Below are 72,089 nucleotides of genomic sequence, written 5' to 3' on the forward strand. Positions count from 1 at the left end.
AATAATGTATTGGTGTATTTGAAGTTCTTAAAATAAATTATTTTACTGAAATAAATGATAGTACATCCATATTCACTGAGGATTATATAACATGCCGACCTTAGCGGAGAGCTGCAGGATGTCATTACCTGTTTGTCTGCGGCACATGCCAGCCCTCCATATCATGGAACAGATGAACTGTGGCAGACCTGGAAGCCTTTCAAAATATGGACTGGAAAATAGTGCAGCAGTGAAACCATTTGATTCTGTGCAGTTTAAGTGGCTAATTAGCGTCTGCAGAGGGAGTGGAATGGGATTTTTCAAGGGCTAAAGGTGTTTGGAAAAGCAATTAAACGCTGGATGGACTTTTTGATGAGCTGCTGTAGTCGAGGAGTTCGGCGATAATCAACACATTCTCAGCCTGTCTCCTCACGCACTCAAACAGGCTCCGCAGACATCTGCAAAAAGAACTGAGCTTTCACGGCAAATTACCAACCAGTGTTATTATTCAAATACTTCAGATATTTCCTACAAATTGAACAAGAAACAAACTAGCCTTATGTTACTCCTGTTTGATTGGACAAACTTTGTCGCTTGTGTCCCAGCAGGTAGACATAACCCAGTGCGATGCAACCATGGTACAGACAGATTCAAAGGTAGTCAGAGGTAACCAGAACAACAGGTTTGAAACCAATCCAGCTTCACAAATATGAGTTTTACCTTCATAAAAGAAAATTAGGTGGGGGAAAGCTTGTGGGAAGTAGAATGGTAGACTGGGCTTCAAAAGATTTAGGGCTAAAATATAGTTTTGATCTTTGTTTTTAGCCTTCTGGGTTCAGGTCAGGTTCATCGAGGAGTAGCAGCTTATGCACAACTGGCTTGCACTCTCCTAATTATACATGGCCCTGTCTACACTGCTTTGGGCCATCCCGGTGATAATGAGCTGGGACAAGACCTACCTAAGCCTACAATAATAATAATGCATTTGTTTTATATAGCATTTTTCCAGATGCTAAAAGTCACTTTACAGTTTGCTGCATTGTGCGTTCACTCCATACTCTGTGGCGGTAAGATACTATTGGAGCCACAGCTGGCCTGGGATAGACTGACAGAAGACTATGGCCCCCTCCGGCCACAACCAATCACTCACGCATGCACCACATTCATATTAGGCAATGTGGGTGAAGTGTCTCGCCTAAGGACACAATGACAATTTTGCCAATGGTTCCCCACTGTGGCACCTTCCCAGCAGTCTTCCATTGAAGTACTTCCTAGGCCCAGGCCTGCTCAGCTTCTGAGATGTGACGAGATCAGGCTTCAACAAGGAGGTCTGGCCACAACTATAGTGCAGTGCAGGCCAATGTTCCCTCTAATTTTTCACGAGTCTGAGCAAACACACAAACTCCCTGAGCGGTCCCATGGACCACTGTGAGCGACATCAGACCTGTGCACTGTGGTCATGCTGCATCGCATCCATCCAAGTTAAATGGTTTATTAAAAGAATCAAATTACCGCATGTACATTTCTGTTATAAGACTTTTAATTAAGTGCTTTAGCCCATTTATACAATGAAAATGACAAAAATCTTGCTCATGACCTGTGTAGTATGTTAAAGCTACTGGAAGTATAACTATTTCATTTTAACTATGGCAAAACATGAGCTTCCAACCAAACCAAGACAACTGTAAACTCCAATGTGCATTAGCTAATGCTAATGATTACACATGATACACATTTGACCCACAATTAAGTCAATAGCAGAATAAACCACGCTTACCGATCAGGAACAGCATCCAGTCCATCAAAACACAAGGTCCTCTGCTCCTGAGTCCATCATGAGATCTTCACTCGGTTCCACGAACCGCTCCGTGTCTGAGATGCCTCTAGTTTAACTTGTACAAACATCCACAGTGTCCTCGGTCGCGTACTTCCTTTGTTTTGTCCGTTTCCTCATGTTTAAAACTACTACAAAACAGTGTGTAACAGTGCGCCAGAAGGTGGGCCGTCGGAACATTAAGGGGTTAAACAGCACTTAGCATCATTAGCGAGTCTTCACTCCACATCGGCCACATCGGCGAAAACTCCGGTAGCGGCACATGAGGACGCCTGTCAATGACGTGGATAAGCTGCGCAAATACGTATGTGAATCACATAATTGTCTGGAGAAGCTCGCCCCCGGTCACACTCACTGACTCACATTGAAAAATAGCGCAGAATGAATCGTTGTGTGTTTATTTTATTTTCAATTCCGGTTCGATTGTTTTTGTGCGCAGCACAGATTTTCTGTGCGCGGAGAGTCAGCAGTGCGCAATTGTGCACGCGCGCAGTTTAGAGGGAACAGTGGTGCAGACTATAGACTGTAGGAGAGGTTGCATTTTGGGGCTGTTGATTCGGCATCTGGACACGCACTTGACCGTCTTCTGTTGCTCCTCGGCCAATGCCACTGTCCACTTCACAGTATCAAAAATTGCCATAGTCAGCAGTACTCACAAGAAACATAGGGACATGATGCAAACTCAACTCTGAATGGCCCCAAATAGTCCAGGAATTGAACCCAAGACCTCCTTTTGCATGAGTGTCAGTCAAACTGACAGTATCGTTCATTTAGCGTAATGTTAATTACATCAGCAGAACAGTATTGTCTTGTTTGAGCTGTGAGTGAAGTTGAATCAGCTTGGCTCTAGCTCTAGCATCTGTTTACGCCGCACTGCCGGAGGGGAACACCCGCGGACATTAATCCCTTCAACTTATTGTGCGAGACATGTCAACATTATCCATCCTCCACCCCCAAAGTCCAATTAGCTCCATTCTAATACACACACACAACTGGGACGCATCAGTTGGCGTATCTGTGCAAAGAATGCCACATTGCGCGACAAATAATTAACATGCATTGTTCTGGGCGTTTACAAGCCCAAGCAAACAGCATTACAGCATGAGGAATGAGGTGCCCCCAAAGTTTCATAAAAATCCAATCAGCTGATCTCTGGGTGCTAAAGCGGGCCAACTGTTCACGGCGCACTTTCCATTAATCAGAGTAATGCAGATGTGCCTTCAGAGGGCAATAACGCTGCCTCGTGTGGGGTTAGGCTCTGGAGCACGGCCAGGGGTGACGTGCATGGGAGCAGGTAGACAGCTGGTCCGGAGGCTACCGCGAATCACAAACAGGCACAGGTGATAGAACAACACAAAGCTCTCATCTGAGGTGTTTGTAGATTATTTTTGTTCCTCATTGAGTTGAAAAAAGTGGGTAGGTGATACTCTACAAAATATATATATAATATTCTGATTTCTAAAGAGCTTTGATTTTGATTTAAAGTCAAGGTACACTTTCTGGTCGCTGCATGCAATCCTGTAGGGGCAACCTCTTAGGACTTGTGACAGCTACAATGCAGATCCAATCTCCAGATCCTGAGTCTTAGTAGTCTTGGCTAGCCTTGGTGAGGTGATTTGACCTATTGTGCATGTTTTGGGTTGACATGGGAAACCGGAGTGCCTGGAAGAAACCCACTTAGACACAGAGAAATAAACTCAGACTTGGAGCCACCCTGTCATTGTGCCGCACATAACAACCTTATATGGCATGCGAAATTGAGGGGAGTAAAGTTTGTTCTCAGCAAGATTGCATGTTTTTGTTTGTTTGTTTGTTTGTTTGTTTGTTTAATAGGGAATGTTGTACATGTAACAAAAAAATATTCGTACTAGTGGAACATTCCAGGCAAATCATTACCGTCTCCATGTAGACAAGCCAGTAGCTGACTCCCAACCCCTAAGTTATTGATCTAGACTGTTTACTTTCCCTTCAACTTCTGTTCATTGTATCACCACTTGATGTTTGTATTTGTTAACTATAAAATATCAAATATATAAAAATAAAAACCTTACTAGACACCAACTCATTAGTGGGCAAAGGGCATACAACAGCACTTACAGGTGTGGAAGTAAAATGGATATTGGATTTTAAAAAGAGCTGGTGAAGAAAAATGTGCTCGAATCAATTTGACTGAAGTGAGAGCTTAAAAGGAACGGTCTAATACTTCATCTCCATGAGATTCTGCTGAGAAATGCTCCGAATTAAACTGCCACAAATTCTGTGTGGTATTTTTCCATCAGTCACAGACACTAGCAGCCCAAACACACTGCAATCACATCAAGTTTAGAGTTGATTATTTGACCTCTCCAATCCTGCATTCATCTCATTTGAAGGAAGACTTTTTCTGAGTGTTTGATATTAAAATATGGCATAAATCATTATTTCACATTTTATTAATTTCAAAATGGATCTAAGTTGGTTTAAAATCAAAAAGGGCTCTCTCTGATCTAAATCACCACTACCTACTGCAGCCTCTGTGGCTCAGTGAGTGAATTCTGGAGGTTCTGAGCTTTCATGGCCTGTCCATATACTGAGAATGAGAAAAACTTGTATGTTTCTTCTATCTAGTAACCCAAACCCAAAAATAACATACATGGTACTTGACATACATATAAATACAGACTGACACCTCTCCCCTTCTTTAAAAAAAAAATTACCATTCTTATAAAATGCACATATATAATCTGCCTTCTCTATATATTCTGCAAAGGATGTCCAATGGAACAAACATGTTTGAGCTTGGCTTGAGGCACAGGAAATGGTGACCTCAACAAAGAGGTTGATAAAGAGAATGCGGTGATGTTACAGACTGATTTTACACATGGCCTAATCGCTACGCTGTAGAAGAACTCTGATCCCAGGGGGCGCTCTTCCTCCTAAACATGTCCTTTCATTGTAAATAAGGAATGTAGTGGGGTGGGGAATGGGCACAGCTCCAAGCAGCTGGTCAAAAGCGTGCAGCTAATAGCATCCATACATCAGAGCTGTGTACGGTATGGGCTGCCTGACTTTCACTGTCACACGTGGGTTATAAACAGTTTTCCACATTGAGTTATGTAATGCCGTGACTTTGAGTTGGAGTTAAAGCAGTGTACAGGAGAGTCATTGATGAATATGAGCAAAGAAGAGAATAAATGAGTTTGTAAAGGTCCCACTTCAATAGTGTTGTACCTGATTTTTCTTTTAAAAAAACATGAAAAACAAAAGTACATTTTAAACGGTTTGCAGTGGTCCAAAGTTAATCCTCACTTACCTTATGCATTCAGTGCATCTTAATAATTCACATCGATGAGTGTATAAGTGAGTTTTGCAACAGTAATTAGCATGTTAATACTCTTGAGTATCTTTGCTATGGCATTTCATGTTTTACGACTTAAAACAATTGCTATCTTCTGGCAATAGACAACAAGTTTCTGTAGGAGTGCTCCCTCAACTGAGAATTGGAGAAGGATGCTGTCTTCTTTACTATTCAATAAAGAATCCACAGCTAGGGTTAGCAACTTTTCCTGACATACTAACAGAAACATGCAGTTGTGATGAACGCAATTTTATGGTTGAAATGCTCAGATTGTTTTGTTTTGTTTTGTTTAGTTATTACTTAAACAGTAGACCTCTGAACTTTACCAAAAATGTTACAAAACTGGAAAGTTCAATATTGCGTGTTTTTTTATGAAGCTCAGAAGGAGCGGACTGACTAAACAAGGATTCAGGGACAACAATAACTCAATTGGTAGAGTGCTCGTTCACTGATCCGAAGGTTGGTGGTTTGAGTCCTGCTCTCAACAAACATCATTAGTTGAGCAGTCAAATCCACTGTCTTTGTGTCCTTGGGCAAGACACTTAACACACCTGACCCCTAGTGTGTACATTGGGTTATGAATGTGTGTGTAAATATGTGAGTGCTTCCTTGATGTAAAGCGCTTTGAGCGGTTTGAAGTAGGAAAAATGTTATGCAAAAATGTGACCATTTACTATTCATCAACCCAGTGTAAAAGAAGTAAATAAAAAGGACAGAGCTGGATAAGTGTGGCTGGCACAGCAAAGGAAAACAATTTCTCTATCACACTGAATCTGAAAGTTTTACCCCCATCACCAATTGATCACAGAACACTGAACTCACCACAGATTGTGGTATGGGGTAGAAAAATCCCATCCTCATGCCCTTGCCTCTGCTGCAGCCTCTTCACTTTTAATCACGGCAATTTGAGCTCATTTCTGGCAATTTCCTCTGTTTGTCAGGCACTGATTCACGGTGCAATGCAGTTTGATTTTGTCTGAAAATGTGTCCATCCAAGAAGAAAGAACAAAAAACAGGCCAGATAACCTACTATTTATCCAATTGTGTCCAAATGTAATGTATTCAGTGTTCTTGCACTGACATCCAACATGGAGAACAGGGCAGAATTCAGATGGGCTTTCTGGCATAGGCGGTTTATTTTAACAACAAGAATAAAGCAACAAAAACATTGGGCAGTGTATTGGCTATGCTATTGCCTGGCAAATCCAGAATGATATACCTCTGTCTTGCCCAAGAACACGACTCCTTCTGTTGTGTCTCGTGCCAGAACCAAACATGATTGTGCAATCAGATTAGTTTATTTCAGTGACAAATGTGAAACAAAGGAGCTCATTGGTCATCTATCATTTACAAACAAAATCAAACTTCTCTCACCTCAGATTAACAGTTCAGTGTTTCATTAATTAATTCCGCAGAAGTACGCAATGTTTTTCTGTCCCCTGTGATATTTTTTCTTTCCTCATAAGCAGCCATATTTCTTTTGACACGGACAAAGCATGCATGTCATAGATTGGCTAATCCACCTGTCAATCACGCCCATCTGATGTGAGATTCATCAGTGACGAGACTGACATTTTCATTAAGTATTGAAGAAAAGTGTATTGTGGATCCCAGAGAATGTTGAGATAGGTATTTGTATCTGCCGTAGTGTAGGTTTTAATACATCCCTATAGGTTTTAATGCATCGCTATACATCTAATTCAATGCATACTTAAATGTTAAAGGTGCTGTACCTGATTTATGCTGTCTTAAAAATGTGGAAAAAAACAGAACTAGTTCATTTGAAAAGTTTTTCAGTGGTCCAAAGTTATTTCCTTACATTATGCATTCCGAGTATCATAATTATTCACCACAATGACTTTTTTCACAACTTTCAGAGACCAGACTGGAATTTGCCATCACAGTAATGCTAACAACAACTAGCATGCTAACTGCACATGTCATGATTCACCAACAGTAAAACACTTTATATTTACATGCCAGCAGTAAACAGCAGACCTATGTTGGCCACAAGACGTGCTTATACAATATATCTATACTGGGGCCGGACAAATTTTGCTCAAATACAAGGAAAAACTAAAACAAAATTTGAAAAGGTTGATAAACACCCCAATAGCATAACAAAGCAATTTGCAGCTCCGTCAGCCTGTCTACGGTCTGAAGTCTGCTTCTTGACCCCCCCCCAGTGGGACTCACAAGTAAATAAATAAAGAGGGCAGTGCTCACGCTTTACCCAGTTAATTGCATCATTACCAGAATGTATGAATAATGCAACAGGCGTAGACAGTAATACAAGTTTAATGCATTATAATGTGTTACGTAACTATGCCACATGACGCAAACTATGCAAATTTAAAGTACAAAGATACAGGAAGGAGCACAGGACAGGTAATTGACAAGTATGCAGGGGAGGAAGGCATAAAGAAGGTTGTGAAATGGGATAAAATACTTGAACAATGCGAACAGTTTCTCTTGGCCATCTATAGCAAACATTTTGGTGTGAGACAGACACATTAAAGTCACTGTAATGGATCATTACAACATCATGCCACAGTACAGATATAATATAGAGTCAGCCTTTAATTATATTCATCAATTGTAACCCAGGAGTGTGCTTAATAGCTCATCTTGCTGAACAAAGGGGAAGTTAGGAATGAGTTACAAAAGTGAGAGATTAAATCAAAATTGGAATACTTATTAATTTGTCTGAGTTCAACCACTGCTACTTATGTCTGTGTAATCCCTCAGCTGTCCAGGTATGATCCATGGTAAAAGAAAAAAAATCCATTCTGTTAATGAAGTTTTTACTACTCATCCAAGCCGCTTCATTCTTGTTTTTGGCTAGGTCTATTAAACTACACTAGTGAACATATATGCATACTCATCCAGGCCCCTGTTGGGTACTGGCTGCCACTATTGTTTTCCTTATTTTGATTTAGGTCTGAGGATGGAGTTATAAATAGGAGATAAACTCCTCTCTCAAACCATTTCTTTGGCTAAGATCTGTACCTCACTATTTTCAAAGGAGTGGTTAGAGGCTTGGAAATGAAGATGTACAGCAGACTGGGGCACAGAGGAGCTCTCGCAACGGTGTTGGTACATTCTCTTATGGAGTGGCTGTTTAGTTTCTCCAATATAATGCTCACTGCACTCTTCACTACACTGAATGGAATAGGCCCCATTGCTTTGTTTATGACTTGTTGTTTTGTCCTTTGGCTGAACCAGTTTCTGTCTTAAAGTGTTTGTAGGCTTGGAATAGACCAGGATTTCATGCTGTCTGAAAATTATCTGAAGCTTTTCAGACACACCAGCTGTGTAAGGAACAGTTACACCTTTTCTCCTAGGTCCAGATGGTCTGTTGTCCTGTTTTTTTTAGATCTTAGGTCTACTGAAGGCCCATTTCAGATATCCACAAGGAGAGAATGCTTTCTGCATGTGTTGTTCCTCTTTCACTTTTCCTTCTCTGCTCATAGGAACAGTTGAGCCCTGTGTTGTAATGTTCGAACAACTCCGAGTTTGTTCTGCAGTAAATGGTGTGGATCAAAAAGCATGTCATTTTTTATGGGTTTTTTTTTTTTTTTTTTGCTAGCTATTTAAATAATTCAGTTTAGCCCCAGTGGTGCATCTCATATGCATCTGCCACTGATGGAGGGCTGAGTACCAATGTTTCTTTCCCCCTGTATTTGAGCAAAATTTCTTTCCCCAGTACAGACATATTGTATAAGCAGCTCTTGAGGTGAAAATAAATCTGAAGTGTACTGTCTAAGTCTAACTATAGACCATTTTCAGTCATTTTATTGAGGAGCAGGAAGTGCATGTTAGCACACCAGTTGTTTTTAGGTTTACTGTGAGAGCACAACTCCGCTCTGGTCTCGGAAAGTTCTAAAGGACACTAACAACATTGTTCTTTGTTTTTTATTTTATTTATTTATTTTTTTAAACAAGTAAAGATCACCTACAGTGCATTTAATGTACTACTGGTACAAATAATAATAATGATGATGATAATAATAATAATAATAATAATAATAATAATAATAATACTAATAATAATAATAATAATAATAATAAATAAACAAATAAATAAAAAAAATACTACAGCAAAAAAAAAAAAAAAGTACAAAAACTGGTACTGGAAATTGGACAGTTTCACCATACACAAATAATCCATTAATACAAGTTATTATTGGACGCATAAATATTATTATTATTATTATTATTATTATTATTATTATTATTATTATTATTATTATTATTATTATTATTATTATTTTATGTATTTATTAATTTTTCATTCTACATACAGATTCATACAACAATAGGTGCAGAAGTAGTATTGTTCAAATATTGGCACTTCCCCCAAAAAACGAACAGTACCTAGCTCTCTGTGGATAATTTTGGACTAAATTGAACATCCATGTCTGAGATAGCGCTCAACCCCAAAATCACTCAAGTGATTCTGAGAAAGGTTTTTAACATTTTCAAAAGTCATGTTTGTTCTAAGTAGTTATAGTTATCCCTTTCTTTTCCATGTCTTGCATAGAACTTTTTGAGAAATGTGAAACCCTTTTTTTACCCTCCATAATGACACGTCTTGTGCTGTTGAAGTGCACTCTTTGGAAATAGTCTCTGTATTATGCATTTTGACCTTTATCTAATACGACTACAACAATAACCTTTTAAATGAGCACGATTGGGAGGTTGTGCTCCATCTGAAGGTTAATATTTAAATCTTAATGAAGAGCGGTGCTGTGAGCTGCCTCCGGATCCCTCCGCTTTTGCCCTGTGCACGCTTAGATGAAGAACCGATCTACAACACCCCACACTTTTATATTTTGTGCATATTTGGTCTGAAGGTGGATGTACGAGATGGAGGTTGAAGGGCAGAAATGTGATAAGTGTGTGTGAGTTATTAAAGGAGACATATTGTGCAAAATTGACTTTTCAGAGCTTTTATCCATATTGTTTTCCCTTCTCATTTACTGCCTCAAAGTTGTATTTAGCGTGATTTATTCTCCTGTATTCAGACATCATTGCTCCGATCTACCCCCGTTTTCATTACCACGATACATGCCTACTGCTCTATACTTACTTTGTTCTCCAATTTTATTTCCGTGAGCATCTCATAGACATGTTGGCACAAATGAAATCAAATCTGCTGCCCACTAGTGTGATCTGCAGCTATCCAGGTCAGGACTTTGTTGTGACGTTTACTGCAACGTACTGTAAAGGGGCAAGCAGGAACTGGCTACTAATACCTCACTGAGCACTGCGATTTTCCAACCCAGAAGTAGAACCCTGCAGTATTGTTTCTTTTATTAAGTCTTTTTAGATCAATATGTAATAATGTCCAAAATACAACATAATCATCAAAAGATGTCATACAACTACATAGCACACACACGCACAATGTCTTGCAGTGACTTGCTTGTCTCTATGGTTACACTTAATGCCACAAAAGTTTATCATTCTTGGTTAAGCTATAACATTACCACGGTGACAGTTAGGTGGTACCCTTCACCAGAAAAGTTATACCGCACACCTTTAACTAAATATAAGACTTAAAGCTAGGGTACTCAACTTTATGTGTGTGCATTTTCTCCCAAAGAGTAAGCTATATAGTAAAAGCCACACTTTGTGACAAAGTGAGACCGCTGTCTGAAGCTAATAATTAAGTACTTTTATTTCTCATCAACTTGGAAGCACCGAAAGCAGACCCTCACCAGAAAAGTAATGCACCAAAGGATATGTATAGTAAGGAAAATGCAATGAAAGGAGTATGAACAGAACCGTTTTTGGTTTTGAGCTATATTTCTCTAGTTATTTGGCATAATAAATAAGAAAAATGAAAAATAAATAATACAGAACACTTACATTACCTTAAACAGCCTTGCTCCAAATTGGCTTGAGTATGATATCCGCGCTTGGAATTCCGATTATGGAACTTGGCTCCAAATTTGCTCCTATACCTGCTAGATTTGGCTGGGGCTCACTATGGGTGACGTCACACTTACTTAGTCCACTTTTTTATATCTAGTCAAAAGCCTAGTCAAAAGTAAACATGATCAGAGTGAACATCTGTGAATTTACTTTGTAGATATTTCTCACGAGAATACCTTATTATCAATAGAAAAATCTAGCTTTTGTCCGGCAGTGTGGCATCATCTAGAATCAGAAAACCACTAATAAAATGAGGTAAGACCAAACCTACATATACCATTAACAGTGTCTATATATGTCCTCATAGTTTATCCAGGTTTGGTTTAAGCCCCATTCCCCACACTCCTCTCCACAGTCACCCTGAGTCTCCTCATCCCTGTGCGCTCTCAGATGAATGCCTCAGCGTGGTGCCAAACTCCTAAACAACTGCGCGACTAACATGTTCCCATGAGGTAATCCTTCAGAACGATGCAGCTAAAAGAGCAGAACATCTCCTCTCTCTGCTTCCCATAATCTCCCACGTGATCTTGCAAAAAGAATCAGAGGTACCTGTAATAATCCTTATATAAATACATAAAAAACAGTTTCCTCTGTGGCAGCAAATATGGTGCCTAATATTCAGAGGTGAGTAGAGTAACCAAAGATTGTACCAAAGTAAGAGTAACATTACTTAATACTGCCTTTGTAGAAGTACAAAGTAGTGGTCCAAGAAATTACTATGCAAGTAAGAGTAACTTTAAGAGTATCATCTGATTTATAATTTGACATTAATGTAATCTTAGGACAAACTAAATCATATCTGAAGGAGCGGTGCAAAAAACATAAACGTTCAAATCATTTCATATTGTTAACATAAAGCTTTTGTCGGAAGGGTAAGAAAATGGATGGATGGATGGATGGATGAAGTAAATGTGGCTGGGTAAATGTAACTGAGGACAAGGGTTGTCAAAAGTAGGCTATTGGAAATATTTATCTATACTAATACTAGTATCTAAACTAGATACTCATTTGAGCAGGTATTGACAATAAAAAATGTCACATTTACCTGATAGAACTGAACCTTTCCTGAATAGCTTTAAAATTATCTTGAGCTGTATCAGAACAAGTATAGGCCCACATAGACTGGTATATATGCCCATGGTCCACAATGGAACCTATCTGGGACAGTGAGGGATTACAAAGGTATAAGTCCTCATGGAAATATAAATGAATACTCTACAATTTAATGCTGAAAATCACATTTTGTTGTCTAAAGAAAGACTGATTCTTATTGTTATTGTGGTATTGGAATTGGTACTTACTATTGAGTCCATTCCTTAGTAGCAAAATCAAGTTTGACTATGTATTATCGTGACAACACCACTGGGTACTACCCACCTCTGTGGATATTCTGCTTGTGTCATGGCAGGAAATAGTGCTCTTGTCTAGACTTGGGCTCAGTGTTAAGAATAGGGTAACCTGCATCGTCCCACTGGGAAGAAGATTGTCAGCAGAGTTTACTAGCCTGGCACAGTCTGACTCCTGGAGGTATCAGTGTGGGGATTGGCAGTGTTGCCTTTCAATTCAATTTCTAAGGGGAGCAGTCTCTGCGTATCACAATGTTGGGTTTGTTTGCTTCTTGGGGACATTACATTGATATCCTACCCGATTTGTGTGTGTGTGTGTGTGTGTGTATTTGAGAGAAATGTGTATTGCCCTAGTACAGATATATCGCAGCTCTTGAGGTCAAAATAAGTGTGCTATAAAGTGTTATATTGTCCCAGAATAAGGAAGCTCCTTTAATAATAATTACTACTTGCTTAAACTAAACTTGGATGCTAACCTTAAACTATTTTAACCCATTTCTGAACTTTAAACCATGTTGTTGATCTAATAATAAAATATTTACATCATGAGAACCTGATTTTTGTCCAGGTCCCCATGATGTGTGTACAGATTTTTGTCCCCACACTGTGATACATATACACAAACTCTTTCTGATAACCTCATTTATCTATGGATTCTGCTTTAGGGCTTTAAGATCTGGCACCTCATCACAAAATTAAAGAATTCCTTTGCAATTCTGCACAGCAGTGTTTTCAACAGAATTTTTTTTATTTATTCTTTTTCCTCAAACAAGGAAAACATTTTCCTGACTGGTAATGTGTTGCCAAATCACTTACACGTCATATTTTAAAGAAAGACCCTCCTCTGTCCACCTTAAGCCTCACAGGCAAGCCCCATTTAGTTTTGGAGTGCCACAAGGTAACATTTTAAGCCTATCATTGTTTAATGTTAAAATTGTTGGCTTAACTTAACTTCATTTAACTTATGGTGGACTTTATGGTCCACCATAGTGTAAATTTGTCTTTGGTTCCTCATTGCATGAACACATTAATCATTTAATCACAGTTTAACATACACCCAAACATTTTATCAGTGTTATTTGACAAACCAACAATGTTTGGCACAAATTATACTTTGTACACCTTTGTTGCTAAAGGCATTCTGTACCAATGCCCTGATGGCATTAACTTAAGCTCATCAAACATGATGCTCAACATCATTAGTGATGGATTTAGCCAACCTATGCCAGCCTATGCCAACCTTGCGTAGCAAGATAGATTGTCATGATATTTGTGAGTTCAGCATCTAATGAGAATGTATCTTGGAATACTCCCGCTTTAAGGTTCAAATACACCCAGCATCAAACATGGTGATGTCGACAGACATACTTCAGCCTATTTTAGCCAAAATACCAACTGTATGGGACAAATATGCAGAAGGGAAGTGCTTTGTGCATTTGTGAACAGGGTGACAAATGTGACAAAGCTCATTCTGCTGTTGTGATGCTTCAACCAATCAGTATCAAATATCCGTCATGATGTTCCATGTTTTTCCGTCCTCTTTCACCGATAGCCATCCCAGATTGATAAATGTGTAGAACTCAATTCAGAGTGCTAAACAAATCAATCTGGTTTGAGCCAGATTAATCCTATTCATAGCTGACAGGTAATTTCAATTTTTTCTGCTCTTTGCCACTGATCTTCCCATCATTTCTGTTCTGTTGAGCTTGTTCTTTTTAGCCACTGTCAGATAACCAAACTAAACAGAGCACTTGCTACTTTATGTGAATGGCATTAGGTCAATTGAATGGGTAAAATCCACATGGGTAGGATTTTTGGATTTTTTAGGCTTTATAAAATGGGTCTATGTTTTCAATCCAGTATCATCCCTTTGTCAAGTATTTGACATGGTACATTTAGTTCCTGTCCATTTTTGTTGAGAGTTGACGTTTCATGTAGCTTGTACGTGCAAACTGATCCATCTTGCATTTATACAATTCAATCTAAAATAAGCAATAATTTTGAATTTATAGGTCTGTAGATAAAATGAAAAAACAAAAAAAACAAAAAATACATTGTAGGGTCAACATTTCAGAGAAGATTTAATCAAATAGTATCTCCTATTAAACAAACTATGTTTAATACAACTATGTGGCTAATTCCAAATTGTCCATTGAAATGACATTATGTTCCACTTCACTTTGGCCTCCATTCCAAAATTCCAAATGCATTTCTATCAAAATGGTTGGGTCTGTAAGTTCTATACAGGCAATTAGTTAGATGTGTCGTTGTCATGGATCCAACAGTCGCTCTAAGCCACTGCAGTATTTCATTCCTCTTTTAAACAAATACACTGCTCTGGTGCTATCTCCTTGTGTTGTCAGTGCTGTAATAAAGTGTCTAGACTCCCTCTGCCTTATGCAAGAGAGTTATAGATTCACATTCACCTGGTGCTGGAGAGGCTGTAATCCCTGCTTTAGTATTCTGCTGCGGTCTCTGTGACAACATGGTCCAGAAAGCCATTAGGGCTAAGCAGTGAGCAACACGCACTCATACATCCACTCCACCATGAGGCGCCATGGAGGTGAAGGCTGTCAGCGGGTCCTGAGTGAGGAAGGCCAGATTAATGTGCCTGTGGTCTGCCATTGCGCTTGTCCGTCAAGCAAGGGCGGCCACAAGGAGCTATATGCTACTTTCATAGGTTGTGTCCAAATGTCAACACTATTTCCTGTTTAGGACACTAAATAGGGGTCATGCCATGCACTAGACCGGTCAATGGTTTATCACAATGTTTATCCCTGATTATGAATAAACCACATTTAAATAAACTGTTACCTTAGCTTGAGCTGTTAAACAATGGATGATTTCCACATCCCAGACAAAAAACAAATTATCTAATCCATTTGCTTGAGATCCAGCTTGAGCTGTGTGTCCAAATAACTTTGTGAATGAGTGCACTATGAGTCTGTACTTAGCTAAACTATTAGCCACTGCATTTCAAGTGGGAAGTGAGAATGGGCAGATACTAGTTCCATGGTGGCCTCTCTATCTGTAACTGCTGTCAATGCCATCTTACAATGTTCATTTTAACCCGCTCTACATGATCCTCGTGTTTTTATTTCACTATTTTTTTTTCATAAATTAAGATATGAACATTAATAACAGACCAATCAGGTGCCTTCTTCCGCAGAGGTTGTGCCCACTGGTGTTAGAAACAAGTTTTATTGACAGTGTTTCTAACATCGATGGGAATCAACAATCTTGCTTCTGATTGGCTCTTTGGTTGCTATGATAGACACCCTCAGAAATCTAAATATGGAACTTGGCTCCAAGTTAGCTGCTACAACTGCTAGCCTCAATTGGCTTCATTTGGCTGGAGACATCACACTCCCTCAGTCCACTTCTGTATACTGTCTATGACAGACATGGGCTGTAGTACACAATGTATAATGAGCATAAACATGCTTTGTTACATGTAACAGGTCAAATCTCTAATGTAATATATATATGTATATATATATATATATATATATATATATATATATATATATATATATATATATAGATAGATAGATAGATAGATAGATAGATAGATAGATAGATAGATAGACAGACAGACATATCTGTCCCCCCCCACCAGTATCGCGCCGCCTTAGCGCAGAGTCTTGATCCGGCTGCAGTGCTACTCTAAAAATGCAGTGGCAGAGCGTATCTTCATGTGACGTCTAATTATCAATAACAGTTATGGAGGCTCAGCATTTTGGTCAGTATAAGCCTTCAACTGCGGCACATTTGGTGGTCATCATCGCAGCCATTTAGTACTGAAGGAGGCTATGCGGTCCTATGGTTAGCTGTGGATAATTAGCTTGCCAAAACTGGAAACTGTCAACTTTATGTTTGGATACTAGCAGGGATAAACAAGTGGGTGGTCATATTAGATTATAAGTTCACTGTGAAAATGTCAGTGTTAATGAATGTTTTTAAAAGTAGCTCATCAGGTAAGAAATCCATGTAGTTGTGCTTACTGTCAGAGCTGAAAGTGTGATTTTCAAACTTATTGAGAAACATCAGCGATAAAGTTCAGTGCACAACCTTTGGGAGTCAAAATATTTGGTTATGCATCTGTTTAGTGGGAAATCAGGAGTTGTTTAGTTGTTCCTAATTATGCATTCTAATTTGCTTTTTAAAGTTTTAATAAGGCTGTGTAACTTATTTGTGGTTAGTAAAATGCTATTAAAGATGCACTGTGTAACTTTTTAGTCTAAAAAAATAGACTGCATCCTTATTCTGTGTGGGCTTCCGTAGACTTACACAGATTTGACTCTTGTTTAGCCTGGAGGAGCCAATAAGAAAGCATTTTATTGTCTGATAATCAGGAAGTGCACGTTAGCATACAAGTTGTTGTTAGCTTTACCGTCAATTCAAAATTCGGCAATGGTCTCTGAAAGTTGTGAAAAGAGCTTTAAAAGTTAGTGCTTTGAATAATTATTCTCTGAATGCATAAGGTAAGTAAAGAATAATTTTAGACCACTGCAAACTGTTTAAAATGAACTGTTTTTCATCTGTTTAAGACAAGAAAAATCAGCTAGAGTACCTACAATTAAACATCATATTGGCAAAAATTGTAGCTCAGGGGTATCTGGCTGTAAAATGAGTCTGCTGAGCATGCTAGTCATCCTATATGCTTTGATGTAGCACGTTAATATCTTAGCGACTTAATCTTTTATCTTATTTATTTCACAGTGCCAATATGTCATCTGTAATGATAGTCTAGTGTTTGTTAATGTGGTTGTGTTTAATGTCTCATTAAACTGTGCACTGTGAGCTTGCACATTTTTTCCAATGTGTTTTTCTTTTTAATTCAAATAGCAAATAAATTGACCTAACCTGGAACCAGCAGGGTGAAGGTTCTAAAAGAGATTTGAAGATTGATTTTAACCTGATTTAATTCTGTCTGTGAAAGTGAATAGAGTGCCCACTCTGTTAAATAATGGCTTTTGTTCGTAATCAAACATTTCAGCTCACTTGCACATTCCCAGGGAGGGTGCTGTTATCTAACTTTTACTAATCACACCATTGATATCCAGGAGAGGGCGGGATAGGTTCCGACTGGTGGTGACTCTTCAGAATTGGAAAGCACTTATTAGAGCGTCTGACTAGCTCCTCGGCTCTGCTTCTTTTAGAATAACAAAAGAATAGGAAACGCCACTGGAAGTAGAGATCGACAGACATGGGCATTTTCATTGTTCCGGAATCCAGAGAAATTGATGACTGATAAGCTCTGCCGATATGTTTGGGCCGATATATAGGGCTGATTTGGATTTTTTTTTTTTTTTTTACTTGATAAGAGGGCTGTGTGTAATGTTTGGGGCAGTTGCCTCTTTGTACTTAAGAGTTCACATAAAGCTCTTTATGAATATTTTTTTAGACAAGAGGCCCAAATAAAATATGGGCCTCTGCTAGAAATTTTAGAGACATTGGCAGACGTGGCACGGTTAGCCATAGGTCATTGGTTCAATCTTTGCTCTGGTTGGTGTTTCATCTTTTTTTTTTTTTTTCTTTTTTTTTAGATAATGGTACTGTAAATAAATGTTTGATCTTCTGTAATAAACTCAAACATTTTTTTTTTACTGTGTATGTTAAAATTTGCAGGTAGGAAATATGTCTTTCACTATTTGTTATAAAAAAAAAGAAATAATAAAAATAAAAATAATCTGTATTTAATATAAGCAAAAAAAAAAAAAAAAAAAACCTGAAATGAAAAAGAGTGTATAAGTTTAGTGTGTTTAAATTCCTACACTACTTGAACCTTTAGACAAAGCATTTACAGTCACCTTTTTGTACATATGTGAGTGTTTGCAGTGTCACCCTATTACTGTTCTCTGTACTAAGGGCATTCCCAAAGTATATGACATAATGATTTGTGATATATGAGATCCAGTCCTGTTACCTAACTTTGACCGACCATGCCATTGATACTGAGTCCAGGGAATTTGAGGGCGGGATAGATTTCGACTGCTGGTGAATATTTTGGATTGGAAAGCACTTATTAGAGCATCTGACTGGCTCCTCGGCTCTGCTTCTCTCTCAGAATAACAACAGAATGTGCTGAGCGCGCGTCTGATCTGTGAGTCAGCCTGTTTCCGGGGGAATTATTTTAGCCTCGCGCCAGATTCGTCTTGTCCGCTGTCGTCACGGTGATGGCCTGGGACTGAATGCCTGTAAGTGTTTGGGCATGTGCAGTGATGTGGATGAGCTTCTCTGAGTTGCTTGTACTGTATGGGACCAGAGGGGAGAGGTCTGGAGGATCAAAGGGGAGAGTGAGGGGTTAGGAGGGGCAGAGTCTGGTGGACTAAAGTGGTCAGTTAGGGAGGAGGAGGGGCGAGAACTGGAGGATTAAAGGGGAGAGTGAGGCGGAGGAGGGGTGGGGTCTGGTGGACTAAAGAGGGGGAAAGGGAAGGGGGGGAAACTAAATGGGAGGTTTGGAGGACTAAAGAGCAGAGTTAAGGGGGAGGAGGCATGGGGTGAGGGGAACTAAAGGGAAGAGTGAGGGGGGAAGGTGGGTGAGGTATAGAGGACTAAAGAGAAAAGAGAGGGGTCTGGATGTATGAGAAACAGTGTGAATAAACCTGACAGATAAAAACAAAGACAGGATCATTGTGACAGTAGAACTAGTTTTGCTATGGAAGGTACCTTGATGCAGCTTGGATGTACTGCAATCACTAACCAAAAGCTGACATTGCTAATGACAAAATAAAAAGTTCATTAATATTGTAACATTCCAGTGCAATGCTGCTTTACAATGGTGGCTATATTAAAACCATTTTTGTAGTTACCTCTCTCTCGTTTTCACATGCTGAGTTATATAATCTCTGTACCTCTTGCAAAATGCTTGCCTCAAACTCTTGATGTTATCTGGTGGTAATCCCGAATAAACTTTACAATTATCTCAAGACCATCTATAAGCTTGAGTAACACTAGCTTACCATAGCTCATGGGTAGGTTACAACTCTTTGGGAAAAGGACAAAAAATTGGTAAACAAACTTTATCCAGATCTTCTTTTAAAACTTTTAAAACTATGATTTATTTAGCAAAAGAAACTTTCTGCAATTCACAAGGCTTTAAATCTTTAGTTTGACGGTGGCGATTTAAACTCAGAAGTACATTTTAAGAGATACGACTATGGCAAAACTGCTGCAAAGTGATAAAAAAATCCATGCTTTTGTGCTTCTTTCATTCATGCACACAAACTATTGACTGCTCGATTTTCTTCAATCTGCCAAAGAGTCACTATAGCATTCTATTTAATGTTCTATTTCATCACAGCAGTTTATCCACAATTCAATACAAAAATGTAATGTTCATTTGAACAGATGGTTTAAGTGTTTGAGATTTAAGTTGGTAGATGACAGTAAAATTGCATTAATTGCCATTCCTTTAAATTATTTGTACTGGAAGAGGGGGTATTTTACATCTATGGGGTATTAACTGCTGACGCATGACATATTTAGATCACCATGTTACCGTTTATTGTTTTGAAAATGTCATTTGTCTGAGTCTCCCCTCCTGTTATTCCTCCTTCAGTGCGCTTATTAACTTTAAAGGTGCACTCCAAAGTGCAGCTTAAAGGATACATACGATGAATTGTTTGTATTGTTATTGGCCTTGGCATGTTTTAGAACAGGGGTCACCAACCCTGTGCCCGCGGGCGCCATGTCGCCCTCAAGCCCCACGTGAGTCGCCCGCAGACCGGCTCTAAAAATAGCACACCTCACTAATGAGCTGCATCTAAAATTTAATTTTGTTCTGTTGCTTTTTTTTTTTATCACCCTTGTGTTTATATAGATTTAAAAATGACAATATCTTAAACATATGTTGATTATACGTGAAGTTTAGATAAGTTAAGGTGAACTTTGACCTACTCACTTCAAAGGTCAGTATTATGCGCGTGACAAAACCAGCGCTTCACTCGCGAGCGTGTGGTGACGGCAAAGCGGCACAATGAGGAGGGACACTTCACTACGTCTCACAAAGCTCCACACTAACTACCCACGGGGATGCACACTCCCCACGGGGACGCGCACTATGGACAGAACAAGCCCAGAGCTAAACGCAGCTTTGGGTAAACAACAGGCTTTTTTCACAACACCGGTGAAAAAGTCACACAACGCAACTGAGATTTATTTAAAAATATGTAACCTTATTTTTCTTTAACATTACATAATTGATAACTTTATGAAACATAGTGCAATTTATATTATTTATGTTTTGTTAAAAAGGTTTGTCAATGGATAGTGAAAATGGGGCACTTTTCCTATGAGATGTAGTGATGTAAGTGTCATCTGGAAATTTAACAATTACTAAGATTAGTAAAGTTAAAGTGCTGAATACTGATATCTGTTCCCCTCCTTGCTCATTGTTGATAATGTGATCAGTGTCTTGCAACATTATCAGTGTGTTCACATAGATGATTATCATTTATCATTATTAATAATGTATAACTAAAGGCAAACTGAGAAAATGTGTTATTTCAGAAGAGCGTCTCAAACTGGTAGCCCTTCGTATGATTCAGTGCCCATAAAGTAGCTCTCAGGTTAAAAAAGGTTGGTGACCCATGCTTTAGAACTTAAAAAATGTCTGTCTTCTGTTAATAGAAGTGTGCTCCAATACTGGAAACTGGGGTGAGAATGCAATAAGTGGGAATTACTATTCAACTACCACGCCCTAGATAGGGTTAGCATTTTTTTGGTTTTTTTTTTTTTCTGACATGCTAACAGAGACAAGCGGTGGCAATGGGCGTGATTTGACAGTGCGGGAGACCTCCAGACAGATGCGTGTGACGTCACAAATCCAGGAATTTCAAAATGCTGTGTTTTTAGTGGTACGTAGTAGTGATGCATGATAATGGAATTTTCAACCAATACCAATAATTTGAATGTGTGTAATCGATATCCAATAAAGTAAAACCGATAATAGTGAACCTGATTTTTTAAGTGTAAAACCTTTTTTTTTTTTTTTTTTTTATGTTTTTTTAGTTTGTTTTCCCATGTTGAAAAATTGTGGTGCCCAATGGCAGTGGTGAAAGGTAAGTAGTAAAGTCCATCCATCCATTTTCTTCCGCTTATCCGGGGCCGGGTCGTGGGGGCAGCTGTCTAAGCAGGGACTCCCAGACTTCCCTCACCCCGGACACGTCCTCTAGCTCCTCCGGTGGATCCCAAGGCGTTCCCAGGCCTGCCGAGAGACATAGTCCCTCCAGCGTGTCCTGGGTCTTCCCCGGGGCCTCCTCCCGGTGGGACATGCCCAGAACACCTCCCTAGGGAGGCGTCCAGGAGGCATCCTAAGCAGATGCCCGAGCCACCTCAACTGGTTCCTCTCGACGTGTAGGAGCAGTGGCTCTACTCCGAGCTCCTCCCGTGTGACCGAGCTCCTCACCCTATCCCTAAGGGTGCGCCCGGCCACCCTGCGGAGGAAACCCATTTTGGCCGCTTGTATCCGCAACCTTGTCCTTTCGGTCATTACCCAGAGCTCATGACCATAGGTGAGGGTAGGAACGTAGATTGACCGATAAATCGAGAGCTTTGCCTTTGGGCTCAGCTCCTTCTTCACCACAACGGACCAATACAGCGACTGCATCACTGCAGATGCTGCACCGATCCGCCTGTCAATCTCACGCTCCATCCTTCCTTCACTCGTGAACAAGACCCCGAGATACTTGAACTCCTCCACTTGGGGCAGAGACTCACCACCCACCCGGAGAGGGCAAACCACCTTTTTCCGGTCGAGAACCATGGCCTTGGAGGAGCTGATTCTCATCCCAGCTGCTTCACACTCGGCTGCAAACCGCCACAGTGCCTGCTGCAGGTCCTGGCTCGAAGAAGCCATCAGGACAACATCATCTGCAAACAGCAGAGATGAAATCCTGTGGTTCCCAAACCAGACCCCCTCCGGCCCCTGGCTGCGCCTAGAAATTCTGTCCATAAATATAATGAACAGAACCAGTGACAAAGGGCAGCCCTGGCGGAGTCCAACATGCACCGGGAACAGGTCTGACTTACTGCCGGCAATGCGAACACAGCTCCTGCTCCGGTCATACAGGGACCGGACAGCCCTTAGCAAAGAGCCCCGGACCCCATACTCCCGGAGCACCCCCCAAAGGACACCACGAGGGACACGGTCGAATGCCTTCTCCAGATCCACAAAACACATGTGGACTGGTTGGGCATACTCCCATGAACCCTCAAGGACCCGATGGAGAGTATAAAGCTGGTCCAGTGTTCCGCGACCAGGATGAAAACCACACTGCTCCGACTATCGGTCGGATTCTCCTCTCCAGTACCCTGGAATAGACCTTACCAGGAAGGCTGAGGAGTGTAATTCCCCTGTAATTGGAACACACCCTCCGGTCCCCCTTCTTATACAGAGGGACCACCACCCCGGTCTGCCATTCCACAGGTACTGTCCCTGACCACCACGCGGTCAAGAGACTTGAGGTTCTCAGGACGGATCTCATCCACCCCTGGAGCCTTGCCACCGAGGAGCTTGCCAACCACCTCAGTGACTTCAGCCAGGGTGATGGACGAGTCCGCCTCCGGGTCCCCAGTTTCTGCTTCCTCCTCGGAAGACGTGACAGTGGGATTGAGGAGATCCTCAAAGTATTCCTTCCACCGCTCGACAACATCACCAGTCGAGGTCAGCAGCTCTCCACCCACACTGTAAACAGTGTTGGTGAAGCACTGCTTCCCCCTCCTGAGGCGTCGGACGGTTTGCCAGAATCTCTTTGAGGCCATCCGATAGTCCTCCTCCATGGCCTCCCCGAACTCGTCCCAACCCTGAGTTTTTGCCTCAGTGACTGCCCGAGCCACGGCACACTTGGCCCGCCAGTACTCATCAGCTGCCTCAGGAGTCCCACGAGCCAACAAGGCTCGATAGGACTCCTTCTTCAGCTTGACGGCATCCCTTACTTCCGGTGTCCACCACCGGGTTCGGGGATTGCCACCGCGACAAGCACCGCAGACCTTACGACCACAACTACGAGCAGCCGCATCGACAATAGAGGTGGAGAACATGGCCCACTCGGAGTCCATGTCTCTAACCTCCCCCGGGATCAGGGAGAAGCTCTCCCGGAGGTGGGAGTTGAAGACCCCTCTGACAGAGGGCTCCGCCAGACGTTCCCAGCAGACCCTCACGATGCGCTTGGGTCTGCCAGGTCTGTCCGGCAGTAGTAAAGTACTGTACTTAAGTAGAATTTGTAGGCATCTAATTTACTAAAGAGCATTTTACAGTGGATACTTTTTTACTTTTACTTCACAACATTTGAGCAGTTATTTGTACTTTCTATTCCACTACATTTTTGAGCAGCACTGAAAAGTAAAAATTACTTTTCATATGATTTGAGGGGTTATTTTTGCCATGTTCATGGTAACATCTTGACAAAAAATTTTGAACACAAAACAACACACAAAAGTCATACAAAATAATTTTTAAATTGTATTGTTACTATTGACCAAAGTGTGTACATTTTTAATGACATACATTTAACACTTTAACATATGGACAACACTGTGAAATAATTTTACTTTTTACTGTTAAAGCCCATTTTTAAAGTACTTTAAAGTACTTTAGAGTACTTACATACTTTTAGTTCTTTAGATTTTTTTTTTTTCATGTGATACTTTTAGTTTTATTTCTGTATCTGTACATTTACTTAAGTAACAAAGTACTGCATTCACCACTGGGCTATTGAGGCTGGTGGCACTGTAAATGTCATCAAAACAAAGAGCTGCATTGAGTTGTCGACACTTTCTATAGATAACAGCACATCATGCAAGCGAGCAGCAGATTTTTTTTTTTTTATTTCATTTGTGCCAAAGTGGCTACACAAAGCTGCTGAATCATCAATGTGTATCAACGATGAAGAAAATAAAATTGAAGATCGCAGTGCATACAGAGCAGTGGCTGTGTTTCAGTGGTAGTGAAAACAGGGGTTCAGTGAAATGATGTCTTGAATACAGGGCAATAAAGATTACTCAAACATGAATCACTCTAAATCCAACTTTGAGAGGGTAAATGAGAAGCAAAACAACTATAACGTGGTTACAAGCTCTAACTAGCAACTCAAATTTACATAACAAGTCTCCTTTAATCAATTCTGTTATTAAAAAAAAAAAAAAAAAAAAAAGCAGGACATCCCAGGTCAGATTAAGACTTGGGCAGAAAATTGAAACTCCTCAGAACTATCCCACTTTAATGAAAGACAGTGGGCCCTGGCGAGGAGTCAGCTGCCCCACTTCAGGCACAGGGAGGAGGCGACTAATTAGGGCCTCATGCTTTATACAGGCCCATCAGCTGTGTGCTGCTAATGAGGAGGAGCAGGCTTTGTAGTGGGAAACAGGGCAACACTTCCATTAAAAGGCCATATCAAATGAGCCAAAATTGTACATGTCTATACATGATCATTTATGCTTACCTATGAAAACAATTGTATATAATATTGTATTGTATACAAAGGGGTATGATGAAGTAGTAAACATTAAAGGTACTTTCCTAAATTCTATTGGAAATATACCCTAACTCCAGTGATTTTAGTAGAAATTCTAAACTGTCCCTCAATTAAGAAAATGTAGGCTATACTATAGTAGGATAAACACTTTATAAATTGTATAATGAAATAACAAATGAAGTACTCATTTTGGTAAAAAAAAGTGGTATTAGTGCATCCCTACTTAAAATTATATATATATATATATATATATATATATATATATATATATATATATATATATATATATATATATATATATATATATATATATATATATATATATATATATTTCTTAGTTACCTTATGCATTTTTAGGATACTAATTATTTTCTGTGATGAGTTTATAAGCACTTTTCACTAGCATGCTAAGGTGCACTTCATGATTATCAGACTTTCTAGTTAGATGCAGACAGAACACAGCAGAATTATTTTTACCTCAATTGCTTATACAATATATGTGTACTGGGGAAAGACCAGGCAACGTAAAAATGTCTCCACATAGACAAACCCTCTACCTGAAAAGTTACACAGTTCACCTTTAAGCAAACATACAGTGTAACAGAATATATTTAATCCTGACAAATTACACAAGTAAAAGTGAGACTGATAATTAATCTCTCTCTGCTTCATAGAACAGTCCCCATCACACATCCACTGTTCATAGTACAAGTCGTGCTCAGTGTAACCCAGTGTGCTTGTGTCCTTTTCTCCATGTTCACGTCCTTCAGGAGACAGCTAATCCACATTTACACACCCAGCCAAAACAAGTCTACAGCCACACATTGGTATTCTGCTAAGGCACTCCCTCCACTCTTTATTTTCAAACTTTATCTTTCTCTGCTTATTATAAAATGGCAAACCAAAAATGTCAGAGGTCGGCTCAATAGGTCAATGTGTCTGACTTTGCTGGAAAAAGTTAAAGGCGCTGTACCTGATTGTCTTAAAATCGTGAAAAACAGAACCAGTGAATTTTAAGTGCCAGTGGTCCAAAGTTATTCCTCACTTACCTTATGCATTACACCCATCCATTTTCTTCCACTTTATCTGGGGCCAGGTCACAGAGGCAGCAGACTGAGCAGGGAAGCCCAGACTTTCACAAACACACTTCCTCAAGCTTCTCTGGCGGTATTTCAGAATCAGAATCAGAATCCTTTTATTGCCATTGTTTGTGAACACAGTTCACAAACTAGGAACTTATTTTGGTGATAAAGTGCAACATAAAACATAAAAACACACTGAATAAATACAAATACAAATAAGGGCATGCACGAAGTAAAAAAAAACCCCTTAAAAATCAAATAAAATACTTAAAAAGTAGAAAATATATACAACAGCAGCATCAGAACAACAGTGCAAACATGACTTATTAAAGTGACCGATGTTATAAAGTGTCCAGTTTTGTGCAAATATTATAAAGTGTTCATGAGAGAAACTGCAGAGGGGAAGAAACTGTTCTTATGGCGAGAGGTTCTGGCCCCAATGGACCGTAGCCTCCTGCCAGAGGGAAGTAGCTCAAATAGTCCATGTCCAGGGTGAGAAGTGTCAGCTGCTATACGGCCTGCTCGCCCCTGAGTCCTGGAGACGTACAGGTCCTGTATCGATGGAAGGCTGCAGCCAATCACCTTCTCAGCAGAGCGCACAATCCGCTGCAGTCTCTGTTTGTCCCTGGCAGTGGCCCCAGCGAACCACACAGTGATAGAGGAGGTGAGGATGGACTCAATGATGGTCGTGTAAAACTGCACCATCATCTGGACCGGCAGCTTGCGTTTCCTCAGCTGCCGCAGGTGGAACATCCTCTGCTGGGCTTTCTTGATGAGGGAGCTGATGGTCGGCTCCCACTTGAGATCCTGGGTGATGCAGGTGCCCAGGAAGCGGAAAGAGTCCACAGTGGTGATGGGGGAGTCCGTCAGGGTGAGGGGGGGCAGGGGGGCTGTGACTTTCCTGAAGTCCACAATCATCTCCACTGTCTTCTGGGCGTTAAGCTCCAGGTTGTTGCTGCTGCACCAGGACACCAGCCGGTCCATCTCCCTCCTGTAGGCAGACTCATTGTCGGCCGAGATGAGTCCAATGAGGGTGGTGTCTTGAGGTGATGCAGGACCAGGTGCTCAAATGACTTCATGACTACGGACGTCATTTCAAGGCATTCCCAGGCCACCCGAGAAACATAGTCCCTCCAGTGTGTCCTGAGTTTTCCCCAGAACACCTCCCCAGGGAGGCATCCAGAACAGAGCCCCAAGCCAGTTCCGCTGGCTCCTCTCCACATGGCGGAGCAGTGGCTTTACTCCAAGCTCCTTCCGTGTGACTGAGGTCTTCATCATATCTCTAAGGGAACGCCCAGCCACCCTGCGGAGAAAACTCATTTCGACTGCTTGTATCCGCGATCTTATCCTTTCAGTCAATGCTCAACGTTTATAACCATAGGTAAGAGCAAAACCTGAGCTCTAAACCAGGACTAAACCAGGATCACAGGTCAGAGTATGAACATAGATTGTAAATGTAGATGGAGGGCGCTGCCTTTGGACTCAGCTCCTTCCTCACCACACCAGGCTGATACAGCAACCACAGATGCCACGCCAATCCATCAATCTGTCAATCTTACACTCCATCTATCCTCCACTGATGAACAAGACCCCGATCCTTGAACTCCTACACATGAGGCAAGGACTCTCCACCTCACCTGGAGAGGGTGCCACCTTTTATCGGCCTTGGATTTGGAGGAGCTGATCATCCAGGTCAAGTCACACTCTGCTGCAAACTGCCCCAGTGTATGTTGCAGGTCTTAGCTCAAAGATCTGTAAAAAGCAGGATGAGTTCCTGTGGTCCCCGAAATGGGACTCTCTCCAGCCCCTTACTGCACCTAGAAATTCAGTCCATAAAAACAATGAACAGAATCTGTGATAAAGGGCAGCCCTGCTGGAGTCCACCATGGCAGGTCTGACCTACTGCAGAGAACACAGATCCTGGACCCTGAGCTCCCATACTTCCAGAGCACATGTGTCACGCTACTATGAACCCTGGAGCACCTGTCCTCATGCATTCCAAACACATGATGAGTTTATAAGCACACAACTCAAAAGCCAGAGCAGAGTTCTTCCAGCACAGTAACAACTAGCATGCGGTACACTTATTTTCATCTCAGGAGCTGCTTAAACAATGCGTCTCTATGGCTGAAATGCATTTAAATAAAGCTTTTTCCTATAGGAGCCATGAATGCAAAGTATGCATAAAATATATGTCTTAGGCCATGTTAATGCTAATGTAATCTGAGGCATATACAGGGAAAAAATGTGCAATGTATTGACCTATTTACAGGTCAGGAGAAGCAACAACATGAAGAATTTTAATTAAAAATGTAATTATTTTCACACAGAGGGGAACACACTTATTCACTGACTACAATATCCTCCTGAGTGCATTTGTGACCACTGCAGAGCATGTTGTGTCCCTGCTGATGCCTCTCATTCTCTGCATGTTGCTGCAGTATATCCTGATGGCATTAGAGTGGACACGTGTAATTCTAAAGTTACGTCATGTGTGGGGGGTGGGGCATTAGTAAATCCTTTCTTTTTTTTAATGGCTGACATCAAAACAAGCACATTTTAGGTATGTAAGAAAGGTAAGCCAAATAATGTAAAATGTGTCTTTACAATATATTTGCCTAGAATCTAGAATAAAGACTTCTCCAATACTTTATAAAGATGTGAGTCTCGTCCGCTGTGAATCTACCTGAGTTCAGATGGGCATGACTGAAAGGTGGATTAGTAGGTCAGCAACATGCATGATCCATCAATCACATGTCACTGAAATAAACAAATCTAATTGGACAGTCATGTTTGAATCTGGCTCAAGGTGTGAAAGAGACGGTTTGTATAAAACACAGAGAAATATAGTTTCTGTACTTGCCAGGCAAATAATGCATTTTTTAGTAATAATATTTCATAAAGGGAGGATGTAATAAGTATTTTGAGTTCAATTCTGTACAAAGATGTGTCTGGCATTCTGTGCCTCTGACCTCACTGACCACACCAATCACTCTAACCACATCACTTCTACAGGTTGTGTTGTCAAGTGTCTTGCCCAATAACACACTTTCGGTTCACAACGCTGAACATAGGCATTGATCCACCAGGCATTTGATAGTGTTCAAAATGGTCCTACTCCGTGTCTGTTGCATCAAACAAGACCAAATGTTGTGACATGTATTTAGGTTATTTTATGTCTTTTTACTTTTTTTCCCTCCATGTCTCAGAGGATATAGGAACATAAGCATACCCAAAATACTGTTTGCATCTTAAGAGCAAAGAGTTATGAGTAGGAGTTGCTCATATCAAATGTCATTTTTATTTGCCCTCTGTACCACATAATTTTCTTGGCTTGATTCATGGGTTCCAGTCAGACTTATTTGTTTTTTTTCTTCCAATTTCTTCACTTGAACTCCATTGAAAGAGCAGGGCAGAGGTGTGTAGTACTTCTTACTTGAGTAAATATTGAGTCTGTCTGACACTATACTAGTATTTAAAGTGACAGTACTAATAATAGTAAAATACTTCAGATATGTTTTGTTTTGTTTTTTTGGTTATTTACTATTTTTGTAGTCAGTTCTTTCAAATTTCCTACATATTGACTATTTCATATTTTATTGTCCTACGACATTCTTATTTGTTTAGCCTTTCCGTCACTCTCAGACTTACTCGTGGTGGGAGGAAGGGTAGGACTGTACTGTATAAGATAAATTTTACTTTAAACACACACATAAAAAATATAAAAAAAATAAAATAAAAACTCAGATACAGGGCCTTTCAACGTATAATTTGTCAAGTAGGATTTCTTAATATTGGTACTCAAGTAAATGTACCCACCTTTGTCCCAGCTCAAATCCTGCACAGTGTGATCAATCTGCAGTGGTCTCCTCTCGTTTCCATGGCAACACAAACTCCAAACCTCCTTCTCCTGCTGACTTGGGGATATTTTGCGCTCCTGTGATGAAATATTTAGAAAGTGCTCTGAAACAAACTGATCCAATAGAAAATAGATGGTAGAATAACTGATTTATTTATGATTTAAAACAAAAATTGGATACGAAAGTGGAGCTTTTCAGTGTTTGTTGATATGGACGGTGTAAATAGAAAGTGTTGCCAAAATCAAGAATGTTTTAATAACTGCAATCCCATTTAAAAGTCTTATTATGCAAAAAAAAAAAAAAAAGTTATGGATAACAACTTTTCTTGTATAGGGCATTTAGTTAGCTTCCATCTACAGAGCTTAAAATAATATATTTTATTTTATATCATCTGGTACAGTGCACGAGTGCTGACATTGATCTCTTTGCACCCTGCCCTCAGTTTTACACAATGTATTTTTATATATTTACTTTTATGACTGTTGCCAAAAAAAAATCTACTAAAAAGCTTGTTTGTTTTTTTCATTGTGTTTATTGCATAGAAAAACATAGAAAAACATGAGTCCCTACCCAAAGCGAGCTTGCATCTCCACAAACCTTACTTATTTGGCCTGGAGGACCTCCTTGTGATTGTTTCCATGAAAATTATATTCCTTTGGCTATAATTCTACACAGCATGGCATAAAACATATCTATTGCCATAAAGCATGTCTGTGCTGCCTCCAGAAAGTTACATACTGTACCTGAAGTAACTTATTTCACTGTTGACTCTAGAAGAATGAATTTTGGTAAAAAATATTCCATATTACCTTGAAATAGCAGCCACACAAAGTTGTTGCAAAACAGCCATTTTTCAATGCCTTCTAACAGATTCCTATTGCCTACTTTAAAGCTGGAGTACCTGATCTAAAATAAGTTTTGAGTTCATTTCTTTTGTTTACTACATTTCTTCTGTGTTTATGGATAATATAGTGTGTCCAAACTTGAATTTATACTGTAGTAATGTAAGTCTATATAATTAGTTTCTAGCTCTCCTAAACCTACTTGCTCCATCACTAGTATTCACATACATGACTTCTTTCCTCTGGGTTTGTGATGGATAAAATATAAAAAATGTTGAAAACTACAATCACTGTCATTGTGAGCTCAGGTTTATTCATATAATCACTCTAATAACTGTTTGGAAAGGGAACTTTGGTTGCTATTGTATGAACGTGTTTGTAGCAACAGCACAGAACATGCCATTTCTGCATTCTCGCATTCAGTGACACAAATGGAAAATAACAAAAGCAGCATTGACTTTCAAGCAAACAAAGACAGTATACTGTACTAATACTATCAGTAGAGCACAGATTTTGAATGATATGGTCCCAATGCCCCTTTTGAATAAAAAATATGTGCACAAGAGAGAATAAAAATACACAGTTTATGTTATAATATATTTTGTTCTTCATAATATCTTTTAAAATTATATATATATATATATATATATATATATATATATATATATATATATATATATATATATATATATATATATATATATAATTTTAAAAGTTTGGAGGATTATTCTCTCAAGTGATCAAGGTTACTTCAACAATGCCAAAGAAATTTTACTCAACTAGACTGTCAGCTAGACAAAAACTGGTGAGTCACCGCCTTATAGCTGTTTGAAGCAAGAGCTAACTACCCTTTTGTGAGAAGAGGCGGTTTGAGAGAAGGGTCAAACAAACTTTATTTGTAAGTAAAGACAATCTATCTGAACAGAAACAGGGGTCTAAGGTACAATTTGTCACTCCATCCTCAGACCCAAATCAAAACAAACAAAACAATAGTGGTAGCCAGAGAATGCTAATAGATATGAGATCACCCATTAGGGACTTGAACAATCATGCACAACCTGCACAACAGTTCACACTTTAGGGTAGGTCAGTGGACGTAGTGGATACTCCTTACTGTAAACAACTAGGGTGTGTTAGTTTCAGTGTAGTAAGCTCCTCTTTGCAGCTGCCATGCCACCGGTGTCTCTTATGCTTCACAGCAAGAACATTACAGTTCGTTTCCCAGGTCACCCGGGCCTTTTGTGCGGAGTTTGCATGTTCTCCCTGTGTCTGAGTGGGTTTCCTCTGAGCACGCCGATTACCCCCATCAACCCAAAACATGCGCCATAAGTAAAATCCTCCATCTAAGGTGGTCTTGACCATGCCTACCAACAAGACCATGGAGATGGGTCCCCTCACTGCTCCTGAGGAGATGCCCTGGCGGCACTGAAGGATGTGTCAAATGCAGATGACAAATTTTCCTTCGGTGAGAATAAAGTGTATCTTAACCTTAAGATATAAGGCAGTGAATTGCAGAACCCTGCCAGAACTGAAGAAGCCTCTTGGACTTGGATAAGAGGCGAAACATGTTCACTTCAAAACTTTTGTCCGGTTGACAGAATACAATTCTATGGTATTACACAGAATACTTTAACATGTGAAACAATACAGAATTCTAACATTTTTGATGAGGCCTTCTTTTGCCCTTATGGGTGCCAATGCTAAAGAAAGAACTCTGAGAGCAAATTCCCATAGGAAATAATCTTTACATTTGATCAACAATCGAACCAATAGAGCGAAGTAAGACTAAGGCTTAGAAGAGGCCTGTTCCTGTCACCACACTTCCCTGACTGCAGTGCCTCAGGACACAGGGAAGGGACACTTTTGTCCTAAGGGCCGTTCCTCCCCTCAAACTGCCCTGACACAGGATATGCTGACCCTACCTGACCAGTTCTCAATTTGGTTGAGTTTAGTCTTTATTTAAAGGGACAATATACAGAGTAATTAAGATCATAATAAAACAGAGATGTTTTTACCAGATTATAGTTAATGTGTGAGGTTCCATCTGCAGTCCCAGATTTACAGAAATCAATTACACAATGCAATTACACCAGTCAACATAAGACAAATTCATAATGTCCACTCTCTGACCCACACACACACCTCAACTTAATTTTATAAAAAGCGTTTTGACCTACTATTTCTACATTTCACTATTACATCAGTATATAGCTTTCAAAAATACAATATACCAGTGTTACACACATTTTGCAGTGTGTGGTATTGCATCTCGTTATCAGTGCTGGCAGGTTTGATTATTTCTTCTTCACTTTGTCCATTCAAAATAATATTTTGTTCTGATTGCAAGTGCAACTTCAACAGTCTTAATTTACCATCACTTGACAACCACTAACATTTCAGAGTATTGCTTAAGTACTGGTGAATATAAAACTTTGCTAATGAAGAAATCGTTTTAAGTTGTCACAATTGTCAAGCTGTAACTTGTTTTTTCTAAAAACACCAGACAAAGCTAACATCGGATTACAGCATGCCTGAATCTTTTTGAACAAACTGCAGTCATACACATACACGCACACTATTCACAATGCTATTCTTGCTCACTCACCAGGGCTCCGCTGCTGCAAAGGCAACAAAATCCAGAGCCTTAATGAGGGGCCGCGGTACACAGGGAACCCACAAACAGTGACAAAGGCTGGGGTCGGCAAGGAAGAGGAGGGAAGGTGTGTGCGGTAATGACCAAGCACTGCGCATCCACTATCCATAGCATGACCGCTAATACCACGCTAATGAGAGCCCCCCACCGTCCCTGTGTGATTGTTGTGATCAATGAGGTATAATAAATGCTATGGAAATCATGGATTCTGTAGCTGTGGCAATTGGCCTGTGCATAGTGAACCGCTGGCTAGCTCACTGTGTCTCAAAATGAATGTTAACTTTTAATAAAACATAAAATATAAAATAAACAAGCAATACAAATTTTAAAGGGCCCATGTTACGCTGTTTTCTGACCTATGATATAATATTGTTTTGTCATCAAAACCATACCTGGAGTTGTGTTTTGATTCATTCACACATGTTTAACACACAAACTCTGCATATTTATCCTGTGTTCTTCTCTCAAACAGAAAACACTCTGTTCGACCTTGTGATGTCATGTGGCAATACAGAAAGTGTGCCACTGTGTTTTAAACTCCGTTCATAGGCTTTTAACTTGAAAACTACAACTACATGACATCACAAGGTGGAATAGAGCATTTTGTGCTTTGGAAATTTAATACCATACTGTTGAACATTCATTCTTTTTATCTGAATTATGAAATTGAATATTGACCCTTTACACAAGGTCAAAGGGTCAATAAGGTCAAAATTGGTCCGCTGCATGCTGTCTGCATCTATTTATAAATTATTTTGTTGTCTAATAATCAGGAAGTTAGCATGCTAGTTGTCAACATTACAGTGACTGGCCTCTGAAAGTTGTGAAAAGTGCCTTTTAACTCACCACAATGAACAATGAGCATGCTCTGAAGGCATAGGGGAAGTAAGGAATAACTTTGGACCAATGCAAAATGTTTAAAATGAACTAGTTATGTTTTTTCTGGTTTGTAACATCAGGTACAGTGCCTTTAAGTGCTGTTTTGATGCTTGGGGAGGGAGAGCCTGGCTGGGGAGTCGTTTCAGGGCAGTAGGCTCAAGGGCAGACTACTGTGTCATACATCATTCACACAGATGTTCAAATGACCTTTGGACTTTCATCTCCCCCCTTCAGCTGATTGGATGAGTCCTTCCCCCCTACACCAGTGATTGGATCCCATCTTTAAAAATTTGTCAATAGATAGCTGTCAGTCATGAACACAGTAGTGGTATAGAGGGGTTTTAGTCTTGGTTTAATAATCCATGTTTAGTTCTGGCTTAGTTTTGGTTTAGCCTTGTTTTTGTGCTGGTTTCATTGTCCATGTTTAGTCGTGGTTTAGTACTGCTCGGCCTGTCCTGATTTAATATAAGTTCAGACCTTGGTTTAGTCCTGGTTTAGTTTTGAGCACATGTACCGCCTGTCTGTCCTTGGATCTCTCCTTCACTGTGGTCCTCGTCAAGGTTTCTCTTGTGTTTTTTTCTTTATTCCTCAGTGTCTGAGGACAAGTCTATTTACTTGACTGTGTTCGTATTGTTTTTCTTCCATGATTTAATTTCAAATCTTTTATTGATTTTCTGAAAAAAAAAAAAAAAAAAACTCAAAACTTTTTTGAGCCATGATATGAGATGATTGCTGTTTAAATATTAGTCTCTATATGTCGTAACGGTGCGGGAAGGACCAAGAGACGCAGACTCGTGGCAAGGTTACAGTGTTTATTTACAAAGTCAGTGAAATTCTTTATAAGTTCATACAAAGTCACACGAGGGATCACGGAGCGGGAGGCAGACCAGGCGGGCGGAGTGCAGGTCGGGGACGGGGAAACCAGGACCGGGGTGCAGGACAAGACCGGGGCAGGCAGGACTGGCGTAGTCCAGAGAGCGGAGTCCAAGACCGAAGGTAGGCAGCAAGCCGGAGACCAAGAGGAGACAGGTAGCGAGACGGAGGGGTGACTTTACCGGAGCCGGAGCGCAGAGGCAGGAGCGGGGATGAGCGAGGACAGGGATCTGGAGGGTAACAAAATCCAAATGAGTACATACAAGCAGGTACCAGGATACAAAAACTGAGCTAGAGCATTCACGTTTACACGCGGACTGTCTGGCACAGAGTGTAGTCTGCCGAGCCCTCAAGTACTCAGCAGCAGGTGGCGGTGATTACGCTGATGCGCTCCAGGTGCGTGCGGGAGAAGTCTCGAACTCCGCCCAGCTCCGGGCAGACAGGACGGGGAGGGGTAAAGAGCACGGGAGGACAGGAACAAACGGGCGTCATGACACTATATGAAAATAAAATACTGACACCTTTGAACCTTTTCAAACTGTCCTTATCTTAGCTCTTATCATAACCCTGTTCTTGAGCCTATAAGCTTACTAATAGTAATGTGACAGAGTCGGCTCTTTTGAAGGGTTGCTTAATGTTAGCTGTTCACACCGATTCTCAGTGCATTAGTCTTATATAGCATTTTTTCAGGCGCTAATAGTGACTTTACAATTTGGTGCATTATTCAGTCACTCCACACTCTGTGGTGGTAGAATACTATTGTAGCCACAGCTGCCCTGGGGTAGACTGATGGAAGCACAGCTTTAATTTGTGCCATCAGCTCCTCTGACCACCACGGACACTCACACACCACCTTTTTACTCGGCAATATGGGTGAAGTGTCTTGCCTAAGGGCACAATAACAGTAGCACCTGCCACTGATACCCCACTGTGGCACCTGGTTTTCCCAGCAGTCTTGAATCCAAGTACTAACCAGACACAACCCTGCTTAGCTTCTGAGATCAGACAAGATCAGGCTTTGACAAGGAGGTTTGACCACATTTTTAAAGGAACCAAATTTAGGCTAAACACACACCCACTTTCAGTTTGAACAAGTTTAATCAAATCCTTGGTAATTTCTCTATGTAATTAGTTTGCAGATCAAATGAGTTATCACACTGGCTTCTGTCATATAAATTAATATAAAAAGAACAGCCTTTTGAAATAAAACCATCCATAAGATGAAAGAGCTGAAACTCCCATCACAGCTTACTACGATTACCAATCCATATTCTCATAGCACACTTGTTTCTATGAAGTTGGTGCTAGATTAATGCTTCACACATGACAACATGGTGACCATAAATCATAACTTCATTTTGCAACCCTTGACCAGTTAATGTGGTATTTCTTGTACTCACCCCTGACCTGTACCCTGACATGGCAGTGTACAGTGGAGACTCTACTTGCTGTAGTAGTGTGTGAGGTATTACTGCAGCATGCACCATCATTTTGAACTATGACCACCACCATGTCAACACATGTAAACATATGGTCCTCCATCTGATATATATATATATATATATATATATATATATATATATATATATATATATATATATATATATATATACAATCATATGGTATTTGATCATGTAATTTAAGCTTCAAATTGCACCATGTAAGAGGAAAAATTGAAAATTGAGTGCATGTGTGATTTGTCCGTCTCTAGTTAACAAAAAAGGAAGTGTGTAATAGAACAGTGAAATACACATAAAGCTATTTTTAATAATAGCTGTGTTTTCACTAGGGATGGGACGATATTAAATTTTAGACTCACGATTATTGTGGCCAAAATAATCGCGATTAACAATATTATCACGATAATTATTAAACTGTTAACGTTCCGAGGCCCGGGCCTAATTTACAACTTTACAGCAATGTACATATACATCTGCATCACCCACACAAACAATCTACACACCAAATGAAAGCTGCGGCGCTCGTCTTTCTGAATATTCAAACCATTTTCACCTGCAATCACCACAGTGCTGACAGGAAAGACGTTTTTACAGAAAAGTCACAAAGTGTGAATCTGGACTTCACTTACCTCTGATTCTGTCAAACATCAACATATTCACACAAAGTTGGTCTCATTTGTTCTGTAAAGGTCCAGAGAATATAATCCAGTCAAGAAATTATGTCCACAAAATAAGATCCTCCATGTCCAATCTGCTGCAGGAAAGTATTCCAATTATGAAATCTGCTCCGTCACTTCTTTACATTTCTTTTGTCGATTTCAGGCATAATTAACTTCTGACAGCGCCAACTTTGTTCGGTGCTAAACACACATGTTAGCTTGTGATTGACACCAGTGTGGGCCAATAAGGTGGAGGTTGTGGGTTACTGAGGCCGCAGAGAGCGAATCAGTGCTACAGATGATTGAATGTTTATGCCCCTTTCTTCCCCTTGTAGAATCAACCAGTTACATCACACACATTTAGTGACGTTTTCCCCTTACAGCCAATGAGCAGCGGAACAGGATGGTGTATCACATGCCATGGTTTTCCATAAACAGACGTACCCAGAAGAAAATGTGTACTCCTCAATGCCATGTTGTCAAATGGACCAGTCTTTGTCGCGCCAGAAGTGACGCAAGTGCCCGTCGACGAACACTTAGAACGATGCAATTAAGGCACTTTGGTGAATTGGGAAACATGCATAATGGCACATTTTACGCACTGTTGTTTTGCGTTTTAAACATGACGAAACGGACAAAACAAAGGGAGTACATGATCGAGGACACTGTGGATGTTTGTACAAGTTATACTAGAGGCATCTCTGTAGTCAGTGGACTCAGGAGTAAAGGACCTTATTTTTTGATGGATTGGATGCTGTTCTCAATCAGTAAGCGTGGTTTATTCTGCTATTGACTTAATTGTAGGTAAAATATACCATGTATAATCGTTAGCATTGCTTCTGTGCACATGCGGACCATGAGGCAGTGTGGTGCCGTAAAGGTGATTATAATTGTGCGCGATGATCACGATAATTAAAAAATGCCACGAACGATTAATTGCAGACGAACGATTATGCATGTTCAAAGTACTCTTTCCATCACTGCTGCGTATGGGCTCGACACACGGGGAGCGACGTCGCTCGCTCTCCATTTATTTTCAATGGTACCTGTGCGACACTGCGAAAATCGTTTGTCTCTCTCACCTCCGCGACAAGCGAAAGTCATGCACGTGAAAACCTCGCGCTTGTGCATGTCGACGTGCACACGCGGGCCTGCGACGCGACTAATGAAAGTTGAAAAATGTTCTACTTTTATCGCTGTTGCCTGCACAACAGCCAATCAGAGATAGTTTGATTGACGAGCCAATGCACTGTCCACTCCAAAAACATCATGGAGGAGAAAATTATACTCACGGTGTCGGATTTCCCTATTCTTTTTGACACCTCAAAGAGACTACCGAGATATATCAAAAAAGCAGCTGCCTGGGAACTCGTTGGTGCCAGGGTGAATATGAGTGGTAAGTTAATATGCCCAAATTTGTTAATTCAGATAAATTTATGGAGGCTAATAACCAAATGTATTAAAGATTGATTCAACATTAAAAAAATATATGTATTTAAGGTTTTTACATTAAACAGAATTAGCTGCAGAATAGGGTGGATGTCGCTGTCGTTAGTCGCTCCCCGTGTGTCGAGCCCATTACACATAAGAAGAAGTAAGATATAACACACAAGTAAGAAGTAAGCTAAAAAGTGCAAGTTAGCATGCTAGTTGTTGTTAGCATTACAGTGATGGTGAAACTCTGAACAGGTGTCTGAGAGTTGTGAAAAACGCTTATAAACTTGCTGAATTAGGATGTTCTGAATGCATAAAAATGACTTTGGACCACAAAACCGGCTTAAAATTAAGTGTTCTGTTTTTTCAAGTTTTTAAGACATAAGGTACAGCCACCTTTAATAATCTGGGAAAAAAGCTCACATGAGTAATTTTGGAGCACTTAGAGAACTTTAACTGGTATTTCTGAAACAAGTCTGAATGAAGCAAAATACCACAGGTATGGTTAAAAATTCATTTCTTACAAAAAATAAAAATACATTTCCCATGATTAATCTCATTTAAATGAAATATAGTATAAAATAAAAATGCTAGAAGGGATGTAAAAATTTAAAGGTACAGTATGTAACTTTATGGAGGTAGGGTTTGGGTTAGGTTTGTGCGAGATGCAAGCTTGCTCAGTAAGAATGCATGTTTTTCTATGTGTGTCAGTGCAATAAAAAGACAAAAGTTTATTTTGGCATTTAAAAAGTTACATACTGTGGCTTTAATAGAAATAAGGGAAAGTTTCAGATGTATTGTTTAGTTGGTTGTAGTTAGCTGTTAGTGTCGGCAGCTGCCAGCAGGACATCTTTGTTACCAAGCAACAACAACACACCACTGTGCCTTCTGGTAAAAATGGCTCCCTGCTGTTTTTGGTATAAATTGTTTTACTTTTTTACTTTTTTCAGTTCATTTCAGCTCTGGAAAACTATCACAACATCCAACATCAAATACAAAAGAAAAGGGTTCAGAGTTATTATGTAGTAACATTGTGTCAATTTTAGTCTAAAATGTAAAAGGGATTGTGATTGTGTTGTCATACCTTAGAGAATTTAAACTGTATGTAAGTTGTATTGATTTTAAATTTCAAAGACTTGACACATTTTTCAGATATGGGTAATATTCAAATCAAATATAGATTTTACTGATGACAATTGTAATGTTGATTTATTCTTGGTTACAACAACACTGGAGATGATGACCAAATTGTTTGTATTGTAATTTGGTGTTTTGGTTCTCAAGATGATTATCCAATCAGAAATCAAAAGGAGCTTCGTGAGTCTCTCATTTGGGTTGCCAGTTTCAATGCTAAAATTCTATTGGTTTAAACCTAAAAGGGTTTGCTTTGATCTGAGTCATCACGGCCTAAACGCCAGCATCTGCAGCAAATCATGAATCAGTGCTAGTGCAGCCTCTGCAGCTCAGTGAGTGAATTCTGAAGGTTCTGATCTTTCACATGAGGTATGACCTGTCCATATAATGAGAAAAAAACAAACAAAAAAAAAAACTTGTATGTGTCCTCTATCTGCAGGTTAAGGCACTGGCAACACAGTTGTGGTTAACACACTTTTTTATGATAAAAGCGCAGGCTAATACAGTCCCTTTAACACAATCTGACCAAAATAACTGACTTGGTTGAAACTACAAAAGTGAGCTGATATGTCCTTTACAAATAACATTAAACGTACAGTATGTAACTGTTTGATGAGGGCCCACCATTTTCTCCATGTAATGTTATGGTATTTGTTGGAAAGTTCCACAGTATTGCATTAAACATATATTTCTTGCATTCATTCAATTACATGCGTTTTCTAACCAAAAATACCTTGAAAATCATAGATGTTACTGTGAGTGGGGTCACTCCTCCACAGATCTGACTGGTAACTTCATGGAGATAGACAAGTCGAATGCCATACTGTACAATAGTATAAGAAACGCCTACTTTTGCTGAAAATCATGAACCATAAACACTTGTATTGAACACAGTATCACTTGTATAAATCTATTTTGAGTTTTCACACCATCTAAAAACTTATCAGGCTGTGTATTGTGTCTCCATGGTAACTGTAGGACTATCCTCCATAGACACACATAAAACACACATATTGCACATTAGAATACACATAAAGTTTACTTTGTTAATATTAATAAGTTGAAGTACAATTTGTCCTCTTCATTAACCCGGCACAGCAATCAATTTTTACACCTTGAGCTAGGCTTTGTCAGACACACCAAGATACGACAAGATGTAACTACCGTGCTTTTGTGTTTTTTTAGCTAACGAGCGAAACCCATGCCCCACTCAGACACGGGCACAATATGCAATGAAATCTAGGAAATTTAGGACTTCTTACTGTGAAGTATGAGCCATTCATTCACTTTGCCACCAGTGTTAAACATTGACTCTGGACAGTAAGTAGTGACGCTAACAGAGAGCGAGTAGAGCGTCTTTTTGCATATCTGTATGAGGTTTTTGTTGAGTCACATTAAAATTAATAAATATTTTAAGGTCACTGACATGTTAAATCTTTCCAAATATGGTGAATACTTCTACAGAGGACACTTCTATGTTTAGAAAAGTAATGAAAGCTAAAAATAAAAACCTGGACTGAAGAGGCTTGGATGAGCAGCGAAAGGTCTTCACTCTTACAACTTTTTGTCCAGTTGACGGATTTTACTTTTGTCTTTTAATATGGATCAGATCTGGACAACTGAGGGATTACTTGGACATATTTAAGGTATTTTGTCTCAATCTAACAACCATACTAATTCTGATAATGTTTGATAGTAATTACTGAAATAACACACCAAACTGAAGTAGTCTACATATAAAACAACTGGGTATTTTGTACTTTTAAGTTTTAGGATTTTTATTTTTTTTTAAATGTCATGTTACTGTTCATACAGTCTATTATTTTGGTGGTTCATATATTGAATCAGGCCTTCATCTGACATTTTAATAAAACAATTGTCAATCTACCACCAACCTATCCAGCTGTGAGACATTGATCCCTGACCTACACATAAGCACTGTGGTATTTCAAACTCTTTTATCAAATTGTGTCTCTGATGGAGCTCTTACGCGTATTTAAAGAAACGGTTTAGGTTGCGCTTTACAAATAAAACTATTGGCCTTTACGTCTATAGAAATCTCCCTCGGCCTCCTCCGTCTGGTCGAACTCCGCGCTGGTGGATCTGAGTGCTTTATTGGATTTTACAATTGACTGATACAAACTTGAGGCTTATCCACGGCTGGCTTGGGTTTTTGTTGTCAGGCTTGAGATTTTTGTACTAAATCTCTGAACATCTAATACTCGTGCTTCTACAAATACTATTACTACCACCATTACTTCTACCACTTCTACCTCCAATGTATCGACTCCTACTGCTGCCTTCAATACTCTTACTTCTACTATGCCTACTATTCACTCCCATTGCCAGTCATCATACTTTTACAACTAATGCCTCCAATACTTTCTACTAACTCCTGTACTCCTACTATATCTGCCTCCATGGTTTCTACTATTAGTATTGCTATGTCAAATACTTCTACCTTAAATACTCCTACTATTATTATTTCTACGATGCCTACTACAGCTTCCAATACTATTATAACAAACTACAATAATTGTACTTTTACTACCACTGCCTCAAGTATTCCTTTCTACTCCCTCCGGTACTCCTTCTATTATTTCTACTTCAGCTACCTTCAATACTTCTACTTATTCTATTTCTACCTCCAATACTTCTAATATTTCTGCCTCCAATACCTCTACTGCAGGGGCGTCAAACTCATTTTCACCGAGGGCCACATCAGTAAAATGGCCGCCATCAAGGGCCAGATGTGACTGTGCGGCAGTGTAAATGTCACTAAATGTAACCGAATGTCATGTAAAATAAATGTAATTACTTTTTAACTTAAATAACGGTTTCTGTGATAAACTGACATTTTTAAAAGTGTGTATCTGGTCGGGACACACCTGCTCACAGATCTTCAGCACTGCTTCAAGTCTTTTAATTATTGGACAATTTGTTGTGTTTCTTGAAGGCTAACTTTTGCATACTTAGCTCTGTGTTTGGTGTCAAAATATCGACGTAGATTGTACCGACCCCGCCTCAAAAACAAAAAAAAAACATTTTTTCCCTTCAAAGCACAAACTTGTTCCACTGTGTACACCTTCACCTTTCTTCCTCCCAACTTCTTTCCAACAATTTTCCTCTTCATGAACATTTTGTGATGATTATTTGCAAATATTTCTCAGTTCCACTTGCTGGGAAAATCTCATTAGTTTATTGTCAGTGCACACATTAAAGCAGCAGAGACTTATTTTAAAATGACAGTCATGCCTTTTAATTTATCTTCTCGCGGGCCGCATTTGGCCCCCGGGCCTTGAGTTTGACACATGTGCTCTACTACTACAAATGCTACCTCTACAACTACTTCAAATAATACTTCTATTACTACAATCTCCAATAATTATACCATTCCAATAATTCAGTTTTTTTACAATTGTTATATACATTTTAAGGCTGTAAAACCCTTCTCCACACACTTCATACACATTTCTCACACAGGCATTAACATTTTTCCACATTTCTCTCTTGTTTAAACACTCTTAAAGTTCAAACCTTTGTAGATTAACAAAAAAAAAAAAAAAAAAAAAAAAAAAAAAAGCATAAGCACAGTATTATAAAACGAAACCAAATACTATACTGTACTGTAAATAAAAATGACAACTTTTAGAAATACTGTAACAAATTTAATTTTAATGATCAACCTATGAGGTTGGACACATAAGAAATGATTAAATAGTAACTCACGTGTATTTCAGTTCTTCGTCTTGGCGCCACTCCGCTGTAATGTCTCATAATGGTCTTTTACCTGCAGTCACTGATCCACAAAGAAAGCAGACTCCATCCGCACGATGGTTACAACCCTTTATGCATCCTTGTTAAAACTTATTGCTGTTATCGTCCTTATGTTATTTTCCTCCATGTGTGAAACGTTTTGCCCACAAAGTGCAATTCACACATGGGTAAAAAAGTGTTATTTTTTTTACAAATGTTTCAATAATTAAGAACTAATGCCACATTGAAAAGTGTCCATTTTCAGTAGGACATTATGATAAGGATACGTTTTGCAAATAGTTTTAGGAAAACATGTCAGTTCTACTATTACAACTACTACCCTTGTAACTACAAAAAACTCATGAAAACTTCTGCCTTCGTTACTACAACTACTGCATCCAACTCTATTAATGCTCCCCAAAACACTAGTAGTAGTTGGCAGGCTCAGATCTCTGCACCAGGTTAAATAGTTGGAACCTTCCAGACAGATTCACTACAGGAAGAGGACCAGCCGTTGCGTGCCAGTGATTACCGGGCACGCTCAGATCTCTGTCCCATCCTCTGCGTGTGAGCAACAGACAACTCACTCATCTGACCGCCAGGATGTCCAGACAGTAATCAGGAAAAATGGGCAGTCTACAAAGCTCCAGAGGATGATGTGGACTTTGGCTGGCTGCTTGTTGTGGGCAGTTTAAAGAATTGTTTTTGCAGATTAAATTATTTCAATATTATTTGGTTGATGGATAGACTCAATGTGGAGAAGTAGATAGTAGCAGGGTGTACAGTACTGGGGCAGACTGAATATAAGGACAAAACAGTCTAAGAACAGTGAGTCAGCCTTATTATTTAGTAACTATCCAATGATCCTATGTGTTCAGATGCACCATTAATTTTTTCTCATTCTAAATCATCATCGTAATTTTTTTCAGTCCAGACTGATATTTCTCAGTCTTTTTATACAGATGGATATCAAGCTTGTCCTCGAAAATAGCTTGTGGAATTTTGATTTAGGGAAGTACGTGTATTATTTCTGCCATAAACTGATATGTAGCTAAATGAGAGTATTCGGAAAGTGCAGACATTGGGTGCCTCTGCTCCTGTGGCCTATTGAATTGTTGAAGCATTGTGCAAATTCACTTTGCCCCTACTTCAGAACATTTTCACATAGCATTTGGATTAAGCGTCTGACGAGAAGTTGAGAAACCTTGAACAGCAAGTTAACATTCGTAGGTAAAAAGTTTATATTTTATTACCGCTGCTTTGAAAACATATTATCTCATCTGTCCTTGTGGGTCATTTTAAAGCATTTAAAACCAGTATCAAATGCTCAACAGGTACACAAACTGTAGCAGTTATCCTGTGAAAAAAGTCTGGTTGTGCTCTCATAGTTGTAATAAATCTAGCAGCACCCACTGGCGAAAACACCCTGTTTTGTACATTCATTCACTCATAGGAGCAAAATTGTGTGAGAAATTGCATTGGGTTTTTACTCCACTTTTTTATTTTATTTATTTATTTGATAGGGACAATGCACATTAATGAACATCTGTTGTGAACAAATGTAAATATGCCGGATTATAGCTACAGAGCTAATTTACATCTGCAGTCCCCAGGCAGGTAAAGAGTACAACAAATACATCACATTAGTACAATATACAAGAGTTAAAAAGTGAGAAGTAGAGTAAAAAAAAAAAAAAAAAAAAAAAAAGGTAAGAAAAGTAAGAAGGGAGGTCCATGTATTTATGCTTTTAGCGTGGTTAGCTGTTTAGCATATGATCAGACTCTTGATAACTTACCTAGCTTAGGGCCTCATTACACACTTGGCTTTTTGTAAAATTATAAAGAAAAAAAAAAATTCAAGAACAAGATTTTTTTTTTTTTCTTTTCATTGCGCCCTTTTGCTTTGAGGAGGCCTGTAACTGGAAAAACTAAGCACTTGTGGAGATCCAATAATTGCCATTATCCATTTATTTTTAACAAGTGAAAATAATATTCTCCGTTGTTGACTTTCAAAAGAGGTTTAATGGTCACAAAATAGTTCTTCTCCTCTTTAACCATCCGGACACTGCTAACACCGCACCTACTACGGGTGGCCAGGTAAAGCTGATTGCAGTGTGAGGAGAGATTAGGATGACATCATATAAAACCCAAATTCAATCTTAATACATAATAAAATAAGGTACATTTTAAGAATAAATAAAATAATATATCAAATTCATATTTTCTTAAATAAATGTAAACTGGCCCCAACAAAGATTTTTATTTTTTATTTTTTCCTTAGGGCGAACAAAATAAGATTTAATTTTCTTATTTTAAAGAACAAATATTATGTGTTTTATGACATACCAAAACATGTATGTATGTATAATACTTGTAATATTAGATCCTATTGTCTTAATTTTTCATAATTTGTGCTCCAGTGCCCCATCTCAGACCCTTGATCAGAGCACTGACTGCAAATGACTCGTTTTGCGCTGGCTCCTTTAACTGCAAATCAGATACTTCACACCCCACCTCCCTCCCGGCACCTGGGAGTCTTTCTTTACCTGCCCCACGCCCCTGGCAGCCATTGTTGTAGTCCCCTCGATAACGGAATCATGTGCTGTGGAGGTTTTGCTGAAATTGGATTGCTTTTAACTATGGATTAAAAATGGCACAACAAGAAGAATTTACCGTCCAACTGTACATGTTTGAACCAGAATCTGACCTGGAACATGAACAAGACGAACTTTCGGACTTGGTTATCTTGCAATTATACACTAACAAAGGTGCATTTGTAGGAGCATCAATGAACGGTGTATGTATGATGCATGTTATTATAATTGAAATCATCTGTGAAGTTTGCTCATGCATTTTTAAGCCTATTCACATGCTTGTCTTCTATTATAAAGAAATTGAGCAAAAGTATAATTTGCTTGGCTATATAATAGTGTTAAATCAAATACGGCTAAAACTCCATTTATAAAACTCCTTCATGAACCACATGTGTATACATAGTTAATTTACAAGTGCGTACCTCACTGCAGAGCCTTCAGAATGTGGAAACAGAACATTTGATGTTATTTGCGGATCAAGCATGTCGTTTTGGCTCACGTGTGCAATTGCTGTACTTCATTTTGTTTATATCGCGTCTTTAGGTGTGACACATGTGGCAACGGTGCTACAATGCTGACTGAAGTGGAAAACAGATGCCATCAAGAAACCCCCAAAGTGAATTTGCTTTACATTCATGGTATATTATGCACACTCCCGTTACTGATATTATAGTTGGTAGGTGCACGCAAGAATTGAAGAAGTCCCCAGCCAACCCACATGGACGGAGGACCATCCAGGATTTTGAGCCTGTATGTCTCAATATATACTCCCTTCAAAATGCCATTAACGTTAACGTTAAAGCACTGTGTGGACCATTACTTCACTATTCCTCTCAACTGTAAGTTGACTTTTTGATTATGGTGCCAATTTATTGTGAAACAAACACTAAAAGTTCGATTGGAAGTAGAATCAAATAAAAAATATGATAATGCACACTGTATGTATATATATATATATATATATATATATATATATATATATATATATATATATATATATTACTTTGACACTGCAAACACAGACACACTTTAAATAAATATTGCACACTACTTTAACTACTTTGATCTCAGAGCAAACACACCAAATAAACAACTTTAAAAACACACATAGATGAAGTATTGCACACTGTATATATAGATTTTTACTTTAGTCTCACTGTAAGCACAACTCTAGAAAGACATAATTAAAAACACAAATAAATAGAATAAATAAGCTATTGCATGCTGTATAACTTTTCATTTTTGTTTCACTGCAAGCACACCCATAACACAACTTTTAAAAAACAAACATAAATAAATAGAATACATAATAATTATTGCATGCTGTATAATCAGTTATATGTGCTTCAGTGGTTATAGATACTGTGCCTATAGAAGTTTTGTGTCATGGTGCTGGGGATGGTTGGGTCGGAGAGTTTGCGTGGTTCTGCCATCTTGTGTCATCCTACGAATACCCTAAGAGTTCCCAGATGAAGAGGTGCAGTATGTGGGCTTCGGACCAGCTCTGAATTAAAGCGGGAGGTAAAAGCAGAGACGACAGTTGCCTTGTCTGGACAGGAGTGCTGAGTGGACAGTGGAGGTGGAATGGGGATCTGTAGCATCTCCTGGACAAATGGAGCTGGGTCTGGAAACAACTCTTCAAAGATCAGCTCCAGGATGTCATCAACATAATCTGTAATAATAGACAATTATCTGTTAGTTTTTTCCTGTTTATTGAAAGAATGATTGAATTATATTTTCTTTATTCTATTTTTGGAGTTGAGATTATAAAGGTTAATTGTGTTTATGGTATAGATATTGTTTATCAGTACTTTATGTCATTTGTGATGTTTGATATTTGTTATTTTGCACAGCTTTTATTAAAGTACAGCAAATATGGGAGAGTACTGTATAGTTGATGCAGAGATGCATTTTCTGTCTATGTACAAAGTCAGCAGTGGACATAGCAACACCAACATCTGGACACTGTGGGGTTGTCTGAGTTCCTATGTTTAAAAAAAAAAAAAAGAAAAAACACAAATGGTATAAATGTTTACATACCTATACTCCTAAAATGAGGCTGCAGGGTTTTGATAGAGCTGTGTCCCTGTTGTGCACATTGTCCTTATTTCTGTGTGGCAGCCCGTTGTAGCAAACGATGGCTGGTCTGCACTGGAATCCCCCTAAACAAAAATAACATGTTAATTGTGCAATATATAATCAGTCAATAAGTAATAGTCCTTCAGTGGTCATTAGGTATTCTGCTTTAAAGAAGTGTTCGTTTTCCACTATATTTAGGCAAACACACCCTAATATCAAACCATGAATAAAATGAACATTGCCCGTCTATGCTGTTATTATTAGACATTTAAAGTGACTCCAAGCGAGCTAAATAAAGTATTTGAGCAAAACATATGATAAAGCAGCTTATGTTTTCTTACAGCTCACGTGTGGGCACTTGGTTGTCATTTGTAAAGACACAACAGGAATATTTACACATTTGTGTATCTAGTAGCGTTACCATCTCCTCCATTGAAAATGCATTGGATGTTTTCCACGTAGCCTGTGATAATGGGACTGGCTCCTAAAGACCACAGTGTTTATTCTTCCTTGTGGTTTGAACATAATGTTACACAATAAAACTAGTGTTAAACACCAAATACCACCCAAATCCACCTCTGACCAACACGTAGCCTGCGTGCATTTAAAACAAGTGATTAGCCTAGTGAGCTACAAGCTACAGCTAACTCACCTTTTAGCATTTACAGGTGGAAGATAATGAAATGAAAACGCAAAAGGCGCAGTTATCAATTCCATAATGAATATAAAAATAACAAGAGTGACTAGACGCAGACAGATATACAAACAACACAATCACATTATTCACATTATCTTATACAACACTATTTATCATTATTTTAGTGCAGATTTTGACTTATCGCATCAACTGGACAGACAGAAGGAAATGATCCCTCTATTAAATGGAGCCTTTCAGCAAATCTGTCACTAAACTGGTGCAGGTTTGAGAAGGATTCCTCCCTGAAGTAGTGCCACATACAAAAAGCGTTCTGGGCATGTTTGTAAACACATTTCCCTGTAAAATTAACATTATCCAGAGGTCCTGTGACTGGAGGTCAATGTAACGTGTTGGTTAATACAACCAACAACCCAACACCAGGGCCGGCCCTAGCCTAAGCAGAATTTGCCTTGGGGGCCTTCACCACATCAGCATCACAAATCCCACATTGCATCTTGATACTGCACAGATCTCTACAGATTACAGGCTGTATAAATAACACACCATAAACATCAAGAATCTTAAGTCAGACACAGTACTGGTATCAAAATAGGTGGTGCATTATAATGTGGCCCTATTGGCTAAAGTGAGAATATACGTACAAGTTGTAAAAGCTATATGATAGATATTTTTACAAAGAAACAGCTGTTTAGACTAAATCAGTTTTAACATAAGACCCACTAAATATACTTTTTCCTTTCTATATTTATGTTTTATATGATAAACACTGCCAAGAGTAAGTGACTGAAGTCAGTCAGTTGTTGATAGATTAGTATAGATAATTTAGTACAATTTTGGCTATAACAATGAGTCAAACTGTGTTGATATCACAAAAAACATTAGGCTATGTGTTGAATACCATATTGTATTTATTTATATTAATAAATTACTAATGTGTACACTCTGATAAATTATTTAAGTAATAAGTTATTATCATCAGGCATTACCAGCATCAGCATATTCAGCAGCATCTTGAGATGTGGATGTCACTTCATCTCCAGTGGCAAAGAACTTGTCTAAAGAGCCTTTGCAGCCCTAAGCGGACGCTTAGTTCGCTTATAGGCTGGGCCGGCCCTGCCCAGTGCCTAGCTTTATAAATGTGCACTTTCTTCTTGATTGTGAGTTTGGACTACAAACCAAAAACAAGATGGCGGACTCAAAGAGCAATTAGACGGAAGTTATTGAACTTGTTTGGCCTTTTATGGAGATTTCCTCCGAAAATCAGTGAGGCAACAGATCGAAAAAATGTAACTGTTGGCAGAAAATGAAAACGGTGTATCTGAACCGGAATTGAAAGGTGTCTAAAAAAGATAAAGTTCAAATTGAGCTTAATACAGACCCTGTAGAACCAGGAAAAGGTATCATTAGCTAAAAATCCTGATTTAGCATAATATGTGTTCTTTAAGTGCAAAACGTCTTGTTCAATAGGTAGGTCACACAAAAGTCAGATCTATTCAAATTATATTAGTAATTCAAGTAATTTTTAACTTCCTCAATATTACATTTTGCAGAGTAGGGAAATTATTTTACATGATTTTATTGTAAAAACTACGACTACTTGTTAATTTAAAGCCGCAGTATGTAACTTTCTGGAAAGTTACATAGCCTGAAAGAGGACCACAGAATGACATAAAATGTATCCATGGAGAATGTTCCAAAGTATGGTTTTAAGTTTCTATGTAATCATGCAGGCCACCAAAAGTTACATACTATAGGTTTATTCTCTCACCATAGGAACGTTGTCTTGTACAATAGTAGAAACTACATCAAATATGTTTGTTATCATGGAAACTAAACCTCAGATGAAAAACCATGCAATATAAAATATATAAAACAAAGAAATGCAAATATTCTATTTACATAAGGGAGATGTATGACCCCGTACTGTGGAAAAAACAGTATCAATATGTTAATTGTCTGTTTATACTTTTACTTTTACAATTGTTTTTCAGGAAGTAACTGCTTCAAGGCCCCGACTTGTTTGAGTTTTTTATTACTGTAATGACCTCATAGGACTTATTTTAGTTATCTTGCAAATTCAGGTCATGTCCTTCTCAGGAGCACAAAACACCCCTCATCACTGTTAGGGATTGACTTCACAAACTCACCATATTAGTACTATGTATATAAGCCCTTTCTGCTGGGACCACTTTCTGAAGCTGACTGTAAAAATATTATTTAACTTTTGTTTATTTAAACTGACTGGCCATGGTTCTCGACCGGAAGGTGGCTTGCCCTCTCTGGGTGGGTGGAGAGTCCTTGCCTTAAGTGGAGGAGTTTAAGTATCTTGGGGTCTTGTTTACAAGTGAGGGAAGGATCAAGTGTGAGATTGACAGGCATATCAGTGCAGCGTCTGCAGTGATGTGGTCATTGTATTGGACCGTTGTGGTAAAGAAGGAGCTGAGTCGAAAGGCAAAGCTCTCGATTTACCGCTCAATCTACGTGCCTACCCTCACCTATGGTCATGAGCTTTGGGTAATGACTAAAAGGACAAGATCGCGGATACAAGCGGCCAAAATGACTTTCCTCCACTGTGTGGCTGTCCTCCCATAGAGATAGGGTGAAGAGCTCAGTCACATGGGAGGAGCTCGGAGTAGAGCCACTGCTCCTCCACATTGAGAGGAGCCAGTTGAGGTGGCTCAGGCATCTATTATAGATGTCTCCTGGACGGGCACGTCCGACTGGGAGGAAGACCCAGGACATGCTGGAGGGACTATGTCTCTCGGCTCGCCTGGGAACACCTCGGGATCCTCCTGGAAGAGCTGGAGGAAGTGTGTGGAGAGGGAAGTGTGGGCCTCCCTGCTGAAACTGCTGCCTCCGTGATCCGTCCCCGGATAAAGCAGAAGAAAATGGATGGAATGGATGGATAAACCAACTGTGCCATTTTTTATTTTTTATTTTTTTCATGTGGATAGGTCCAGTAATTGCAGGGATATTAACCATGAACCAGGTCAACAAAACGGACAGTAAAACAGCAAATTCCACCATAGTATTCTGACCTGTCACTAAAGTGGGTCTAGACTCCTCCCACAACCACATTTCAAATGGAGCTGCTAATCCGGGCAGTACCTGGAGGACTAAAGAAAAGAGTAAGGGAGGAGGAGGTCTAACAGGTATCCACATTTCAAACACTGCCCCTGCAGCCAGGGGAAACAACTGGCTGTAATCAGGGCAGTCCTGTGTAATGTCACCAACTACTGGAATTTGCAGAGGAAGTGGATTTAGTGTTTAGTTCCACTTTAAACTAGATTCTAGAATGTTGTGATATTATGTGAACGCAACCTATTTTAAATAATCTGAAATAACTATGGATTTCTATTTATGCCTGAATTGACTCCAGCTTCTTCTGGAGTGCATCACTGTATAATTAAAAGCTGTAGAAAACATAAGTTGCTGCTCGTCGCCTGTTAATGGGAGTGGAGCATGGCAACGTGCCCACCCTCCCACGTTTACAGTGTACATACTGCATGAGTGCTAACGTGAGGGTGTTCTCCAGGGCACGTTCTGGGCCCTCACATTTCTATGGGCCCTTAATGCACAGCTGTAAGTACATGGATTTGCCTTCTCCATAAATTATAGCTCAGATTCATTTAAACATGTGATTTCTTTGGCATGAGAGAGTTGACTTAGGCACTGGTCCATTACAGCAGAGAAGTGCACTGCCCACGTTGCTTTACAAACATTACCACACTGCAATAATTCAGTTTATACTGTTAAAATTAGTTAAAGTCAGAATATGTATCAACATTTGAGTAATGTGAACAAATTTAGATTTGTCAAAGGAGACCTATTATGGAAAATGTAATTTTAAAGGTTGTCTAAAACTGTTATAGTTGTTTCCATTCTCATTTGAACTTGTATTTAGAGTGATTCATGTATGTTTGAGTATTATAGTCTCTATTCTCCTGTTTTCTCCGCCACTGGAACGAACCCTCTACTCTTTACTTACTTTCTTCTCCAATTTTATTTATGTTTTGATTGATGATACACTGAGGATTGTGCCTTGTAGCCATTTTGGCACAAATGAAAAAAATGTTTTTAATTTGCTCCTCACTAGCGCGATCTGTTCTGTTTTGCTATTAATAAGTACACTTTTTTTTAAATTGAATTGTTGAAAAAAAAAATAATAAATAAAAATTCTGGAGATGGGGATATTTTTATACAATTTATATTTTTTTAATTAAAATTTTGATTACTTAAGCTTTTAAGCGTAAATTTTGTATTGTTTTAAAGGTATTTCTTGGTGTGTTTTTTTTTTTCCCCCTTCAAGCTAAATTAGCCATTGTCCATTGAGTAAGAGTTGAAACTATACCATGTGCATTGTATAACCTATCCAGCATTTATTTAATTATAGGTATTTTTATGAAATGAAAAAACATCTATTCTTTCTGTGAGAAGGGTCAACTCTCCACAGATTTGACCTGTAAGTTGGCCATTGTGTTCTTGTCACAATGGACAACTTTAATGCCATACTGCTGAATACTCTTGGCAACCATACCATCTATCAGAAAGGCCACGCAGTGCACCTTTGAGTGAACATGCTTTAATCTGCTCACAGTTGTATTTTTCTTTCTCTTGAAATAAGAGAACTGAATTGAAAAGTCCAAAACAACTAGTCCCATGTCAGAATTCTAAAGCAACAAAAAAAAAAAAAAGAAAAGAAAAGTGAAACCCATATATAATGTTTTTGTTTTTTTTTTGTTTTTTTTGTAGCTTTTCTGCTCATTTCCAGTTCAATCCAATCTGCCTTGTATTTTAAAGAAGGCTTCTTGTGCTTTTGTCTGCTATATAAGTATAAACTATGAGACCTGTGGATCATTATGTTACAATATTTATACATTTTAAATAGCAATATTAATCTAAAATGGCTTGGTAAAACAAACAAGTCCACTGACTTCTGTGTTAGAAAACTGCGGAGCTGACGTCGCCATAAACGGCATCAAAACAAGGAGCTGCAAAGTTGTCGGCACCTCCTATGTATAGTTGCAGATTGCTATGACTATGCGACACCACTGAATCCTACATGTATCACTGATTAAGAAATTAAAATCAAAGAATGACGTAAGCACTGAGCAGTGGGCATATGCCAGTGGTGGTGAAGTGGGGGTTGATTGACAATTTGACATCTTGAAAATAAGTGATTAAGGATTTCTCAAACATGCATGAATTACTCCAAATACAACCTTGACAGGGTAATTGAGAAGGGGAAAGAACTACATTTTATGATTAAAAGCTCTGAAATGTCAGCATAAGTCTGATTTAACTGCAAATATAATATATTTTTGCCATGTAGCTTTTCCAAATGCTATGCTAACTTTATCTCCCATCCAGTGTGGGCTATTATTCTGCAAACACCTCATGCTCGAATGGACCACAGTCACATTTTCTTTTTAGAAATCGTTTTTTTAATATCCCTCCGGTGCTGACAACTGTACGTAAGCAAAAGTTTATCCCAACACAAATGCCTCCTGACAGCTAGTGTGTGTGTGTGTTTGTGCGCAGTGTCACATTTTGGCCAGCAGGGTCAAATTGTTGTAGTCTGGTCAGAAAGAGCTCAGCTGAAAACAAGTGGATTGTGCATGTGGCTGGGGGGCCTGGTGAAAAGTGGAAGCTGGGTTAAGCCAGACGTGAAAATGGGAGCAGCGCTGTTTGAAAATGTGTTTAGCTCAAAGCAAACACTGCAGCATGTTTTATAACGGGACTAAAACAACCAGGTAATAGTACTAGTAGCAGTATTGAAAGTGCTGGTAGCGTTGGAAACAGAAGTAGTATTGGAGCTAGTAGTAGTATTGGAGGCATGGGTAATACTGGAGGTGGTAGTAGTATTGGAGGCAGTAGTAGTAGTATTGGAAGCGCCAGTAATATTGGAGACAGTAGTAGTATTGGAGGCAATTAGTGGTAGTAGTATTGGAGGTAGCAGCAGTATTGGTGGCAGTAATAATATTGGAAGCAGTAGAAATAGTATTGTAAGCAGTAGCAGTACTGGAGGCAGTGGTAGTAGTATTGGATGCAGTAGTACTTGTGTTGGGGCCAGTGATAATATTGGAAGTAGTAGTATTGCAAGCATTAGTTGGAGGCAGTAGTAGGGGTGCATGCTACTTCTGCTTGCTAGCGAAAAAACAGGCAGTGTGCATCTCTGCTTCTGTCAGTACTAAAGACTGAATATATAAATGGACATAGCTAACCTGCAAGTCACTGCATTCCAAATGGGAAGTGAGCATGGGCATGATTCGGCTTCATCAAGTCAATTAAATTTCCTTGAAACTGTTGCTGTCAACCTTGTCATTTTGGTCTTAAAATGTTCATTTTATCCGCTCTGCATATGTAGTTTCACTATTTTGTCCGTAACTCAAGATATAAACATTAATAACAGACCAATCAGGCCCTTTCATTCCCCGAGGTCACTCCTGCAACCGTTAGCAACAAGATTGATTTACAGTCTTTCTAAGCGCCCGCTTCCTGATAAACCAGCAGTGCAGACAGGGAAGGGGCGTTACCTTCAACACCCTAACTACTGATTGGCTCTATGGTTGCTATAATATTCATTGCTCAGAATTCCAAATATGGAACTCTGCTCCAAATTAGTCACTATAACTGCTAGCCTTGATTGGCTTCATTTGGTTGGAGGTAGTACCACTAGTAATATTGGAAATGGTAATATTGTATGAAGTAGCAGTAATAGTAGTTGCCTATTTGAGGAAGTAGTGATAGTAGTATAAGAGGTAGTCGGAGTTTTAGAGGTAGTGGTAGTAGCATTTGAGAAAATAGTAGTAATAATAATAATAATAATACATTTTATTTGTTAGGCGCCTTTCAAGGCTCTCAAGGTCGCCGTACACATATACATACATACACAATACAAATAGAACAATGTAAAATGATTAAAAATACATTTAAAAACAAATAAAGATTAAAAGACAGAGCAGTTAGTAGTGGCCTATTCGAAGTTGCTGGGGAGTATTTGAGTTAGCAGCAGTAGTACTGAAGTACTGCAGTTTTGATAGTGGGAAAAAAAAACAAAAAAAAACAAAACAGTAGAATAGTGCTAATAGTAATGGAGAAGAGAGTGTTTAGAGATATAAAATGTTTGGATGGGTTAAGCAAGATGTTAAAATGGGAGCAGTGCATCTGAAATGTATTTAGCTGGAAGGAATGGGCACAAAATGTTGTGTTTGTCAAGAACCATCTGTAGCTTCCCAAACAGAGTCAGGCTCAGATAAACATGACTGCAGGAGCCAGGCTAATGTGAGGGGAGGGTTAGAGCAGACGTGAGCACAGAGATACACCAGTAGGGATGGGTGCTGAAACCCGACATCAGAACAGTACCAGTATTAAAGGTGCTGTACCTGATTTTTACGGTCTTGAAAACGTGAAAATTGTTTCAGTTGTCCATAATTATTCCTCACTTATTTTATGCGTTCCAAACACCCTAATTATGCACCAGGATGAGGATGAGTATATGCACTTTACACAGTTCTCAGAGACCAGAGCTGAGTTTTGCCACAACAATAAAGCTAACAACAGCTAGCATGCTAACTAGGGCTGCCATGGTTAAGAAAACTTCCCTATATGCCATATTAGGAGTATAATTTATTCACATTGCCCCATTCACATACAACATGTGACAACAATCAATGAGACAAATAATGTTTGAGGCCAAAGATTACATGGGGAACAACAATGCAAACTGTGCTGCACAGACCTTCTGAACAAGCTTGGGGAAAAATAAATAAATAAAAAAAAACAACAACAGCATGCTGACATATATATATATATATATATATATATATATATATATATATATATATATATATATATATATATATATATATATATATATATATATATATATATATATCAATCAAGTCCTTGTTATGCACAAGAAAAATGGTAGGTTGATGTTCATGTGGCTTCGGACAAGTATAAAGGGGGTGCACAATGTTTCCTGCTGCACTAAAATGTGCTCTTATTGATGGTTGTGGCACAGAAGCACATATAGGCTATGTGCCAACAAGTTGACTAAGGGTGGGATAAGGTGTGGTTCAACAGACCCTGCAGTGTGCTCCTCTTAGACACTGGTGGCTTCTTGTCATTCTATCTAACAAGCCGATCACTCTCTCCTTGCTCCAGCAACAGTAGCTCTTGGTCTGCTGCATGTCCTTGAGATGTTTCGCCCTGTCCCTAAGACCCATTACACAGGTCTTTGACTAAAGTTTTTGAAGAGCAGTAGTTTGATATTTATTTAATAGAACACAGCACATATTTAGTCTGATTACAGCAGCCAAAATCAGTGTCTTCCTATGTTGGCTTCAGAAGATTTTTGGTCAGAAGTTTCAGCAGAGATCTGTAAAGTCAGCAGTAGGTTTAAATGTGGCATTTATTAATTCAAGCACAGACATGCCCTGCCAGCTGTTGGCGCTTGTGGTCATCTAAGACTCTTCAAATGGCTGCATTTTCTCTAACATGCAGTCCACCATTCTTTGCTTGAAGTCCTGTCTTGTAGTGCAGACCTAGAAATAGATTGACTGGCAGTTAGGGTATTTGTAAAATAACAGAAAAATGCATTTATTTTCTTTTTGTTTCCATCAAATTTTGCTCAAATACATGGAGAAAAATGGGGCAAAGGCCCTTTAAAGTGGCAGATATGCAGCCACAATCCATTCTGTCAGATCTGTATACTGTCAAGGGATTGAGTCAGAACACAAAAGCTCAGAGTAATGTTGGTTCTTCACTAATGACCACGCCTTCTTTAAATTATATATATATATATATACATACACATACACATACACATACAAGGCTCCATTGCTTCTTGGGTAATTGGGATGAGTAGAACATTCCCCATCACATAGTCTTTGTAAAGCTCAACTTTAATGTACAGTTCTTTTTCAAAGGAATTATTGTAATTGTATATAATGTGGTATGATCTATTTTTCTCTTTCAAATATCAAGTTCACAAGAAATATTTGAAAGTTCAGTCTGTTTGTGTCCTTAACCAAGGGCATAGTTTTGGTGTTATAGTTGTGGTAGGGACCTAGTCATTTTTTTGCATTCTGGTGCAATTGAGATGGACTGTTTTTGAAGAATTTTAACACATATTTTTTTCTTAGCTCTCCCATTCCCAGTTTTTCTGCCCCACCTCTGCACCACTCAAAGGCAGACTTGACTATTTCCTATCCTCCTTCACTCTGCATCTGACTGTGGACAGAGGCTTCAGAGACATTTTTGTCTTGATGTCTGAACTTGTGTTTTATGTAGTATTTATAGCAAAATGGTTATGTCTTCTTCAAGAGTAAGTTTGAGTTTGTGAGAGCTCACCATATACTCAGTTCCAAGCATTTATTTGTCCCTACCAATCTACAATCAAAAGTTAAAACTGTATTTTGGAACATTCTCCATGGAGACAGTTGCATTTCATGCCATATTGTGAAATATTGTAGCCAAAGGAACATTTCCATGGAAACAAACTGGAGAAGGCCCTTGTCCAGACTGAATAAGAGTCAGGTTTGTGGAGCTGCAAGTCTGCTCAGAGGAAGGGAACATGTTTTTCAATGCAATAAACACAACCAAAATCAAATAAAAATATATATATCAGTCTTTTTTTTCGCCAAAAATTTACATAATGTGGCTTTATTGCAAATGTGTGGTAGTCTGTTAACAGCAATTATAATTTTCTATTATAAGCTCAATACTAAAGATTATAGATTGTCGTCTTCAGTCTGTAATACTATAGAGACAGAGAAAGAAGGTAGCCTATGAAGTACATACATACATACAGTCCAAAGGAAGTTTCAGGGTATAAATTCTAGCACCTCAGACCAGTACATTCAGGATCTTGATTTATGACTGTTTCTACCATTCCAGGCAAAACATAACAAGCAGGCTGCGGACTTTTCACACTAAAAGTTATGCAGTGGACCTTTAAAGGGTCTATATTACACCATTTTCTGATCTATGTTATAATGTTGTTTGCTCATCAAAAACATACCTGAAGTTCTGTTTTGGTCCATTCACACAGGTTTAATACACAAACCATGCACATTTAGTCTGCGATCTTCTCTCAAACAGAAAACATTCCACCTTGTCATGTGGAACAGGAAGGGCTCCACTGTGTTTTTAAAGTCCATTCACTAGAATCATCTGGATGATTTTGGCCTTGGAAATGCCAATCTCTACTGAACTAAAAGGTAAACGGTAACTGTTAACTTGAAAACTACCACTACATGACATCTCATAACATTTTGGAGATCTAGAAAGACTAGTAAAAAAGCATTATTCTATATGTGTGAATGAAACAAAACACATATCCAGGCATGTTTTTTGATGAGGTAACATTAACATGGCGTGTAATATAGGCCCTTTAACAATGGTAGTGTCAAACATTGATAATTCAAGCAGCATAAAGCATAAAATAAATTTCCGTCAGTGGAAAGCAATCCGCTGATAACTGCTGTCTGCATATTGAAAAATCCATCTCTATTGTCATTCAAAAACCGTATATTTCCAGATTGTGTTTAATCACTTCCACCATTTGAATATGTTTATCTCATTTTTTCTGATGCTGTGCCAAATGTCATGACTGGCTTATACGTGTCAAGCCACAAAACCGCACCAGATAATGCAAGGTGTACTTCATATTCCGCACGCGTCACTCGGCTTTATCCTTCAACTTCTAATTAATTGAAAGCAAGAAAATTGGATTGAATCGGGGGAAAGGGGAGATAAACATGGCGGCCCATCTCCTTCTCACCTGCTGTGCTTTTGTGTGTCTCTGCCCACCCCCGTCCTGCTCCTGCTCCCATCAACAATACCAGGCTTATTACAAGTCATTACAAAGCTGCATTTGCATAGACGCTTGTTCCGGCTGGAGTGGAGCTGCAGAGGAAGCAGATGAGAGGTGGGGGGATTCATTTGAACGCAGCACACGTAAATGCAAGGGCTAGGACAGCTGTTCCAATGCGTGTAAGGATATGAGACTGTTGTAGGGATCAGGATATGTTTATGTACATTAGGCATCTTTAGAATACTCAATGGGAACTGCAGGCTGACAATCTGACTCAAGGGTTAAATATCTTTCCATGTATTTGAGCCAAACTAATCTTGCCCCAGTACAGGCATATTGTATAAGCAGCTCTCGAGGTCAAAATATGTCAGCAGCATAAAAAAGTATAAGGCATTTTATTGTCTAATAATCAGGAAGTGCATGTCAGCATGCTGTTGTTGCTGTTCTTTTCTGAAATGTGCTTAGAATGCATAAGTTAAGTGAGGAATAACTGGAGAACTGCAAACAATTTCAAATGAAATAGTTCTGCTTTTCACATTTTTAATGCAGTAACAATCAGGCACAGCGCCATTAAAGGCTAAACTACTTGAATGATCACCTCAGTGTAGATGTCAGAAATAAGTGGATGGTGATAGAAAATTATGGATGGTGTGGCATTTTGTCCTCCTCTCCTAAGATCGAAGTAGAACTAGACTTATTCTCAAGCTGTCCACAACATCAAATAATTATTGTTATCACGGCCTGGAGGTATAGTTTGACATTTCTTAAACCAACCAACTGAAAATGAGAACATTTGCTACAGTTGTGGCTTTTACTTTGAATGACCTGGACTTTGTACACTGTAGCAATGCGCAGCAGATTTGGAAGAATTTAGCAGCTGTCTCTATTCCCTGTGATAAAACTGAACAGGCGCATATGTGACATTGGTTGTTTCTCTGGTTTAACTGTCTGACTGTTCCACCTTGCAACTGTATTTGAAAAAAGCACTACCAGACTAATTTCTCATACTCTATAATCTACTCAATAATCTATTAAATAGTATATACTTATTTACATATACAGTGTGCGGTGGCTGAGTGGCTAGCACTCTGGCTTCACAGCAGGAAGCTTCCAGGCTTCGAGTCCTGGATCGCCTGGGCCTTTCTGTACGGAGTTTGCATATTCTCCCATGTCTGGGTGGGTTTGCTCTGAGTTTCCCCCATCTACCCAAAACATGCACCACAGGTATAATATTTGATAAGGTAGTCCTGACCAAGTCTAGCAACAAGATCACAGAGATGGGTCACCAGGCCCAGCACTGCAGTGCCTACTGTTCCAGCTGCATTGAATGATGGTCCAAATGCTGAGGACACATTTCCCTACGGTGACAACAAAGTGTACCTTAATCTTGATAACAGACATATACAAATATGATTTTATTCTGCTGGTATTCTTGTACTTGGTGCTGACTGATGTTTATTCCTTTTAGGATAAATAATGGTTATCTTATTTATGTGGTTATGTTATAAATATAGCTTATTTATATATATATTTATATACCTTTCAAACACTAAAACGCTTTACAATGCATTCTTCATTCACTCCACACCTGGGCAAATGGAAGAGAGGCATTTTCAAGGCAGTATGGCCAGTATGGACATTCTTTTCTCTTTGTGTACAGTGGTACAGCTAGAGCCTTTGACTCACATGCAATTTAGAGCCATTCAGTGTGGAGTTCACGTTATCCTCCTGCCTCCGTAGGTTTCCTTTGGGTACGCTTTCATACCACTAAAAACCTCTACAATAGGCTCTTGTCTTGGGCCAAGACTCCCTTGAGATGAGATTAAAATGATTCTTAAGGTGGTATGGTCCCCTTTGATTCACTAGTGGCCTTCACACGCTTTTAAGTTAGTACTTAGCTTAACAATCATCATGCATGGGTGCTCCACTTCGATGTGTCATTCTTAAGAGCCACCGCATTACAGTAGAGGAGAGACTGATCAACCACAACCAATTCCTCTTCATATGAGAGTACACTGAATAAAGATCTTCCTTTAACAGGCAACTATTGTGAGTAATGTCCTCCAGAAGCAGTTGGTTTGAAAGAATAGGCATATTGACATTTGGAAAAGAACATACTGCATTGTCAATGTCAACACTCTGTAACCATGGATTAAAATGACTTAGTTTGAAGAATCTGTTAAAGCCCAACAATCAGACAACTTTGGATTGGGGAGATGGGAATATGAATCCTGCCTGACCTTTCTTACGCAGACTCTGCAATCTCCTCGCCATCTGCAGAGAAGGCAAACAGCCGTACAGGGTATTACCATCAGATAGGGACGTGCACCATGAGCAAGCTGGGTAGGATTAGAGACAAGCATTAAAGATGCATCAGCTCCGGAAGGCCTCGTCATCCCATACAACCAACTATGCAATATACTAAAGATGAGAAGGTTTAAATAACTGAGAAGACAAAGCATGAAACAGAGATGGGATCGTTGTGGTAAAGCAGACCTATTATGCAAAATCTCATGAACCCTCTCAAAGTTCTATTTAGAGTAATTTATGCATGTTTGAGTAATCTTTCCATTCAATTCAATTTATTTTTGCATCTTAGAGCTCAACATGATAATTGATTTAACCAACAGAAAGTTAGAAAATTAACACAAGACACGTAGGAATTGGCAGTGTCATGTAGTACTTTGGTACAACAGCTTATTAACTTTCTCCAAATTAACATGTGGGGGAACAATCCTGGAAGCCCTTTTGATCAATCTCTACATGTTGCCATCAGCTAATACACAGGAATAATGTGTCCTACCACAGCAATACAGATAACACTCTATGACAGAGGGTAGATCTATGTCTCACTAGCAGCAGGAGAATATGAACCAGTGGATTCATTTTGTCACTGCATCCAACAGATCAGTGTGTGGATGCAAAACAACTTTCTCCATCTAAACTAGATAAGACTGAACTCATAGTGTTTGGCCTACAGAAACAATGAAAGTGTCAGCAGTCACCTTCAGTTTCTCTAAAACCTTAAAATCAGGCTAGAAATCTAGCGGTAATAATAAAGTCAGACTTGAGCTTTAACAGCCACATCAAATGAATAACATCTGCAGCTTTTTACCATCTAAAAAACATTGTAAAAATCAAAGCTATACTGTCAAAACCAGACTTGGAGAGACTTATCGAAGCATTTGTCTCCAGTGGGATAGTCTACTGTAACTCACTGGCCTCTCCAAATGAGCATTAAGACAGCTGCAGTACATTCTGAACGATGATGCTCGGGTCCTGGCTAGAACTAGGAAATACAAGCACATACGTCCTGTGGTGAGGTCTCTGCACTGGCTTCCTGTAGCTCAGTGAATAGATTTTAAAGCAGCTCTGCTTGTGTACAAGTCTCTCCATGGCCTAGCACCAAAGTACATCTCTGACATGTTAGTGCCATTTGAACCTTCAGGGACTGCTATCAGCGTTTCAGTTTTATGCAGCTAAAACCTGTAAAAGTCTTCCTGAAGATGCAAGGCAAGTCTCTGCTTTCACAATGTTTAAGTCCAGGGTTAAAACAGTTATTTTTAACTACAAATGACTGAAACATTTTTATTCTGCACTCTTCTCTTTCAATGTTAACTTTACAATGATGATTTTTTTTTTCTTTGTTTGTATGGTGATTTTAATGGATTTCTTATTCTGTAAAGCGCTTTGAATTAGTTTGTGTGCGAATTGTGCTATAAAAAATAAACTTGCCTTGCCTTACAAAAAAAAAAAAAAAGAAAAAAGTCTACTGCTTACTAGAATGATCTGCAGCTATCCATAAGCCAGGTTGACAGCATGCGGCACTTTGTTGATATTTACGGTCACGTACAAAGTGTTTCTTTTAAAATAGTTTCAGATCAATATTTAAAATAATGATCAATGGGTGTCATAGATTATACCTACATATAGACAAAAGCATGTCTTCTTTCATGTTTTCTTTTGTAGTTTAGTAGAGAGGAAGAATAAAGCAAAATCAAAATGCAAAACGCTATAATATTGTTTCTTCATCAAAAAAAAAATATGCCTGACGTGGTTATATGTTATCCATGTATGTTTGAGTAATCTAGCGATCTCTCCCAGGCCTTATTCAAACCCTCCATTTGTCAAAAATATACAAAAGCAGGATATAAAACAATACACTAACTTGCCAAACCTGATTTGATGGGCAGTAGTTTCATTTGCGGGTTGCATGTTAATTATGTTGTGAAAGCGCACGGGAGGGGTGCTCAGAAAGCCAATACCAAACGGAAACTTATTAAACACGTTAATACATAGTTTTTCTGTGAATATAGCATTTTCAAAATAGTAAAGGTTAACATGCTGATCTAGATATGGTATATGCTAACAGTTAATACCACATAGACATGAAACTGCCCCTTTAAGAATGATTTAAGCTTGGTAACTGCTTAATTAATACCCTAACTCTGAATCATTATTTGTATTGCAGTGCTGAGAGGTGAGAGTGTGCACGTGTCCAGTCTGTTTGCTTCTGAGTGTGCAAGACCAAAGCTACAGGTGTGATCAAATGAGAATAAGCTCCCTTTTCAGCACCTCCTTTATGTCCTGATCCAAACAGGCATGGATACACTGTGGCTGCACTAATGATGCAGGGTAATGATGTGTCTATGGACCTGTTCTGCTTACATATAAAACAGTTTTGTGTTGTTGACCAAGGCTTTACAGTTACAGGACACAAATGAGTTTTTTTAGAACCGTGCCCAAACTTGTTTTAATATGGAGCGGTTAGGTCTATTGTGTGTGTTGAGAAATACAGAACAGAGGTTACTTTAGTTGAGTTGTTGAGCCCTTTACTTGAGACAGAAATACCTAATCCCTGGACTTGACTGGGGTCTATGCGTTTATGTTATGTTTATTATATTATATTATATTATAATGTCTTCTTCACCCTCCACGAGTGGTCTCATCCTTTTTTTTCCCCCACGCTCAGGTCCTCTACCAGAGCTCTGAGAGTTTGAGGTTTCTGCACAGTATCTTTGCTGTTCCTAGTACTGCACTTTGCTGGACTGAGATGACTGATGTTTTTTTCCTGTAATGTGCTATAGCCACTTCTCCAGCCCCTGGTATTTTTCCAGTTTCTCGTGTTCCCTTTTCCTGATGTTCCCATCACTTGGTACTGCAATGTCCACCACAATGGCTTTGCTCTGTTGTTTTTCCACCACCACAATACCTGGTGGCTTGCCATCACCATTATGTCAGTACATAGAAATCCCAAGCCTTGGCTTGGTCATTCTTCATTACCTTTGGAGGTGTTTTCCACCTTGACCATGAAGTCTCCAGTTTGTATTCTCCACAGATATTTCTGTACATTATGCCCGCCACTTGGTTATACCGCTCCATGTATGCTTTCCCTGACAGCATCTTACACCCTGCAGTTATGTACTGGCTTGTCTCAGGGGCCTCTTTGCACAGCCTACACATTGGGTCTTGTCTGGTGTGGTAAATCTGGGCCTCTATTGCTCTAGGCCTTTGCCTGTGGATTTCTTGATATCAGCCACTTCAATTATGTTCTGGTGGTACATCCCAAGTAGGGACTTGTCCTCCCATGATGGTACTTCCAGGACCTCTTTCTCTGCAACTCTCTACTCCACTCTCTGACATTCGCTGAGCATGTCATCTGTTGGGGCCTTGTCCTTGATGTACGTATGGATCTTGGAGGTTTCATTCTGGACAGTGGCTCTCACACTCACTAGTCCTCGACCTCCTTCCTTACAGCTCATGTACATTCTGAGGGTGCTGGATTTGGGATGGAATCCTCCATGCATGGTTTGGAGATTTCATGTCTTAACATCTGTGGACTGTGTCTCCTCCTCAGCCCAGTGATTCCTGCTGGGTATCGCTTCAAGGTTGCCATTAGCTTGCTGGATACCAAGGTACTTGTAACTGTCGTCAATCTTGTTTGGTATTGCTCCTTCTGGGAGTGAGGCCCCTTCTGTATGGACTACCCTTCTTTGTCACCATCCAACTAAACTACTCAAGCCCAAAGGTAGATCCCGGTGGTGTGAATGAGTAAGTTGATGTCTTGCTCACTCTTAGCGTACAGCTTCATGTCATCCATATAGAGGAGGTGACTGATGGTGGCCCCATTACTGAGTCAGTATCCATAGCCATTGTCTGTGTAGACCCTCAGTCGTCCAGGTCTGATCCATAGCAAACAACGAACGTCTTCACTCCTACAAGATTTGTCCAGTTGACAGATTTAACTTCGTTGTTTGCTATGGATCAGACCTGGACGACTGAGGGTCTACACAGACATCTTCTCAAGAAGTACGGGCCTACCACCGTCAAACTGACAAGAGAGCTGGACAATATTGCCAAGAAATTAGAAAGGCAGTGGCCACCAGCATTCTGACCAGAACTGAAGAAGCGGCTTGGATGAGCAGCAGAACGTCTTCACTCCTACAAGATTTGTCCAACGTCGTTGTTTGCTATCCATAGCCATTGTTGTTGATTATTTGACTGAGGGGGTTCAGCCCTCTGTAGAACAGCCGTGGGGGATAGTGCGTCTCTTTGATATATGCAACATTTGATGGTACAAGTGTCCTCAAGACCACTGGTCTCAAGAGTGGTTTTCCACAATTTTGCCAAGGAATCTTAGAATCATGTTGATGTTCTACAGCTCCAGGCATTCACTGATCCATGTGTGGCATTAAATCGTAGGCTTTCTTGTAATCAATCCAGGCTGTGCAGACGTTGGTCTGAAGGGTTCTGGAGTCACAGGCACCGTCTTTTTTAAGTCTTTTCAGCAAAAAAAAAAAAAAAACTTAAATAAATCCAAATCAATTGAAAAATTTACTTCAGTGTAAAGCTCTCAAAGAGGAGGTATTTTACCCCTATGGGGTAGCATATTTATGGGGTAGCATATATAGTATTTTATTTTATTTAATATGCCATATTCGCTTAAAATATATTAACATCACTTTTGTTTTTGAGTCTCCCCTCCCTTTGCTTAGAGTGGTGAAATCACAACAAACTCAGTGTGCATTTGTCAAATTGCTGTGTACAGTTTTATGTCATGTTATTTGAATATTTATGGAGAATTGTTGTGTGGCATAGGCTTGTGGGCTGAGCATTGCACAGAAACTTACAGCTAACTGTAAGGGGGGTTAGCAGGAGCCCATGAGAGATTGATGAATTACTGAAGCATGCATGAATGACCAGTGTTGGGCAAGATCCTTCAAAACAGTTACTGTTACCCATTATAGTAAGTAGTCGTATTAGTGACTGTGTTACTATGTGATAAAAGTAACTAATTACCAGATAAGAAAAAAAAATCCTCAATATACCCCCAACTGCCTTTTCCATGTGAAACAAGTTATGTCTGGTGTTATTTGTCCTGCAAATCACCAAATGCACCCAGATCCCTTGAAAGCTATTCTTCTCCACAGAGTTCAACAGCAGTAGAGTCACGGCAAACAACTGTCCCCTTTATGCAGCAGACTCTGGCCAAACAGGGCATTTACCATGACCTATTCTCTGATATCAGAACATTACACACATGTGCACACCACATGACAACTTTTATGCACTTTTAAAACCAGAGGTGAACCACCAGACAGATGATCAGCTACATTTACAATAGGGAGCGTAAGCAGAGGGCTGTGTCCACTATCACTGACGTCTTTTTAGCGATCTGTGAACTCCAAACATGTCACTCCCACTGTAGTTGTCTGTATATCTGTTGCCAAATAACCATGTATATCCATAAAATCCACAAGAATCGACATATTTCCTCATGTGTTGAAAACTATTTGCTCATTTGTCAGCTATACACCAATGAAATGTCAGGAAAATCTTTACACTAACACTTCTTCTGATTGTTCTCCTTTACAGTCTATTGCCAATCACTGTCTCTAATCTCTTGGTCTTGTTTACTTCCCAAAATAAGAGAAAAACTTTGCAGCTCCTCTGATTGAGCAGAGCAGAGTCTGATCTGTCACCTTTTGCCACTCTGATCTGTCACTGTTTGCGACTCACAGTAAAATAACAAGCCCTGTTACACTGACAGCAACTATAACGACATTACATTAGAGGAGAGTAATTAGTTAGATTACTCTGCTAAAGTAAAAGTAACACTGTTATACTCAAATGGCATTATTCCTAACACTGAGGGTGACATAACCCCTCTTCAGGCATGTTTTTGATGAGAAAAACATTATAAAATTTTTGTATGCACATACCTGCTCTCAAATGTTGTACAAGTAAAAGCACAATTTAATACCTAAATTTAATACCTATGCTATTTGGCTTACATACAGTCCGTTTACTTTTTTATGTAGTTACTTTCCACCACTGGCATCAAACAAGGCTGTACAGGAAAAAAAAAAAAAAAAAAAATCCACGCCGATCAAGTTCAGTGGAGATGTTCCTCAGACAAAGCAGATGAGATTCTTCCTGTCTGCTCAGCATTATTCATACAGTGTCATGTAAAAACTTTGTGTGCAGACCTCAGTGCTGCCTCCATTCACAGTGTGTATGCCCATACAAATGGACAGGGAGCGCGCATGGAGAGAGAGGAGCAAACACAGACATACGCATTATTACTGAGAGCCTTCCAAATGTGGGCCTTGCAATCTGCCACGGGTTTGTGTGCCGTACCAGCCACCGCTCAGACAGGGAGACTGGGGGCATTACAAAGCAAGTAATACAGTGAAATTACTTTTGAAGCTTGTAGCATGTCATTGTGTTATTCTAATACCAAAAATATGGACTGAACTTGAGTCTTGAGTTTTGTTGAGTTTCATTCATGCATTTTGTAAAAGTGCTCTAAAATCGTGCAAAGATTGGTACACTCACAGTAAGACTGCATGTTTTTCACTGCATTTTCTAGTAATATTCTAAAAATGCAACTTTAATGCCATACTGTAGAACATTGCAGGTAAAGCAATAACATCTCCAAGGATAGTACATACTGGTGTATGTACAACTTGCTTACAGCTTTAAGAGGAATGTGTACAGATTTATTTTCTGTGTTTCAAATTTTATTTGAATCCACAGTTTTAACATATATCAGATTAGAGCTGTAGTTGACAAAAACAAAATCATGTCCTGCCAATCGATTAGTCGACTCAAAGGGGGCGTGGCAAAAGCTTTCAAAACTATTATGTATCTCTACGTATCTGACCCAAACTGCACTCACAAAATTACACCTGCAGTTCATGAAAAAAACTATGTATACAGAAAAATGTAGTAAAGTATTCATGAAGTTATAACATTTGTGAATAATTTAATTTGCCTTTTTACTCATAAATACCAAATTTTAAAAAATATAAAAATTTCCAGCTAACTCACTCACTCAACTATATAATTTCTCTTTTCTACTGTTGCCCCATGTAAATCTAAACAAAATAATTAGCCAACTTATACAAATTTTGGGCAAGTAAGACATCATCGACAAGTTAATTGACTAAAGGCCTACAACCCAAATTTGAGTCTGCCAACCCAATTTGTTTCCTTATACTCAACACACCTAAATATGTCCAACCAAGCAACGGGCTGATTCCACATTGTGCAGCCCTGCTCCATTGTGCCTCAAAACACCTGACTGAGGACCCTTGCTTACTGGATGGGTTTTATCTGGTCATTGCACTGGGCTGCAGCGCTCCAAGGATCTCAAGAAGAGCATGTGCAAAGACTGTGAGTGATGTGAAATAAGCATTCATTTAAGACCAAAATAACTCTTTATTCTAAAGCAGGAGTGCAGATCACTAGTGTTATATGAGATATTCTATTCTATGTCTCTTTCATTTAAATTTTTCAATCCATTTTTCAATCCAAATTTCTTTTTTGTTTCTAAATGAGTCCAATGAGAGTTTTCACATGGCGGTGTTTCTGTGAAAAAGTGAAAGTTAACAGTCTACTGAAACCAACTATCAAAGCAGTAACTTGTAAAAGCATCTGTTTTTTATTAGTAGTCTGATGAAAATAAATTCAGTACGGTGTGTATTTACTTTGGAAATCCGGATGTTGTTTACGTCTCTTTCCTGTTTTCTGGTTTCTGAACTTACCTGATTTATGAAAAGACAACTTAAGCTGGAAATGAGAACTCCAGTACAAAAACTTACTTTAAAGATGAGGCAGAAGGCAGAATCTTTGCTCACAAAGTTTATGCTTCATCTTTGGGTAGACTTTTAGTCAGAATTTCATGTGAAGTTTTTAATGAGACCCCAGGTAGTTAGTTTGGCTCCAACATGTGGAATTCCCATGGTGGTTCAACAATTAAAAAGGCATTTAACATTGCTGGGAATTTTGATTTGCAAAGAGACCTACTTTTTGTTCTTCATTCATCACTGCTTCATCAAGGTTGTGTATATGCAGGAACCAAAAACTGAAGTACACTGAAGCTCCAGCATCTGGTTCCTCCACCTTGGAGTATATTTACTAAGCACTTGCACATGTGCTAAATGCATTGGGCATGCTAAAAAGTGGACTCAGTGAAATTAGCATCTCTTATCAATGCTTTTCAGATGCAGCACAGATTTTATTCCTGGAACCAAATGAATATGCAAAACAATGTGTTTTGGCCAAAATATGCAAAAAAGAAGGAAGAGAAATAGAAGAAGTTGTTTAGTGGGCACTGCTTGATATATCAAGACATCGAGAGCAAACACACGTTGGAAAGACTGATGTAAATTGTAAATTGGAGGATAGACAATTCAGCAACCACCCAGGCCCAGGTCTACAGGGGTGCAAAAGGGTGCATTGCAACTTCAGTTAAAAATGTTTGCAATGTTCAGGCACCTAAAGTAATGCCACTTAATGGAAGTGTTTCATTTTATTATTTTTATCTTTATTTATACAATGGGACCCAATGAGAGTACTTGGGCTCTCTTTTTTCATGGGCACCGTGTTTAAAATACAACACAAGCAGAAAAAAAAAAAAAAAGCAAGTATACAAGTCCATATAAAACATTAAAAATAAATGCAGGTATGTGTATAAAAGTTTGTTACCAGATTATTAAATTGCGATTGTGTTACCAATGCATCTAGTTTTACTTTTCCTTGGAGTGTGCTCCATTTTCATGAATTAAATAGCTAAAAGCCCTCTTTCTCGTCTCAGTTTTGATGTGGGTAGTCCTTAGCTTTATCCAGTCATGTGATCTGGTATTGAATATTATTATGTTTGTACCCCTTTGAAACTCAAATGCCAGTCAGTTTGATCTGCGCCCGGGCCTGCAACAATGGTGCCTTAAAAGTGATGTAAAGTAAAAGTGCAGAATGTACACTCGCTAATTCAAGTTAAAATTGCCAAATAATTACTATGTTTGCTTGTTTTTTCTTCCATGTCTGACAATTTTGACTGCTTGTCAGTTCTTGTGAACTTAGAACATAACATCTCTTAGTAAAACATAAATCTCAAATCAAATTACAATTGCAATGCTTTTTCAAATATTGTAATTAGATATTTTTCTAATAATTTTTCAGCTCTAGCTCACCCGTAGTCTTCCTCAGAGTGGTTGCATGATGTACTTGTGACGTGTCTGGTGAGCTGATTTAAACAGTCTTAGGCAATATCTTACTATAGGTGGAGGCAGGAAACAGCACCATCTGCAGTCTGACAGTACCTCAGGTGTTTGAGAGTAAAAAGCCCTCCTAGTTTATTGTCCCGTGGGCATGTTCCTGTATTTCAACTCCTTAATCCAGTGAGAATCTTTGTTGTCCTCTGTCTCAATGTTTGCTGTAGGGATGGACGAAATTACAAAAAGATAATATCACAATTTTCTTTGAGTGATTTTATCACTATTCATGTTGTCTTAGTATTTTTTATACAGTCTGCAACAGCCGCTGTGAAAGTGTACTCTTCACTGTGATTGGTTTAATCTAATTATTACTCACTCAGCATGATGGAGGCTGACCAAATAGGAGGTGTGGAAGGTGGAAAGTGTCATAGAGCCCAGTACTTTAAGTGGACAAAAATAAGTGCTGGTACTGTAATTGTCAGTATTTTGCTATAATTAGTAGATTAATGTCATGATCTGTGTTATTCCTGCTCCCTGTTTTGCCTCCTGTCTTGCTCCTTCCCCTCCCTCACTTGCCTGAGCCGGAGCTGGGCAGAGCTCCTGGCTCCTCCCGCGCGCACCTGGAACTCATCAGCGCAATCAACGCCACCTGCCACGAGATAAGAGGAGCTAGGACCAGACACTCGGTGCCAGATCGTCCGCGTGTCAACGTGATTATCTTGCTTGTCCTTGCTTTTTGTATTTTTGCTCGCTGTTACCTTGCTTATTGGATTTTGTGCTACCCTCCAGATCTTGCTCTCTGGACCGTCCCAGCTCCTTCGCTCCCGGCTCTGCTCCAACCCTGCTTCCCAGCCCTGGTACAGTCTGTCTTGTCTTGCATCTGCACTC

This window comes from Periophthalmus magnuspinnatus, chromosome 10 (genome assembly GCF_009829125.3).
Source record: "Periophthalmus magnuspinnatus isolate fPerMag1 chromosome 10, fPerMag1.2.pri, whole genome shotgun sequence".
In the NCBI taxonomy this organism is placed as follows: Eukaryota; Metazoa; Chordata; class Actinopteri; order Gobiiformes; family Gobiidae; genus Periophthalmus; species Periophthalmus magnuspinnatus.